Genomic DNA, 60948 nt, shown 5'->3' with positions numbered 1-60948 from the left:
TCCCTGTTTTCTCCCTCCTGGCTTTGGACAGCAGCACCATCACACCTTGGAATCTGCTGAAGAACAAGTGAATTTTCACACAGAAGAAACAACCAGGAACATCCAAGTGCCTGGTCAGTCACAACCACCAGCCCCCAGAGCTCACTCTTGCTGGGCACTAAGCCCTGGCATCGAAGGAAACAAAGTGTGTGAGCATCATTAAAAACCATGTTTATTATACCAGCAGCAAGGGCCTGACCAAGATTAAGGTACCGTGGTACAAAGTGCTGTTTGGAATGACCAGCAATCCCTGCCTTGGACTGCTTACATCTAACCAACAGTGAGTTAACACCCTATTGTGTCTGAGGACACAATGTCTTTTGTCTAGCCAGAGAAAGAATTCCAAGTTTCAACATAATTCCCAAACCAAATGAGACAAAGCTCTGAGACCGTATTGCAACACCCAATGGTTCTGGTCCTTTTGCAGCAACCAAGACAAACCAGGGAATGGGTTAACTTTGTTAAGTGAAGATTTTTTTAATTAAATGGAACTATTTATATATATACAAACCCCAGAAAATATTGCACCATTTAAAAAAAGGACATTTTACATCTAATCATCTGTTTAACACACCTTGCCCTCCCTGCATTGGAACATACACAGGTTCACAGCAACGCCTGGGATATGAACAGCCAACACGTGCCACCACAGAAATCCACTGGTCCACATGCATCCCAGAGAAAACATCTTCTCCCTTTCCACCTTGCCTTCATTTAGGGAACACCTCCATCACCTTGTCGTGTCACTGGCACAGGACCAATCCTCTCACGTTGCTCAGAAGTAAAGACAAATTAAAAAGAAAGGCTTTGGGAACTCCTCAGTCACAGTTCCTTTAGGGCTTGGTCGGCATAGCTTTCTGGAAAAGTCTCTTATGTTTTCAGGGCTCAGCCCCCAGAACCTGAGCATGGAAGCTCTGGAGAGAACCATCTGCATCCCTGTCCAGAGACAGGGGCATTCCAGTGTAGTTTTATCTTTGACAATTGTAATCCAAGGGCTAAGACTTCTCAGGCCCTGAGAGCATCTTCAGTAAGCCACAGCCCCAGGGTCCCGGGGGATGCTAAACAGTACATCCGCTTTGGCGTTGATGAAATAGGTGGCCAGGAGAGAGAAGACCAGAATGGCAATGCCCACAACCAAAGTGATTATCTAGGAAGGGAGGAGAAACACTCAGCATTGTTGTTACAAACACAGCCCTGCAGCACCTCACAGAATTTGCCTTGAATCATAGAATAGTTTGGGTTGGAAAGGACATTAAAATCATCCAGTTCCAACCCCTGCCATGGGAAGGGACACCACACACTAAACCATGTCACCCAAGGCTCTGTCCAACCTGGCCTTGCACATTGCCAGGGATGAAGTATTTAGCATTTCTTCAAGCAATCTGTTCCAGTGCCTCACCACCCCTGCAGTAAAGAACTTCTTCCTTATATCTAACCTGAACTTCCCCTGTTTCAGTTTAAATCCATCACCCCTTGTCCTATTGCCACAGTCCCTGATGAATGAGGGGCTCTATCAGAAAGCTACAGACACCAGCTCACTATTGAGGCACTACTACATGGAGGTGAGAAGATACTCCAGGATCTTACAGCCTTAGATGAAAGCAACTGCCAAGCAGGATCAGGTCACCTTTCGCTGTGGTTGCCACCAGTGCACACAAACTGATGTTTAAGAGAAAAGGTTAGAAAGTTCTATCATGGATTATAGAATCATGGAATGGTTTGGGTCGGCAGGGACCTTAAAGCTCATCCAGTTCCCACTCCCTCCCACAGGAAGGAACACCTTCCACTAGACCAAGTTGCTCCAAGCCCCATCCAGCCTGGCTTTGAACACTGCCAGGGAAGGGGATATCTCAGAACAGACCCCACAGAGCAGTCACCAGAACTCTCTCAGTACATTTTCTATCAGGTCAACACTTTGGGAATGGTTAGGCTCAAACTGCATCTCCAGGGCACCAGTGTCCTCTGGGCTGTAACACATCAAGGCACAGGCAGGGCTCTGGGCTTGCCTGGCAGCGTTCAAAAGGCCCAGTGCCACAGAACTAAATTGCTCAGATTTCAAATAATCACCTGAGAGGTGCAACAACTGCCTGGGCTTGCATGGCCTTTGGGGGGCGTACTGCTAGGCCATGATGATGCCATCCTGTGCACTCCTAAGTCTGTCCTGACAACCTGACATAATGAACAGCCAACCAGAGGGCACCAGAACAGGCACAGTGTCCCAGTGTGACTGTATGCTTAACCCTTACTCTGCTGGCATTTAAGCCACATGACACCCAGCTAAGGGCTGCTCAGAACCTGAGACACTGAACCACCATCAGCTTTTGCTTGTGAAGGTTATTAAAGACTTACTTCTCTGCTGTTAAATGAGGATTCAAAGGGCAGGAAGGAAAATCTGGGTCATGGATCAGGCAAAACAACAGCCAGGTTCACCGGCTTGACTCCCTGTGCCCGGGGAAGGGGTTAAGATTCCTGCGCCTCTATCTTTTATTCACAGAGCTCAGCCTGCTCATGGGACTCTTGATTATTCTGCACAGTCTCAGTCCCAGCGACTCTGTTATTAACCCACAAATGGCCAGAGGTGGAAGGATGATCACCAGCGATGTTCTTGGTCACCTCCTTTTCCAGGATCAAAGCCTGTTCTTAACAGGGAAGCTCCCACAAGATCTTGGAACAAATCTCTGAGCTGTTTTTCCAGCAGTCAAGAGGTGCTATTCAAAGCCAGTCAGATCTTTTCCTCTACTTTCTTCTCCAGACATGTACAAACTCACCTCCAGCTCCCTGCTGGCAACCAGAAATATTCGGGCCCGGATCTCTTTCCACCGACTCTCTGTCCATGTGGAATACTCTGTAGATCCCCACTGCCTCAGCTCAAAGGCAGGAGAGAGCGCTTTGCTTAGGTGAACAGTTGACCGAACGCAGTAGGGGACTCGGGATGTCGAGTTGGGATCCAGGGAACCCTGCACCCAGGCATAGTCGTACATCTGCAATAAAACAAGAGAGTAAGAGACAGGAAAGAGCCATGAAATAACCCCTGTCCCCTCGTCCTAGAACCTTACCTGTGTCTCTGGGGAGAGAGAAAGAGATTTTACTGCCTGTTCTCACTGTAAGGGGATCCTTTGGCCTCCCCCTCCTCTGCCCCTGGGCATTAAGATGCCTCCCTGTTGGGAGTTTCCCACTTCTCCCACGTTATTACAAGTAACGGAAAGCATTCCTAAGCAGCTTTCCTCAAAAGCAGAAACCACCAAAGCTTGGCTCTCACCAATGTCACTCTAATGGCTACTTACTTCTGTCTCACTGTTGGGCGATTTTTCAGGGTTCAGGCACTCCTCCTTGGTGAAGTTAACAACAGTGCCCGTGAGGTTGGCCAGGACATACTGCACAAGGTAGGTAGTGTTCACAGGGCTGGAAACAGCCACATAGTGCTGGGGAACATCACCTGGAGCAGTCAGAGAAGAGGGAATGGCAGGGAGATGGCCAGGAGCAGACAATGTGGCACTTTAGAAAGCTGCCAGGTAACATATGGGGTAAACACAGCCCCTGCTCTTCTGTCCTGTGTTGCTCTTACCCAGAATTCCTTTTAAGTCTGGCTTAATGATGGACTGAAACCAGGAATTGTTCATTTTAATCAGAAAGCCATACAGCATTCGAGAGACCTGGGAAGAGATGGAAATTGCTTCATACAAAGAGGAAAGAAAATAGCATCTCAACAGCTACGTCTCTCAAGATTATTTGGCTCACTGATGTTTCCCACTACAGGGGCCAAAAGCAAAGGAAAAGCTGTATGTCACAACTGTACATAATCTCATATAAGCTATATGGATTTGATTCCAGCTCCATCAACTCCTGAGTTAACCCCTGTGGCATACACTGCCATTTCACCTCAGCTTATTCTTCTGCTCTGTGGGACAAGGATAAAGGAGCTCTGTTTTGTAGAGGGCTCCTGAAGCTTAATGCCTGCCTTGAGATCAGGTGAGAAACTGGAGAAGGGTGAAAGGGTTTTTACTCAGCTGTGGTGAGGAAAGAGAAAAGGGGGAGGTAAAGCCCTCACTGAGGCAGACAGGACAGCGTGCTGTGTAAACACATCTAAACAGAGACAGAAGGGAAGTATGTGAGGGCTCATCAGAGATGCCAGGGACTCAATCCCATCTGCTCGTACCGTTCTTGGATCTGCCTGAATAGCAGAGGTGGTGTTGGCTCCCCCTGCAAGGCGGTAGAGAGCACGGGCGACCACTGTGGCAACTTCTGCCAGGGACTGCAAAGGAAGAGTGCTCTGTGTTAATCAAGACAGGCAGATCCAGCAAAACAAGCAGGAGAGCAAGCCAAGATCTACACATCCATCAAAACCCTCACGTTGTGCTAGCATTTGAGTAGCTATTGCCTTTGTCACTGTACAAAGCACTCTCCACCTTCTTTCTGCCCTTTTTGGAAACAGCTTTCCCCCCTCTCCTCATAAGCTTGCTTCTATCCACCCCCACCCAAAGCCCCATCTGCCTCAGGTATAGCAGCTAAAGAAAATGGGAAGCAGGAACCTTGGCTGTATCCGTGACATACTCCAAGGTCTCCTCAGGGCTAAGCCCCTCGGGGTATTGCATCTGGATGTTCTCTGGAGTGTCGTACATGCTCTGGTAGTATCTGCAAAGAAGGCGGCAAACAGAGGTTGGGGAGGGGCAGAAAGAAACCACGGGGCATAGAATTCAATTCAGAGTGTGCCTAAACCAAACAGTGGGAGCAGTCTCCTGGGAGCAGAGAGCAGCCCTGCCAAAGCACTGCCCTGCCACACGCTCCTTAAAGCATTTAATGAGGCTTTATAATGAACTTGGCCCTTCCACAGCTTCTCCCATCTGAGGATCTCCAAGCAATTTACAGGCTGTGATTAGCTTTCAGGTGGGCGACAGCCCAAGCTATTAAATGGGTAGAGAAACTGAGGCAAGGACAGCCCATGCACAAGGGCTCCTGGGAAAAGGGCTTTTGCTGCAAGTCGTGCCAGTGGATTTTATTAATGCCCTATCTTGAAGGCAGGGAGGAATTCCAAGTGATCTCCGAGAGAGATTTCCACCAAGGCACATGCAGCTGAACTGGGAATTGGGCTAAAAACCCAACACACGGTCTATGCACCCGACATCCCCAGTCTAACACACGGGTCCCATAGCAGCAAGCTGTGCTTTCCTCCAGCTTAGGTTTTCTTATCCCTTTAAAGCAGCGCAGATTCAGAGGTGACAGGGAAGCTATTTCCCTGATTACTACAGAGAACCTCAGAAACAGCAGGGAAGGAGAGAAAATGAAAGGAAAGGGACAATTTGGAGAGTTTAAGGAAGAGGAGTGAGGAATATTTCTATCTTCTACCCCACATTTCCACTCCAAAGTCAAAGCAGAGCAGGGGGTCTCCAAGCAGCACACCATAGTAGGGTCATGTGGGGTGAATGCAAGTGCTCTTTCCAATGCCTGGGGCTTTTTGCCATTGCAAATAGAAAGCTGTATTAAAAACAACAAAAAAAAGGCAGCTAGCTGCTGGAAGAACAGATGAGGCTTAGGCACGCTCAGTTGCCATTTGCTCACCTTTGGCTTCCAGCCAGCTGTGGGGAACATTTTCTGTACAAAACTGGATTTCTTTCGCTTGTCAGAATAATTATGTCGTGCTTGTTCAATGACATGGCACATGTCTGCTCCTCTGCTCCCCCTGTGCTGCTCCACATGTATGTTGGGGAGCACACATGTATGTTGCAGGAGCTCAGGTGCCCTCTGCTGGCATCATTGCCCTTGGCCAGAGGCCAGCCTGGACCTCCTGAGCCTGGAGAAGCAAGTACCTGTTCTGGAAGGCGGTTCTGTGGTCAGTCAGGACTACTCCAGGGATGTGCCGAGCCCGAAGGAAGCGCTGGAAGGAGGATGGGGGAAGAGGCTGCGAGAATCCAGCTTCCTGCAAAGTCACGTTTGCTCCCAGGCTGCTGCTCCCCAGGATATCCAGCAAGTTTCTAACCTGAAAGAAGAGAAACCAGCACTGTTCTGCTGCCCTTCTGGATGTGTTATTTCTCTGGAAAGGTTAATATCATAGAATCATGGAATGGTTTGGGTTGCTCCAAGCCCTGTCCAGCCTGGCCTTGAACACTGCCACGGATGGGACAGTCACAGCCTCTCTGGACACCCTGTGCCAGCACCTCAGCACCCTCACAGGGAAGAACTTCTGCCTAAGAGCTCATCTCCCCTCTGGCAGGTTAAAGCCATTCATTTCCCCTTATCCTGTCCCTACAAACCCTTATGCAAAGCCCCTCTCCAGGTTTCCTGTAGCCCCTTTAGGGACTGGAGCTTCTCTAAGGTCACCCCTTAAGAAGCCTTCTCTTCTGCAGGCTGACCCAGCTCAGCTCTCTCAGCCTGGCTCCACAGCAGAGCTGCTCCAGCCCCTGCAGCACCTCCATGGCCTCCTCTGGACTCACTCCAGCAGGTCCACAAACATCCACATCCTGATTATCTGCAGTGTGCTAAAGATCAACCACACAGATTGCTTTCTATTACCTGTACATCAACAGATTCATTCATCCGAGAGACAGGGTCTGTATGCATCCATAGGACTGAGTCATTCCTCAGAGCCACCTTCAAGAAGAAAACGAAACCACCATAAGTATATGGCTCAACATCACTGAGTCTTGCAGAGGAGGCAAGTTCAGCCCAGGGAAAAATCAAACCCAGTAAAAAGCTGGCTGGGAAAAGCCGAGCTCAATTATCACAGAGAAACAGGGAATTAAAAGGTCCCCTGAGTTATCCCACACCTGATTCAACTCCACAAATGAATGAATGTTGTCCAAGCGGAGAGGAAACTTGTCTTTTTCCATATCATACACCATTCGTGAGCTGCCAATGTAATCAAAGGTCTCCTGCAACAGAAAAGAAAATCCAGTCACACAGGAATCACCTGGATATGTGCCTGGGGCAACTACCAGCAATATCTGAGAGGCTGAGGTGGCCCAAACCCAAGAGTTGGAGGGGCAACTACTGCCCCAAGTGTTTCTGAAGGTTCACATAGCCTGCCACACACTGGAAGACCAAAGTAAATATTCCATTGTGCCTGGCTCCAGAGACAAAGGTGTTGTAGGAGAGAATGGAGCAAAGGACAAAAAGGAAGGCATTGAGCAAAAAAACCCAGGGGACAGCTACTGAATTCCACAAAGTTGGTCAGAGTTAAGTGAGCACCGATATCTACTGAGATACTGTTATGTGAGTAACAGCAGAGAGGCATTAACATAGCCTTTACTCTGGCATAAGCCATTCTCTTTGTTTTTTAGTAAGGAGTACAGCAAGTCAGGGAAAAAGGGAATTCTCCATTCCAGGAACTACACATTTTCCTGAAAGAGGGGGTGTCTGTTTCCCCTAAAAAAATAAGGAAGTAAAAGCTGGATGAGTTTGTCAAGGGAGCTATAAGGAGCTGGGGAAGAATAGGAGCCCTTATGAAGAGAATCGCCGTGATAAAAGCAGGCAATGAAGTCAGAGGCAGCCACGAGACTTTCCTCTTGACTCATTTACAGTCAAGTCTTCTCATCCCTCCTCCTTTCTGGGAGCATGACAGAGAATGTCCATTCCTTCTGTCTGCTAGGTCTCCCCCAGAGAAATCCTGACCATGGATGTACTGAGGAGGGTGAATGAAGGGAATCACATGGCCACAGCATGGGGTTGTGGGAGCCAGTTTCACAAAGCTGCACAAAAGAAGCCATCAGTGTGTAGATGCCTTGAGGGGAACATCAGCTGTTGGCCATCAGTCCCTCCTCCACACGCTTGTTCTGCTTTTCCACAGCTGCCAACTCCAGTGCTGGGCTCTCAGAAATGAGCTGCATTTTGCTGTTGTCAACACATATATTTTTAATCTAGCCGTTTTCTGGGCTTCATTTCAGAATGTAAAGCCTGGCCACTGCAGGTCATCCCTAATAGGGGTGAGGCAGAGAGCAGGCACACAGGCAGGCACACTGGGAGGAGACATGAGAAAAGCAAAGTTAGAGTCATTCATCCAGTATGAACTGTGGGGCAGAATATGGGTTGCCCCCAGTGGAAGCTCCATCTGCTGTTGTTATCCCAGTGCAATTAAGATCCTGTTCTCACTGGGGGAGCAGAGAGAAGCACGGTGTGGGGATGCAGACAAATGACTCTGTACAAAGAGCAGGGAAAAAGTTCATTTAAAGGGAGCCAAGGGCTGATTTGATCTCTTGGAACAAGCCAAATGGTGGAGCGATGCCACGGCTCTTACCCCTTGGAAGAAGGTGAACATTATATTCCTTTGCAGCAAATGAACATCTGATGCTTTGTGAAGGGCTTCAGCAGCAGCCAAGTGGGTCACAAAAGAGGAGACAGCACTCTCTGCCCCGGGTGCAATGTTCCAGAAGAAGGAATGGCTGTCAATCTGGAAGCACAAACAGGAGGTGTAAGAAATGTGCACACAGACAGAGGAATAGAGCATTGGACAGTGAATCTATCACCTCACTCCTATCCCCCTCATCCTACTAGTAAGGGAAGAACCAAAGCACCCTGCTTAATGAAACTTAAAATACCAACAGCATTGCTGTGGCAGTCCTGAGGCCTCAGAGCCCTGTCCTGAAAACTGAGATTAGTGACTGTGGCGTTATTTTAATGCCAAAATTCCTCTTCAGCATGAGGCTCTGAGACAAGGACAAAAGGGAGTCTGGAACTGGAGCTTGGAAAGTGACTGTAAACCAACTGCTAGATGGGGAAGTGAACTTCTTTCTCAGCTCTGATACTGACTCACTGCCTGACACACAACAGTCTCCATGTGATTCAGTCTCTCCCCCCGAAAAATACAGATGAGGCAACTATGCTGTGACATTTTATAAGGGTGTGAAATATCTCAGGAAAGCCCAACAGACACGTTATTTCTACTTGTCCCATCAGTGAAAGAAATGCTGAGAAAAGCCCCATATAAAACAGAAGCAGAAATGCAGATGTCCTTCTCTTGAAACAAAAAATTAGGTAAACCCACCAACTAAAAGGCTTGTACTTGCAGAAACACAATAGCCAGTGAGGTCTAAAAGGTTTGGAACATGGGAAGAAATGAAACTATGTCAGAGAAGTATATTCCTATGAGACTGGAAGCCCACATCTTTCCAGAATCCTATTCCATGCTCTACAAAGCAGGATCAGGAGGTACCTACTCGTGTGGCGACAATAATAACTTCCTTCTCAGGATCGACTTTCCCAGAGGAATTAATAGGTTGCAAGGTGCTCCACACATTGTAATCAAGGAGAGGATCACAGACAACCTCTAGGAAACAGGAAAAATCACTGTCTGAGTTGAGATTACAGCAGCGACAAGTGGGAAACAGCTCAGTGGATCTATGAGCTTCTGCTCCACAGGGGTGGAGTCCTGGCCCCAGGAAAGCCACTGGCAGGGGACAGGATTTCAGTGCATGTACACACTCCCAAATTTCCTTTCTTTTACACAACTGTATTCCCCTGGGATTCTTACCACCAGCCTTAAGGGGCTGACAAGGGAAAAGGAATCTGCTCACCTGGATTAATGCTGAAGGTGCTTTGGAGGGAGCTGCGTCTCATGCAGGTGACAGTGCTGGTGACAGCATGCATGTGGGAGAAAAGCTGCATGGCACAGAGAGGGTACTCGGGGCCAGATCCATCACGAGGGACATTATGGTCTTGATAACACTGGATGGAAATAAAAATCATTCGAAAATTAACCTTTCTGTAATAGCGCTGTGTCCTGCATATAAAATCAGATGTCTTTTTACTCTACATTTCAACATCCAAGCTGAGAGAAAACAAAACTTTGTGTCCCCTTTCCTAACTGTGCAGCAGTTTCCCCCTCCTGCTCGCTGAGGAAGTGCAGTACCTGCTTAATAACTTGTGTCTCATTGGCATCTTCGAGGAGAAAAATGGGGAAGTCAAAATCCTCATATGAAAGCCCACTCCCCACAGGATTCCACACGGTATTATTGCAGTGTGCAAACTGAGAGCCATAATCTTTGGAATAGACACCTGGAAACAGAAAACAAATGGGCAAACCTGAGGCTGCAAGAGAATGACAGACTGCAGGAGAGGTAGGGCCTGCTGAGAAAATAGCAGCAAATCCAGAATGAGCAGCATTATGGGCTGAGAAACCAGCTGATAAAAGCTTGGAGAGATAGAGTTGGTCACTGCATGCGGCCGAGTGGCAGAGACAGAGCGTTGTGCCACACCGAGAGGATGAGGAACGTGCATGCTCAGAGCCATCCCATGCCAGGAGGCTGGCAGGAGAACTCAGAGAGCATTTATCGCCTGCTGAGAGAGTGGAGGAGGCACACAGAGAAACATTCTACTTCAAAAGGAAGAACATACAAACCCACAGTTTCTGGGCTCATCGTGTGCTGGAAGAAACCCTGAGGCAGCTGTAAATGTGCCTATCACATTAACACCTAGATATGGTACAAACAGCATGGAGGCAGAGACAGGACAAATGCCAGCACACCAAACTCCTCTCAGGAGGGGACAGGGCATCCTGTGCAGAAAGCTGTGTGCAAACTACAGAAGGTGGAGCAATTTCTCCCCTCAAAGTGCAAAATATAACAGAGCAAATTTGCTGCATGAAGAAATAGTGAAATGAAAACCTAAGTGAGAGCACAGGGGGAATGAAAACCTAAGTGAGGGCACAAGGGGAATTCAGAGAAGCACAATGTCATTTTAAAAAGCAGGAACTGGCCGGGACAGAGAGGATCATACACACTCCACACAGTCTATGCCAACACAAGATGTTTTAATGATCACATGTGGACAAAGGACAAGTTTCATGTGTTAAAGACAAAGTCACCACAACCCTTGTCAGGTTTAATATTTGTCTGTCTTCTCCTAAACTCCTGTCCCAGCCCTTGTTGGGAAATGATTAGATTCTAGCCCACACCAACTGCTTTGAAAGAACATATTGAGCCTGTTCTCTGGAACACCATTTTGACACTGACAAATAGCTGCATTTTCAGCTATCCTTTGCACCTCTTGGCCCATACAATGTAAAAACATCAGTTCTTTTCCTCCCAACAAGGATAAAGACTTAACATTTCCTTACCAAACCCATCATTGGGGCACTTCAAACCAGGAGAGAATCCCTGGAGAGGCCTTGGCTTGGCAACAGCCACAGCAAGGCCAGACACTCGTGAGGTTCCCTTCAGCTGCTGCATTACCCTCCTGGAAGAGAGGAGATACAACGGAAATGATGAATTCAGTAATGAATTCTGCAACAAGCAGAGAAGTTCAGCCCCTACTTTCCCACTTTGCCCAGAAGAGATGTGACCCATCTTAATCATATTGTTTAATGAACTTTTGTAACTGCTACAGTGATGAATGTGGCATCAGAACTGACACAGAGCAGAGCTCTAACAGCAAAGCAGTCTGTTTAAGGAGAAATCAATTCAGGCACTAAACCACAGTAAACCCACAAATGTTTCAACGTCACTACACTTCAATCTGTGAGGGCTGATTCTGCCACCTATCACTTGAAAAATGATGTTTCCATCATCACATCAGGGACTCACATTGCTCTTGTGGGCTCCAGTCACCCTGCGAGGACAAAAACTGACAATGACCAACCTGTTGAAGAGGCTCCCATCCAGCAGGACCATGTAGGGTGGGTGTGGGCCATCAGCCAGCACCCAGTTCAGGTCCTCCTCCTTCTCCACCACATGGATCACCCCTGTGTCTCCACTGATGGAGGCTGTAGGAAGAGAGTGTGCCCTTTATGTCTCGCAGTGATCTGCTTCATTCCCACCCCAAGGCACAATGGAAGAGCAGGGCAGTGTGCTGGTAAGGGCTTTGAGGAAGGACAGCTCATGGAGTTACAGGGCTGGAGGAAGCAGTTTGGTGAAGAGGCACTATTTGGCTAGAGCAGGACAGAAAAAGGAACAGTGGCTTTTACCAGGGAACTCAAAATAGCTGAACACATAGATTAAGAAATAAACACTCCTGTGGTGGAAGCATCTTCTGATTAAGCACGTTCAAGGACCTTCATTTAGTTGCTAAATAAGCAACTAGAAGTCTCTTGTGACTGAAAAGAATAAGGAAGGAGAGGAGGAAACTGAGGCCCTGAGACAGAAAGGCACCTGCCTTAATGACCACAGGCACAGAAGCAGTTTGGTGCTGCCCTCAGCAAAGAGTAAAGATTGCAAATCATAGCTCAGCATGAGTTAAGACTGGGACAGCAAAGGGGACTAACAACAAAGCAGGTCCACTGCTTGCGATTCCACCCTGTGCCAAAGAAACTGGATGACTGACAAAGTGCTTTATAAGAAGCTATGGATAAAACCAAGCATTTTGCTCCCCAACACAGTTAGTAAGCAGGAAGGCAGGGCTGTGTACAGCTGTCTGCCCAAATACTGAGCTCATGCACAGGGTGGAAGGGAACAGAGAACCTTGTACCCTGGGTTATCTACAGACCAAGTGCTGCCCTTTAGCGGCAGCTGAGAACCTCTGCTGCAGGGAGTGGCTCACTGTGGAAGCAAAACTGAATGGAGAATGAGCAAAACACGGACTCACAGTAAAATCAGCCAAGAATACTGCTTGAATGGGGTTCCCTTATTGATCTTTCCATTGTAAGTCATGCACTCCTGCCTTCCTCATTCCAATGTGGCAAAACCCCCCTTACAATGTTAACAGCACTGCACAAGCACCTCAGCCAAACCCCTTTCATATGCTCTCTGGTCACTTCTTCACTCTCTGCTCCTTCACTCTCGTCCCCTGCTAACCCCTCGTGCACTCTGCAGCACTCACACCTTTGCCTTGTACACCTGGAAGTATTGATTTGGCTCAAAACTCTGCTCTTCACCTTAGCAGGGATTTTGGAGGCCTAAGGTCTCCATCCCTCAACTTATCAGAAACAGGTCTGTAGCCCCCAACACAAGAGCAGGATTGGAAAAGAGGGCAAACAGTGAAGAAAACAAGGGCAACACTGACCCAGGCAAGCCCAAGAGCTGCCTCACACTCAAGGCGCAGCTCGGGGGCCCGCAGCTGTACTCACACTGGCAGCCGATCTGGTGGGTGGCATTCAGGAGGCGGACGCACGGTGCCGTTTTGTTCAGGGGGATGTAGATCTTCCTCTCAACAGAGTTCCCCTGGCAGGAACCTGCGGAGAAGGCACAGCCCCGCCTCAGAGGGGGACAAACCAGGGGCTCCCGCACCTCAAAACCCCCTCCCTGACTCGGAAAGGGGGAACGCGAGCCCCTCCCCAGCTCGGAGGGGAACAGACGAAGGTGCCACCACCTCACAGGGGGCCAGGCCCAGCCCTCGCTGCCTCCACCTCAGCCGCGGAGCGACCGCAACCCGGGTGAGCCCCGCTCGCATCAAACCTCACCGGCTGCCAGCACGGCCAGAAGCAGCCCCCGGAGCATCCCCCACCAGGCCGGGAGCGGGGCCCAGCAGCCCCCCGCAGCGGCCGCCATCGCCGGTCCCCCCCACGCTCTCCCCGCCGCCCCCACCGCCATATTCCCGGCCCTTCCGCTTCCTCCACCGCGAGCACCGGAAGCCGCTCTGTACCGGTGGGAGGCCTCGGGCTCGATGGCCGGGGCGGTGGCGGAAGCGGAAGTCAGCAGGGACACTTCCGGGGCGCCGACGTGGAGGGGCCGGGGCGCTGGCGGTGCCCGTGGCGATGCTGACCAAGTTCGAGACGAAGTCGGCCCGGGTGAAGGGTAACGGCAATGGCGGAACCGGGTCTGGGCTCCTCGGGCCATGGGGAGCTGAGGGGAGGGTTGTACCGGGGGGCTCCGGGGCGCTGGGCTGAGAGGGTTGGCGGCTCCGGGTCTCCGAGCTCCCGTCACGCCTGTGTGTGTGCCTCGGCAGGGCTCAGCTTCCACCCTAAGCGGCCCTGGATCCTCACCAGCCTGCACAATGGCGTTATCCAGCTGTGGGACTATCGGATGTGCACCCTCATCGACAAGTTCGACGAGCACGATGGTCAGTGGACAGCGGGCAGTCCTGGGACCTGCGTGTGGGGGAAAAGTGGGGTGTGAGGGGGACTCTGCTTCTTCGGCTTCAGAGCCTCTCGGTTTTAGCCTGTGCTGTTTTGTGGCCAGTTTTCTGGTGCTGAATGTTGCTGGTGCACATTGGGATTTGGTGAATTCACATTGGTGAATTGGGATTGTAGTTTTGTTTCTGATATGAAAATGAATTGGTAGATGTAGCTCTGAAGGACCAGGGTGTTTTGTGATGGGATGCTGCAGGCAAAGGTGGAAGGAAATGGGCTTAGGCAAAGGTGGAAGGAAATGGGCTTAGGCAAAGGTGGAAATTAATGGGTTTGGGAATGGGATCTCAGGCTTTTGTCAGCCCTCTTGCTGTGTCCAACCTGCTCTTCCTCATTATAGGCCCTGTTCGAGGTATTGATTTCCACAAGCAGCAGCCTCTCTTTGTTTCTGGAGGTGATGATTACAAAATAAAGGTAAAACTTTACCCTTGTAGCTCTTGTTCTCTAAAAGGCATCATCCAAGGAAGGGAATGTGCAAAGAAACAGGTTAAAAGAGGAGAAGGAGCATTTGTGAGAGGGAAGGAGCGTTTGGGGATTGTGATTTTTCTGTTGCAAGGACATATGCTAGCTGCAGGGCTGTAGTTTTCCATATTAAAATGGGTTTCTAATGCAGAGAGAGGTTTGTAGTGAACTGAAACATGAGACTACACCTCAAATCTAGCAGACAGTGGCACGTATCATCATTGTTCTGCTTCTGTGTTGTGCAGGTCTGGAACTACAAACTGCGCCGCTGTCTCTTCACTCTGCTGGGCCACTTGGATTATATTCGCACGACCTTCTTCCACCACGTAAGTTCTGCTCATGCCTACCCCAGCAGTGAGTGCCTGCTCCCTCTGTGGGCAAAGGGAATCTCTTTTTGCTTCCTGAGGTGGGAATCTTTGCTTTAGAATCATAGAACCAGAGCCTGGTTTGGGTGTGAAGGGACCTTAAAGCTCACCCAGCTCCAACCCCTGCCACAGGCAGGGACCCCTTCCACTGGAGCAGCTTGCTCCAAGCCCCTGTGTCCAACCTGGCCTTGAGCAGTGCCAGGGATGGGGCAGCCATAGCTTCTCTGGGCACCCTGTGCCAGCGCCTCAGCACCCTCACAAGGAAGAGCTTTGGCCTAAGAGCTCATCTCCATCTCCCCTCTGGCAGGTTAAAGCCGTTCCCCTTGTCCTGTCTCTGTGCCCCATGTAAATCGTGCTGGACTTGCTGGTATGAGAGTGCTCCAGATGTGGTGGCCTTCTGTAGAGGCGTAAGAGGCATAAATGCTGCCTCCAAAATCTTCAGTAAGATTTAGAAAGGCTCAGTCCTGGGGACAGTTGGAAAATACCACGTGGGGAGGGAATATCTGGGATGTGTACTACTTCATACACAGAATGCTTTGTCTTTTTAGGAATATCCCTGGATCTTGAGTGCTTCTGATGACCAGACCATTCGGGTTTGGAACTGGCAGTCCAGAACTTGTGTTTGGTAAAATGGACGGTTGCTTTAAGAAATAACTGCGTAGTTTGGGAAATGAGCTGTCTTCACCCATTGTTTCCGAGCTTAGTTGGAGAAATAGAACTGAGCAGTTCTGAGCATTCCCTCGGGCCTTTTTGCTCTTTTATTCTGATGCTATAGAATTTTATTCATAAATTCCTGTTATTTGGTTGAAAACATTTTTGAGGTTAAAATAATGTGTGTCAGTGCTGAAGCCTGTGAAGTTATTGATACCAGAAAGTCAAAACTTGAATGCTTTATGTAAGAACAGACACACTCAATGTTCTGTCATGCTTAGTGATTTGGCATTGGCATTTGGCAATTCCACATTCCTCATTATCCTTCCCAAGACTGAGCTTACTGCTGTTGGTGCAAGCTGGAATGTGTATTAATATGTTTTAAGTGGTATTTTCTCTCCTCTTTGTTGTAGTGTGCTGACAGGACACAACCACTATGTGATGTGTGCCCAGTTTCACCCCTCTGAGGACCTGGTGGTGTCGGCCAGCTTGGACCAGACTGTGCGTGTATGGGATATTTCTGGTGAGCTGCTCAGGCCAAGGGGTTACCCAGTGGCACAGCCAGGGTGGAGTGATTCAGATCTGGGAGCAGGAAGAGTGTTCTCTTCACTGCAGGAGTCTGAGGCAGAACAGTACAAATTCACTGTGGCAGGAATATGTTCCCCTCTGCTTCCATGAAGTTGTAGGATGTTGGCTGGAAGGGACCTCTGAGTGACATCTATTCCAGCCTTTAGCTTGAAGTGAATCTTCTGCCTGCATAGATGAGGTGAGCTGCAGCTTTGTGCAGCCAAGAAACCCTCTAAAGGTGAAGATTCTACAGCCTGATCTCCCAGTCTGATTTTTATAGCCAACAAATAGTGCTGTCAGGAGGAATGGAGTCCCTGCCCATTGCAGGGGAGTTGGAACTACATGATCTCAAGGTCCTTTCCAGCCCTAACTATTCTGATTGTCAACTGGTCAGCTTTGCAGATCTGCCAGACTAAGTAGGAGTTTAGACATGTCTGGATTGCTTTTATCCCCTTGTGAAAATCTTGGAGGCAGCAATAACTTAGACAGAAAGATAAAAAGGCTTCTGGATTACAAAAGGTGTTGCATTTTTTTGGTAGCCTAGCTGTGGATGGTAATAGGAAGATAGTATTATTAGGAATTAAGTATGATCCCTAAATGAAAAGCTGGAAATAAAGAAAATACTAGATGGAAGTAAGGGGCTGGTGGTGCTATAGAATCATAAAATCACAGACTTGTTTGGGTTGGAAAGGACCTTTGAGGCCATCTAGTTCCAACCCCCTGCCGTGGGCAGGGACACCTTCCGCTAGACCAGGTTGCTCCAAGTCCCCAGTCTGGCCATGACATAAACCATTCCAGAGACACACCTTTCTCTGTCTCTTTCCATTGCAATTTCGGTTGGCCACCCTGTGGGATTGGCAGGACAGGCTCAGCTGTGGGCAGCTGTGTCAACAGCAGAGGCTGGGGACAGGATATCCTGGTTATTTAAAACCTGTCCCCCTCTCTGTACTGCCAGCATGGGGAGCTTAACAGCTATTCCATCAGCAAGCTTTGCTGCTGCATTCTCCCACAAACCCTCTCATCACAGTTCCAGCTGCCAAATTGGTTTGGAGTTAGTACAGACCTTTTTTTTTCCCCCTCAGCTGATATGTGATGAGGGGTTTTAGAGACATTCTGAGTTATTGACTCAGCTGTGGCTCCAGTCAGACACGACACTGAGAATACCAGTGGGTGAAAAAGCCTACAGAGAGATGAGAAATGGATTCAAAAGACAATTCCACTCCCCGGCTTTTCCCCTAAATGACTTATGTCCTTTGCAGGATTCTGTTCTGGCTCTGGCAGTCTCCTGGGAAGGGTTATATCCCCATTTTGTCTGCTGTTTGCTGTGCACATGGTCCCAATCAGAGAGAGCATTTGGTATTAAGCTTTAACTCCATCATTTGGTGTTGAGCTTTAGCTTCAACTCCATTTCAGAGTGTTGCTGTTTACTTGCAGCTTCTGCTGACATCAGTGGGAACTTTTTGGAGCAGATTTGGGTTAGGGGTTTGGTTTTGAGTGTTGCATGTCCAGCCTTTTCCCTGTGCACTGCTGGAGAAGCTTCTTTTCACTCTCCATTTCCCTACTGTATCCTCCTTGGTTTTGGTGCAGGCTAGCAGATACAGGTCTGTTTTAACCTGTATGACTTAGTTTTCTTCAGAATCAGGAACAGGCTTTGTTTCATGTACTTTTAGCTCCTGAAAATATCTTGTATCATAGAATCCCAGACCGGGTTGGAAGGGACCTTAAAGGTCATCCAGTTCTAGCCCCCTGGCAAAGGCAAGGACACCTTCTACTAGGCCAGATTACTCCAAGCTCTGTCCAGTCTGGCCTTGAACAGCGCCAGGAATGGGGCAGCCACAGCTTCTCCTGGATGTTTCTCATCCTCTTTCAAGTTCCCTGTGTCCACCTCAAGATGTGTGTGAGCAGCACAGGAGCGTGCTCATCTTGTTAAATTAGAAACATTATCATGATAATACAAGTTTTGCTTCCTTCACCTCTGCTTCTCCTTCCTCTTTGTTCCACAAGGCCTAAGGAAGAAGAACCTGTCCCCTGGAGCCGTGGAATCGGATGTCAGGGGAATAACAGGAGTGGACTTGTTTGGGACAACAGATGCAGTTGTGAAGCATGTTCTTGAGGTACAGTGTCAATGTGTGTGTGCAGTACAGCCCCTTCAGATTCGTTTAATGAAATCTCTATGACACAAATAGTCCTCTAAAAGCCCAGAAAAACAACAGGAGAGAAAAAAGTTCAGAAAACTGACTCAGCTCTGGAGTTACATGATCTTGTAGATTATGGTGTTACTTTCTCTGAGTTTCAAAGCTGAAATCTGAATGTTTGCGCTGTAAGCAAACAGATCCAATACTCCCTGTGCAGTCAAAAGCTCAGTTCAATAGCAGCTGTTATTACCTTGTGTTATTGGAAGCAACAGAGGAGATGATAGTAAAGCCAGCCTTCTGTGATGGCTTGTTTAAGCTGGGAAGTGATGCTGTTCTCTGCTGAGCTGCAGCTTTGCTCTACTGATGAAGAATGGTATCTGCAAAGCTTATTACTGTGGGCATTTATAATGTTGCTGTCTGTAAGCACTCACTGTGAGCAGCATGGTGTATAAAACCAGTGAAAGCTGTGTCTTGGCAAGCCTGTCTGTAGTCTTTGTTGCTTTGTCCTTCCTTCACCCATTCTGTTCAATCACCAAATTGCTACAAGTGAGTGTTTTTGCCTGTAGGGCCATGACCGTGGGGTGAACTGGGCTGCCTTCCACCCTACAATGCCACTTATTGTGTCAGGAGCTGATGATCGGCAAGTGAAGATCTGGCGGATGAATGGTAAGAGGATCCTGTGAAGACATAGAGAGAGTTGGGGTTGTTCAGCCTGAAAAAGAGAAGGCTCCAGGGAGACCTTAGAGCAGCTTCCAGTGCCTAAATGGGCTACAAGAAAGCTGTAAACAGGCTAAGGGGAATGGCTTGAACCTGCCAGAGGGGAGACTGAGATGAGCTCTTAGGCCGAAGCTCTTCCCTGTGAGGGTGCTGAGGCGCTGGCACAGGGTGCCCAGAGAAGCTGTGGCTGCCCCATCCCTGGCAGTGTTCAAGGCCAGGTTGGACACGGGCTTGGAGCAAGCTGCTCCAGTGGAAGGAGTCCCTGCCCGTGGCAGGGGTTGGAGCTGGATGAGCTTTAAGGACCCTTCCAACCCAAACTATTCTCTGATTCTCCAGGGGGAGTCCACAGGGAGAAGGGGTTAAGAACTGAAGTTTATGTTTGAAGTAGGCTGAACCTGGAGGTAATTTGCACTTTGAAGACATATCTGTATGATAGAGTGGTAAATAATCCTAAGCAACATTGGCTTTTGCAGTTTGAGGAGAGCTCTAGCAGACACTTCAAGCTTCTTTTGATTTTTGCCCAGTGCTGTGTAGAAGCTTGTAGCATTAGAAGAACTTGACTCTGAGGTGATTTTTAATATGGACGGATAAAGAAAGGGGGACAATTCGAGAGCTAGAAGGCCTCCACCAGGAATGGTTGAGCTTTTGTTAGCTCAGTCCAGCTAAACACAAGTCTTAGCATCTCTTTAGTGACCTGGCTGATCTGTTTCTCTTAGGTGAGCTGTGCTAGTGGTTACAGAGAGATCTTAAATGTAAATGGCAGAGAATGGAATAGTGGCCTGTGGGCCAGGCAGGTCACTCTATAATAAAGTGCTTTCTGTGCTTCAGAACTTTACCTGTTGAAGTGTTGTTTTCCTCATTTTTTTTTTTTTCCGCTTCTGGGTAGAATCAAAGGCCTGGGAGGTTGACACTTGCCGGGGGCATTACAACAACGTCTCGTGTGCTGTCTTTCACCCGCGGCAGGAGCTAATCCTCAGCAATTCTGAAGACAAGAGCATCCGTGTCTGGGATATGTCTAAACGGTTTGTGCTTGTCACTCTTCTTATGAAAGTTGATACGTGTGTGAAAGACCTACTGTTAGTTGTAGAGAAGCTGAACACCAGCAGTTCTTTAAACATCAGTGCCAGTGTTTGATAATTCATGAGTGACAAGTCATGTTTTGCACATCTTCTGCCCCTTTGAGACCCTTGTTATGAGCTAGGCTTGTAATTGTCTGAAAGAAAGGAAGAGGCTGACTTGTCCAGTGATACTGCTTCTAAAGTATGGTAAATGAGAACATCTTGCTTGGGAAAAGGCTTTGAATAAGAGTGTTTTGAGCTCTCAGTGGTCTCCTCGTGCTGAATGCTTGAGGTGGGCCTCTGTAGCAAGAGGTGTTGCCAGTATTATGAATCCCTGATTAGTTTCTCACCATGGCACAGTTTAGGATCTTCATTTTGGGAACTGAAGTCTACACGAAGGTTTCCATTTTGTTTCTATTCCTTATCCCTTCTGTTGCACATTTAGCACGGGTGTCCAGACCTTCCGGCGTGATCACGATCGGTTTTGGGTCTTGGCTGCTCATCCCAACCTCAACCTCTTTGCTGCAGGTAAGAAAAGCTCCTACTCCATGTGTGATGGGTTGCTGTGATGACAAAATGTATTCCATATAGGAAATCCATACAGGATTTGCTTTCCTTTAGCACACTTTGCAGAACACACTGACTTGTGGATGCTTTTATTGCATGTGTCTTAGGGAAAAGACCCTTATTTAGTGGTACACAATCCTTGGATCAGCTGTAGATCAAAGCTGGAACAAGATTGCCTCTGCATCGCTTAGCTGTATGTTCCAAGGCCAAGAAGGGATGGAACAGGTCCTAGGGGAACCCACACTGGTCTACTAACACTTAAAGAAACATGTGACAGTGAGGCAAAGTGTTTCTAGAAGAGTGTCAGCTCTTAGATTTATTAGGAAACCTATGGGCAGGGAGTGGGCCATTAGGAAAGAAGTGGAGTCACTTAAAGAGTGACTACACTAAAGAGTAGCAGAGGTGGCTGGGGATCACTGGTTATGATATTGATTGGCTCTTTCGTGGTTTGAAGGGCTTGGTGGTGTCATCTTCACCATGAGAAAACCCGTGGGGTACGGTTCACATGTTTGAATCCTCACATACCTTTTCCAGGCCATGATGGTGGCATGATTGTGTTCAAACTGGAGCGTGAGAGACCTGCTTATGCTGTGCATGGGAACATGCTGTATTATGTGAAGGACCGTTTTCTCCGCCAGCTTGATTTCAACAGCTCAAAAGATGTTGCTGTCATGCAGCTGAGAAGGTAGGAGATGGGGACTCATCATATTCCAAGAGGTGTTAACCAGTATCTTGAATCCCTGATTAGTTTCTTGCTTACGCATAGGTGGTACAGTTCTATTCACATAACTGAGCTTCAGCTGACTTTTCTGTCAGATAAACTTGCCAAGCCTGCAAGAAGTTTTTTAAGTCAATTTTTATGTGTCCGCAGATACATATTTCTAATTTTAAGTGTCAAACTGAAACACCAACTCTGTCATTTATGAAACTCTGATATTCTTACAGTGTTTCCAAGTGGGTTTGATTCAATCAAAACTGAGCTTTGCTGGTACTCAGTATATTTCTGAAAATAAAGAGTGTTTATCAGAAGATGGCTCTGAAATAGCCTTGGTTCTCCTTAACCTTCTGTTTTCTTCATGACTCTCCTTCAGTGGTTCCAAGTTCCCTGTGTTCAACATGTCCTACAACCCCGCTGAGAACGCTGTCCTCCTCTGCACAGTAAGTCAGTTCTGCTGCATGGTGTGCTGGAGACCTTGCTATGAGGAGTTGGCTCTGTGAAATCCTATCTCCAAATGGCTTTTCCTCCCTCTCTCTGCAGAGAGCCAGCAACTTAGAGAACAGTACTTATGACCTCTACACCATTCCCAAGGATGCTGACTCCCAGAATCCCGATGGTAGGCATTTCTTCTTTCCCATTAATCCTTGTGTGGGTTTATTATTGTGTAGCTGTCCCCTCCTCTGCTCTCCAACTGTGTGTATGTGTGTTATATATAAAACCAGCTTTGTTTCTCTAAGCCTCTCTTGTTGGACTCTTCCTCTCTGTTTCCTAATGCCCCTGCAGCACGCGTCATTTGGCAGGCTTCCTGCTCACTATATCACACCACACTGACTTGAAAAATTCATGTTCATCCCAAACTTTTACTGCTCCAAATATATATTTTATAATTTGGTTATTAGGAACTTTGCATTCCCCCTTTCCACGCAGCAGGCAGCCTTCCTGGCTTGTCAACAGAGATGGATTTTAACCAGATATGGTTTGTTCTAAGAGGTTTTTTACTCTGAAAAGTGGCTGTAAAAGTGACAGTGCCAGGCCGCCTGTAGTCAGTTCTTCCTCTCGGCAAATTCCACATCAGTTTTGTGCAATTTACAAGTCAAAACATGATTTAGAGGGGAAAAACCAAGTAATTCTTTCTCCTAACTATGAATTCCATTTGGGATCTGAAACTCCAGCTGGTTCCTCCTGCCTCTGTCGTCACGGCAGTAAAGATTTTGAGATGAGGGGGAGTGATGAATGAGTTAGATGGGAATCCAGCCCTCTTATTCATGGATTTATGGATTTCTGCAGGTCTGATGAAGGGAGGATTTCTTTGCTGAGCACAGTCAGGAGCTGTGTTTGGAGAGAGAATTAGAAAGTGAGCTTTTTAGTGACTTACTATAGATGAAGTGTTACTGGATAGGTTTCAAATACTTAGTTTGATTGAGACTTGTCTGGGGACACCCAGCTTGTAACCCTCTAAATGAAGAGAGGGGACATTTTCCTTCCAGAGGAAGGCCTCATGAAAACCATCTACTTTTAGTACATTTTCAAGAATAGCATAAAATTGTACTGGTTGATAAGTACTTTTTCCAACAAGCTGCTATTATGCAACCTTCTGATGATCTCCTGGGATGATGATGCAGGTATATAACATGCTTGGAGCTATCATCCTCATGTCCTTCAGCTTCTTTACCAAACTCGGAAGCTAAGCTTTGTTACCACACTCTAATAGTCTTTTGGGTAATATATTTCAATCATTTTCTGCTTGATCTATGGTCTGTGTTAAAGGTTTAAAGCCAGTAAAAATGTTGAGTTGTGGTGATTCAGAAAACCAGGTGCAGTTGCCATCAGAAAGCCCCAAGTGGAGCTGGGAATTGAATTCAGAGAAGTCTTTCTTGAGTTGGGTCATAAATGAGGGCTGAAGGGTGGAGCAGTAAGGGTTACGCCACCTTTTGTTAGGATGTAGATTGGCCACAAATGGCATATCTTGATGAAACAGCACTTGGGCTAGTGTGTATGTCTCCAAAAACACTTGTGGAGAGCAGAGAGAAAAGGGGCTGAGAATTAAAGGTATTTTTTTTTACCAAAACAGCAGCTTTTTCACTTCACTTCTCTGTTCCCTCTTGCTGCAGAAAGCCTTCTCCCCATCTGAAGCGCATCCCTCAGCACTGTTCACTGGGGCTGTCTGACATGCAGAGAGTTGTGTTTGTATTAGCATTTGAAAGCAGGGAGCACAGCTGCGTGCTGAGGAGAGCTCAGCCTTTCTCCTCCAGCTTGTTATAGATCAGTTTGCGGTGGGGGGAGAGAGAAAAAGGGGGGGAGAAGCTTCCACTGAAGCTGGGACCCTCGCTGCTTGCTTCGTTTGGCCGTGAAGGCTCTGCTCGTTAGTGTGACAGACGGTGCTGTCACCCAGTGCAGCGCCAAGCAGCTCCTTGTGCCTTGGCTGGAGGGAAGGACTGGCACTGGCCATGTTGAGATCCGAAAGGACATCGGGGAAGGGGAGGGGGGGAAATGAGTCTTGTGAATAGCCTCAGGTTAAACAGGAATTAGTAGGAAGCAGCTACAACAGCCAAGATGGGCTCAAACAAGACTGACTAATGTGTTGCTGTAAGAGCCTGCCAGAGGTTTTATTCACTGCCTGCGTTTTCTCTTCCCCAGCCCCTGAAGGGAAGCGTTCCTCTGGGCTAACAGCTGTGTGGGTAGCTCGGAACCGCTTTGCAGTCCTGGATCGCATGCACTCGGTAAGGGGACACGCTTAATAGGGTCATCTCTTTAACAGGGTGTCATTTGGAAGCTTGCAGATGGAAAGGAGGGAGGTTGGGTTCATGGAATTATTGGAGATCCAAGTAGACTGGCAAAGCATTGTCAGCAGAGTGTGGGCTGCAGCCATACACAAAGAAATATTGCACAGTGGAAATGGAATGGGTTGAAATAGGATTTAACTTCTTTGATAGTAAATCATAACTCAGTTGCTGGAAGCCTGCTACAGCAAGGCTCAAGGAGTGAAAGCTGATCACTATAGGACTGTGAAGCCACCCAAGTCACTACCATAGCATGAAAGTAATGGGAAATAGTGAAAACAGGTTAGATTTTAATACAGCTCTTTGTTCTCACTTGCGGAGTGCTATAAGAGAAAGAATTGGGAAAGACAGTGGTGGACAGTTTTCCCTGCTTGAATTCACTTGATGTGAAGGAGAAGAAAGGTCTTGTGCTTTGCCCCATGCAGGATATTGTATTCTTTCCTTTTCTTAATAGTGCTTTTGGTTTAGTAAACTCAGGCTTATTTCATGCCGGTTGTGTTACTCCTCTCTGCCTTCCCCACCTCCACTTACATTTTCCCCTTTCAACTTCTTTCCTTTTATTGTCTACACTGTTTCTCTCACTTTTCCCTACTATTCACTTTGTTCCTATTGTAGAGAGGGTTTGCAAACTGTATCAGCCAGTTAGTAGTGACAGTGGTGGGGCTGGAAAGGAAGGATACACTGTGTCTGCACCTTGAGTTGGGTTTTTGTAACAGGATGAAATTTGATCCTGCTTTGAGAAAGGCTTATTTTGGCCTCTTGTCCCTGAGGTTCAGCCATACAAAAACTAAAATAATCCTAAATTTCTTTGTAGAATCTACCTAACTGTCCTGTGCTGTTGCATTTCCTCTCCTCAACTGCAGATCCTCATCAAAAACCTGAAGAACGAGATCACAAAGAAGGTGCAGGTGCCGAACTGTGATGAGATTTTCTATGCTGGCACAGGGAACCTGTTACTAAGAGATGCAGACTCCATCACCCTCTTTGACGTGCAGCAGAAGCGGTGAGCTCTGGTCTGCTGGGAAGAGGTTTAATATTGTCATCCTGCTGGCGTGTGCCCTCTAGGGACAAGTAATAGCTATTAATGCACTCCAGAACTTAGCATCAGCTGCAGGCTGTGTCAGACTGATCCAAACCACGGCTAACAACTGTTACAAAGAGCAGAGTGTAAACACAGCCAAGGTGCAATTTATGCTGCAGGCATCGTGCCATTGATCACAGAGAGATGTGTGCCATACCCTTGTAAAGCCTGTGACTGCAGAGTGGGGTGCTATAAAAAAGAAGAGAAATCAAAAAGCCCAAACTCAATCAAGCTAAGCCTGCCTGATGTCTTGTCCCCTAGGTTTTATGTCTACTCATAATGCTCTTTTGGCAGCATGTTTTGTGCTGGTATATGTGTTGCTAGCCACAAAGAAACAGGCAAAGAGTTGGTGCTTTTAGCCATCTTGTAGGCTTGAGAAGGTTCTGGATTATCTGCAGATAGATACAGTGTATGTTGATTATGTCCAGAATCATCATAGAAGCCCAGACTGGTTTGAGTTGGAAGGAACCTTAAAGCTCACCCAGTTCCAACCCCCTTCCACAGGCAGGGACACCTTCCACTAGAGCAGGTTGCTTCAATCTGTCTTTGGGCACTGCCAGGGATGGGGCAGCCACAGCTTATCTGGGCACCCTGTGCCAGTGCCTCAGCACCCTCACAAGGAAGAACTTCACCTAAGAGCTCATCTCAGTCTCCCCTCTGGCAGGTTAAAGCCATTCCCCTTGGCCTGTCCCTACAGCCCCTTGTCCAAAGCCTCTCTCCAGCTTTTTTGCAGCCCCTTTAGGCACTGGAAGCCTCTCTAAGGTCTCTGTGGAGCCTCATTCCCTTATTTGTATGCCTTTGTTTTTCTAGTATTGTTGGGAAAGTTACAAGTAGATAAAACACTGTAAATGCTGCTTGGAAATACCTCATTTCCTTTCTTCTGTAAATCCATCTCTAAAACCTTATTTGAAATCCAGGTTTTAAAGTCAGTTGTCACTCTAACGTATTTGTTATTGCACAGGTATGGAGAGAGGTTGGTTTTGCTGGACTGGACTGCAGAGACACTCAGTCCTGCGTTATGATTTGATAGCACTAGAATGGCACAAAGGGGCTTCAGAGCGTCTGCTAATTGGGTTCAGGCTGTTGGGCACTGGTAGTTCTTATAGAAAGAACCGGGCTGTGGAGAATGTCCAACTCTCTAATGTCAGTGCTATCCTTTCCCAGAACTTTGGCCTCTGTGAAGATCTCCAAGGTGAAGTACGTCATTTGGTCGGCTGACATGTCCCACGTGGCTCTGCTGGCTAAGCATGGTAAGTGGCAGGGGGTGCAGTGTTTCATGTGGACCCTGGTGCACACTAGCTCCTTCCTTGGCTGGGAGCAGAGTCCCTGCTAACGGAACTGTTCAGTGCAGTGGAGATGCAGCTGAAGATGTTCACAGCATGGGCTCTGCCACCTTGTCTTCTGTAAGCTTGTAAAACAGAGGACTTCTTGTACTCCTCAAAGTGATCCAGCTAATCTCTTCCATGATGACAGTTTATTTTTGGTTGCCATCACCTCCTTGGTGTCTTGACACTGAATGCAGTTCCTGTTGCTGGGATTATGGAAGAGAGAAGTCATAATTCAGAGGCAGCTGTTTTACAGTACAGGGTTCCCGAGCTTATCTTCCTTTGTTTTTCCTCTCCAGCCATCATGATCTGCAACAGAAAGCTGGAGTCACTGTGTAACATCCATGAAAACATCCGTGTCAAGAGTGGTGCCTGGGATGAAAGTGGTGTTTTCATCTACACCACCAGCAATCACATCAAATACGCTGTCACCACAGGGTGAGTCTGGGAGTCCTTGGACTGACAGGCCTTGTGCAGACTATAAGGAGGGTTTTTTGGCCAACACCAAAGCTGAGGCTTGTGAAAGGGACTTTTATTACAGCATGGATGTCCACAAAGGCAGATAATAGAGCCAAGTAGTTGTGTTTGGTTGCTTACCCTGTGCACTGGGTTTTGATCGCTGGGCTGGATGGCTGCACTGTTCATCTGCATGGGGTTTGCTTTTATAACACAGGCTAAAATAACAGAGTGTTGAGCCTCTTTGGGGGACAGAGAATGTAGTTGTACAGCTGGGTTGTGCTGATGTGCATGTCACACGTGTGCTGTGTGTTGGCAATAGGGATCATGGAATTATCCGCACCCTGGACCTGCCAATTTACGTTACCCGAGTGAAGGGGAACAACGTCTACTGCCTGGACAGAGAGTGTCGCCCCAGGGTGCTCACCATTGATCCCACAGAATTCAAATTCAAGCTGGCTTTGATCAACAGAAAGTATGATGAGGTAAGGAGACATGAGGAACACTGTGCTCTTCCTTGACCTATACCTGAGGGTAGACAGAAGTTGTTGACAGCTTTAATCTCTGCAGGTGCTGCACATGGTGAGGAATGCTAAGCTCGTGGGCCAGTCCATCATTGCCTACCTGCAGAAAAAGGGTTACCCAGAGGTGGCCCTGCACTTTGTCAAGGATGAGAAAACCCGTTTCAGCCTGGCACTGGAGTGTGGTAATATTGAGGTGAGCTGGTAGGTGGTGCTGTGGGAAAGGCATGTCATAAATCATTGTAGAATCATAGGATGGTTTGGGTTGGAAGGGACCTTAAAGCTCATCAAGTTCCAAACCCTGTGCCATGGGCAGGGACACCTTCCATAAGGTTGTCCTTTAAGGCATCGCTTGCAAACCTTACTTTTTGCTGCAAGGAGGAAGAGTATTGGGAGGAAGAAGTCTTAGTTGAGAGTGATACTGTTGAGGATGATAGCAGCCTTACTAACATGCTCCAGCTAGCGGCATGATTTAGTGCAGTGAGCCTTGTAATCCCATGCTTTCCATCATGGGCATTATTGACAGAAGCCTGCAAAGAAAACTGCTTTCTGCCAAGCCTTTTTAACCCTGTCAGTTCTCTCATTATATCATGCATGATATCATTATATCATATCCAGATTGCTCTGGAAGCAGCCAAAGCTCTGGATGACAAGAATTGCTGGGAGAAACTAGGAGAAGTGGCGTTGCTGCAGGGAAACCACCAGATTGTGGAGATGTGCTACCAGCGCACCAAGAACTTCGACAGGCTCTCCTTCCTCTATCTCATCACTGGCAATCTGGAGAAGCTTCGCAAGATGATGAAGATAGGTGAGTGGCAGGGTGGTGGCAAAGAAGAGTTGAAATAAAGAGGATCTGAGTGTCATTCCCAGGGGGAATGAGCAGCATCACAGTGGAAGCCGAGAACAGCAAAGCTATTGTGACTTCTTTTCCTTTTGGTTCAGCTGAGATCCGTAAAGACATGAGTGGCCACTACCAGAATGCCCTGTATCTGGGAGACGTGGCAGAGAGAGTGAGGATCCTGAAGAACTGTGGCCAGAGTGAGTAATATCAGACTAACATATGTCCCTGTTGCCTGGGGAGAAGCTGTGGCAAGGTTTTTGGGATGAAGTAATTTTTGGGGGCAGATAATCCCTTACCTGAGAAATTAAATCAGGTGAGCAGAAAGTAACCCAAGAGCTCAAATACTGTCAAGGAGACCTGAATCAGCTGTAGAGCATATTCAGATATTCAGTTATTCCTGCACATTTCAGTCCTAGACCCAGTGTGACACCCTAAAGGTGTGATTCTACACCTTGGTATGCTGCTAATCCTTCCTTTGTGAGAGTCTGTCCATGCATGAGGGTGTGAGGAGTTTTCTTTCGGCAGTGAAGAACATGTTGTATCTCATTGCAGAGTCCTTGGCCTATCTCACAGCTGCAACTCATGGTCTGGATGAGGAAGCTGAAAGCCTGAAGGAAACATTTGATCCTGAGAAGGAAACGGTTAGCAACCTCACTAATGCTTCCTGCTTCATTACAAGAGCTCTAGGGCTTGGAAAGGTGACAGTGGATCTGCTGTTAGTGTGACTGGCCAGGCAGCTCCTTTCTGGGAGGGAGGAGCCATCTCCATTCCAGTCACTGCTTATCTGGCTCGAGACCATCTGTGCTGCTTGGATGAGGAGGGTAGGGCAAAGAATGGGATTTCCCTTATGTGGCCTTTTAACTGTTTTCTGCTCCTCTCTGCTCAGATTCCAGACATTGATCACAATGCAAAGCTGCTGCAGCCTCCTGCTCCTGTCATGCCTCTGGATACCAACTGGCCATTGCTGACTGTCTCCAAGGGGTTCTTTGAAGGAACAATTGCTAGCAAAGGTATTGCTTTGGACTTAGGAAGTTGCATTAAGCTGTGATATGCACAATGGAGTTATTTGTCTCCGTGGCTCCTCAACTGTTGCTGTTAATCTCAGATTTGTTGTGTGCTATTATCCAGCATGGCATTTACACCATCTGTGGCAAATCTCTCAAACCTTTGCCCTTTTAGCACAAGATGGGACTTAACAATTGGAGGGGAGGTTGCTGGCCTAACCTATTCTTTGCTTAACACCTCAGAGATGAGCAAATGCTCTTCCTGCTCTTTTTGTAGGCAAAGGGGGTGCCTTGGCTGCTGATATTGATATCGACACTGTTGGCACTGAAGGCTGGGGAGAAGATGCAGAGCTGCAGCTGGATGAAGGTGGGTGAATCCAAGAGCCCTTCATGCAGAAGTGTAAGCATGTGCCTGGGTAAGAGCTCTGACTATTTCTTCTCTGCTCCCTCCACGCAGATGGCTTTGTGGATGCTGGAGAGAACTTTGGAGAGGAAGGTCTAGGTAAAGGACAGGAAGAAGGAGGTGGATGGGAAGTTGAAGAAGATCTGGATCTTCCCCCTGAACTGGTAGGAGGCTTCTAAAGTAGCCCAGTGGTAGTTACTTGGGAAGGCAATGACAGCCTTTGGTGGTGGTGTGGGGAGAGCGTGCTCTGGGCTTCTTCAGAGGCTTGGTCACCACAGCTGTGGCCAGCTCTGATTTCATTTGAGTGCTGGAAGCTTCCACACTTATCCCTGTTTCGTGTGCTCCTCCAGGATGTTCCTGCTGGCCCAGCAGGATCCACGGAGGATGGATTCTTTGTGCCACCCACCAAGGGCACCAGCCCAGCTCAGGTAATGGCACAAGTCTTTGATTGTCTTGCTCTGGAACTTTATGCTTTGGTGCTTCTTTTTTGGGGTTCAGTCCTTGTTAGCACTGGTGAGTTAGCACTGTGAGCACAACACAGGAACTGTATTAAGGGGAGTTAGGGTTAGTGAGGATAGGTAAGACAAATGCATGCACATACACAGTTTGTCTTGTAAATGTTTCCCTTCTGTTCATGTAGGTTTGGTGTAACAATTCTCAGCTTCCTGTTGACCACATTCTGGCAGGCTCCTTTGAGACAGCAATGAGAGTAAGTTTCCCCTGGAACGTGTAGGGAAAAGACTATCCCTGTGTATTTTGTCTCTGATCTAGTCTGAAGCTTCATTTTGTGTCCTGTTCTGGATCATTTTGTGCATTGGTTTCTCTGGGTATAAAATAAAAGGTGCTGGGAGCTTGAGTGATGTCTGTGTGTCCTTTGGACAGCTCTTACTCAGCAGATCATTGTGTCTCTTCCAGCTCCTCCATGACCAGGTAGGAGTAACAAACTTTGGACCCTACAAGCAGTTGTTCCTGCAGACCTATGCCCGTGGCCGTACGACCTACCAAGCCCTGCCATGTCTTCCTGCCATGTATGGGTACCCACATCGCAACTGGTAAGCATCGGGTTAGCTCCTTTGCTGTGCTCTCTTCCTTGTGCCAGAGACCTCTCAGACTCCTTGGTGTTTTAGACAGAAATATCTCCTCCCTCTCTTGTGTAGGAGGAAGCCTTCCTGTTTGTGGGATTTAATTATGGAGCATTCTGTCTTCAGTGGGATTTTTCTGCTACCTGCTCTTAGATGTAAAGATGTTGAACTGCTTTCATTTTTTTGGTTAGAGACTAAAAGGCTTTTCAAAGCCAGGTTGGATGGGGCTTGGAGCAACCTGGGCTAGTGGAAGGTGTCCCTGTCTGTGGCAGGAGGTTGGACCTAGATGAGCTTTTTAAGGTCCCTTCCAAACCAAACCCTCCTGTGATTCTGCAACCAGTGTGAGGCAGTTGGAATGCTGAGTTCTCTAGCACTAATGCTCTGCCTCCAGCAAAGCTGCTCTGGGGCATCTAGAGAACCACAGGTGTGTGTTTTACAGTAGAAAAAGGAGCCAGACTTCCCAGCCTGCACTAATGCAGAAGGAGCTGGGCATTGTGGGCAGCAGAATCATGGAAGCACAGATGTGTCTTGTGCTAAGCTACTGGTGAAGCAAAGCAGCATGGCCCTAGGTCAGACTGTATCTGACAAGTTGCCGTTGAGTTGACAATGTGTGTCTTCCTGCTGTACCTCCAAACCCTCTTTGGTGCCCCCAGGAAAGATGCTGGCTTGAAGAATGCACTCCCTGCTGTTGGGCTGAAACTCAATGACCTGATCCAGCGCCTGCAGCTCTGCTACCAGCTCACTACAGCCGGCAAGTTTGAGGAGGCCGTGGAGAAGTTCCGCTCCATCTTGCTCAGTGTGCCCTTGCTGGTGGTGGACAACAAGCAGGAGATTGCTGAGGTGAGGGGCAGACTCCTCTGTGTGGTGTCTACATGCCCTTGGGGCAGGAGGCTGGATGCCTGACTCTGTTTCCCTCTCTGGAAGGCCCAGCAGCTCATAGCCATTTGCCGGGAGTATATTGTAGGACTTTCAATGGAGATTGAGCGGAAGAAGCTGCCCAAAGAGACCCTGGAGCAGCAGAAGCGAATCTGTGAGGTACAGAAACTCAGTGACATCCTTCACTAAGAGTCAGATAAGGGTGAGGAGTAACCTTTGGGTTTAAAAAGGCAGTGAGAATCCTGCGTTCTGCTATGTCCTCCCTTAAAGCAGATGTGGCAGGCATTACTTGGGAGGGATTTTTTGCAGCCAGGGTTGATAGTGATTGTATCCCTGTTTTCCTTTTTTCACCCCAATGCAGATGGCAGCCTATTTCACCCACTCCAACCTGCAGCCTGTCCACATGATCCTGGTGCTGCGTACTGCTCTCAACCTCTTCTTCAAACTCAAAAACTTCAAGACAGCTGCGACTTTTGCTCGTCGGCTGCTGGAGCTGGGTCCAAAGCCTGAGGTGGCCCAGCAGGTATGTTTGTGAGGTGCCTGGGCAGGAGTATCTGCTGTGGCAGACGTTTGGACTGGTTCCGAGCTGCCCCTCTGCTCAATGTGGTTGCTTTTGGCAGACTCGTAAGATCCTGTCGGCATGTGAGAAGAATCCCGCTGACACCTACCAGCTCAACTATGACATGCACAACCCTTTTGATATCTGTGCTGCCTCTTACCGACCCATCTATCGTGGCAAACCTGTGGAGAAGTGTCCTCTCAGTGGGGCCTGCTACTGCCCTGAGTTCCATGGGCAGATCTGCCGTGTCACTACGGTAAGGGAGCTTTGATGTCTGTCACCACCTTCTCCTAGCCTATGATGTTTCCCTTCAGAATCCCCTTCAGCAGCTCCCCCGTGCTCCCTCTAAACTGCCTTGGCGTGGGTTGTGGGTCGAGTTGAATGTCAGGGGCCTTGGAACAATTTGGGAATTGTGAAGTACTGTGTAATTCAAGTGCTACCTTCAGGGCCTGACGTTACAGTCAGCATGTGCTTTTAAGAACTGTCTTCAGAGCATTAATCATCTCCTTTTTATTCCTCAGGTGACAGAGATTGGCAAAGATGTCATTGGGCTGCGGATCAGCCCGCTCCAGTTCCGCTAGGAACCCATCCCTGGGAGGTGTTAGTCCGGAGGGAAACGGTCCCATTCCACAGCACAGCGTGGAAACCTTCACCTCCCACCATTCCAGCTTTTAGTCTAGTCTCTTCCTCATAGAGTGCATCTTACCTGCTCTTCCCCACCCAGGAATGCTGTAGTGAGACTCTGAGCTGCTTCCAGGTAGTCGCAACTTGTGCTTCTGTTTCCAGATCCAGCTGATGTGAAGTTTCTTAAGGCAAATCTTTTCCAGAGGGAAAGGCCAGCAGCTGCCTCTTACATCCTTAGTGCTGAGCTCCTGAAAGAAGAGCTCAGAGCCCTGCTGCAGTCTGGGCAGCAGGAAGAGCCAAGCCTGGCTCTCATGGGAATGTCTGAAACCAGGATCAGAACCAGTCCCTCCTCTGGGGATAGCTCAGAAGAGGCAGGAGAGCAGCTCAGCAGTGTTCAGGTGCTAGTGGTAACTTCTTGTTCTCGTGTCCTAGCAACATTTCTCTGAAATAATCAGCCTGCCTCATCAATAAAGTGAATTGACCACCTTGATCTTTCTGGTGCTCAGTTGGTCTTACTGAGAGAGAAGAGAGATTAGATTGAATTTTCTCTCTTCACCTCTCCTTCCTGTTCATTACCGGGTTTGGAGGCTCCAGAAAATGGAAGCTGTAGGCCTGAAATAATGTATCATGCCAGCAGGGGCTGCTTTTGCTTATTATTAGTGTGTAATTGTAGTTGTCAGTGCTCAAATTATCCTGATTGGTAAGGCTCCTGCCTTTGCATTTACCTCGTGCAGTTGTAGCCTGTTGTGTTGCTGTACCTTTCCCTGTGGCATTTACCAGGCTGGAGGAGCTCCAGAGCCAGGCAGGTTGTAGTTTCCAGCAGTGATGAAGATGAGGACATGTGTGTTCTCACATCAGTGGAGCAGCAGAGGGTTGAACTGAGAGATCCTGCTCGCTCTGTGCCTGGATTTACTTTCTTAGTGCTTTCTCCTCACTCATGATGCTGAAATAAAACCATGCCTTCCACTAGGATTTGAAACCTTTTATTTTATACGTAAAAATGAAGAATGGGTACATCCCATTCTGCTTCCAGCTTTGCATTGGTTTTGTTCAAGGGATGTTCACAGCAGGGGGGGACATTAATAGGCAGGACTAGCGAGAATGGGTGTTAACCACCAGGGAATCGTGGCAGGCCACCGCAATGCCCCCGATGAGGTTCAGGAACTCGGGGAAGTCGAGCTGCCCATCACTGTTCAAATCCAGTTTCTTCATCATCCTGTCCACAACACCCGGGTCCTTCTGATTCTGCAGAAGACCAAAGAGAGTTTGAATTTATGTCTGCCCCTCACCAAACCTCTTCAGTGCCAGAGGACAGGGATTGGTGGAGGGAGGCAGAATCCAGCCAGGCCAACTCATGCTGCTCTGGCTCCTGGTGGGAGCGAGCTCATCCCATTGCCCACCATGGTGCTCAGAGGCTTTAACTGCCATCCTAGGGGCTGGAGCACAGGCTGCAGGAGCCTCTTGTGGCCTTGCTCACCTTTGTAAAGGCAGCCAGCTCGGTGTTCATGAAGGCCAGGAACTCCCTCTTGGAGAGGGTGAGGTTGTCCCCTTCGCGCCCCGCGTACCGCTGGAAGACGGCGAGCAGGGACTCGATGCAGCGCTCGGTCTCTGTGGGCTGTTGGAGCAAGAAGCAAGGTCGGTTGAGTGTCGAAGGGAGCTCGGGGCTTTCTAGAGGAGGAGCTGGGCTGGAGAGGCCTCCTGCGGTTGCTTCCCTGGAGGAATCTCCTATGCCCAACCTGTCCAACTGCATTTCTTTTTGCCTTGGCCCAGCGCTGTGGTGCAGGAAGGACCCAGAAGACTGGGGAGTGGTTCATGGAAAATCCCTTGGGGACATGGCAGCTCCCATCGGAGGAGTGTTCTGGACTGGGAAAAGCTGATGCTGCAACCTCAGTGACCCGCTAGGCTTTGTTGCATCCTCTGCAGCTTGGCTGGGGCTGGGTTTCTGGACAGATAACCCTGCCCTCCCCCTTTTCTTCCCTCTGCCCTCCCCCTTTTCTTCCCCCTGCCCTGTCTGCACAGAGGAGAAGCTGAGTCATGAGAGAACAATGCAAGCGGAGTTGGCTCCTTCTCCAGCAGGGTTGGACAGGGCAAGGTGGGGGGGATGCAGGGCTCCAGTCTCTGGGGCAGGGCAGTGCAGGCAGAGCTGCAGGGAGCCTGCTCTTCCCTGCTAACCTCAGCATCCTGGGGCCTCCCTGCCACATCCTGCCCGGCCCGAACCGCAGCTTGGTGAATGTGACAGGGGCTGAGCTTGCTCAGCATCAAGTCCTTAGCTCTTGGCTCCCCTGGTGCTGGGGGTGGGGGGCCTAGGACAGTGGAGCTGCAGCTCCGAGTCTGGTGATGGGCAACGGAAGTACCAGTGGGAAAAAGGAGAAGAGTGGAGTGAAGGGGATGGGGGAGAGCAATCCAAACACCCGCCCCATACTGCCCCACACCTGCAGGGGCCCTCTGCCTTCCCTCTCAGCCTCTGCACCCTCTTCCCCTATCCAGGCCCCCTTTCTGGCAGAGATTTGGCTCAGCCCTTGGCGCTGTCTGCTCTGTCCAGTGCCAAACCACGTCCAGCCTTCAGCGCAGGGGCCACTTGTGGGAAAAGCGCCTTTTCCATCGCCCCCTGCCCTTAGGGACCTGTCCCTCCCTCCCCATCCGGGGTCCCGGTGCACTCACCATGGCTGGGGTGCGAGGAGGGGCCTTGGCTCTTGTCGCAGCCGCGGTGCAAAGTGGCAGAGCAGGAGCTGGGGTGGTTTTGAGCTTCACCCCGCAGCCACCGCCCTTCCCAGCCCTGACTCAGCCCCTCGGGCTGCGTTGGGCAATCGTCATCCCTAACGGCAGATCGGGACGTGCCTGCGGTCCCCAGCTCAGGCTCAGGAATGCGCTGGGCCCCTCCTTCAGACTCTGTCCCTTTGCCTCATGAGTTTTACTCCTTACAGTTATGCACGCTCACCTTTTCTCTTCCTTATCCATTTTCTCCCGTTGATCCTTTGCAATGTGCTCCTTTATAACTCGTTCATTTCATCCACAGGCTCAAGGCTAAGCTCCCCCATGGGGCTGCCTCGCTGTTACCCGGAGCTTCCACAATATTTCTTCTTGTAGTGGTGAGATTTGAGCTTCCCAAGCTCTTCCAGAGAGGCTGGCCAAGGCAGATGGGGTGTCAGGGAGCAGGCAGCGTTCCCCTGCCCAACCTGGGTGTCATCTGCTGCCTGTCCCCTTTAGCTTTGACTGGTCCCACCTGTGGACCTTGGCTGATGGCACCCTGTAAAAAGGGGGGAAGGCAGCCCCATAGGGTTGGGATGCTGCACTGGGAGCTGGCTGCAGCATGGATTTGTCCCCAGCGGTGCTGGGCTGAGCTCCTCACCGGGGCTGGCCACCCTTGTGCTGCTGCAGAGTGAGGGACCCTGGAGGGCTGGAAACAGGGAGACAGAGGAGGAACAGGAGGCACCTGAAAGGCACCCAGAAAGGCAAGTAATGTGCCCAGAGAGCTCAGGGTGGGGGCTGCCAGGCACCAGCACATGGAGCTGGGATTCCCAGCCGCTCCCCATCCACTGGGAGCCAGTGAAGTTGCTGGGACACGCGGTGTTTGCCCGTGTTTGCACAACCACCGCCAGCTCCACGCCTTCGCCACCGCCGCTGACGCTGAACCGCCCGCCCGAGGCCGGATTTCCCTGGGACTCCCGGCCCTGGGCGGCGCCTGCGTCCCCAACCGCTTCAGGGGGAGCCTGCGGTGGAGAGGAAGGGGTGAGGAGGGCTGTAGGGATGTGCGCGGGGATGCGGGAGCGCTCCCAGGGATGGGGCTCTTCGGGAAATCCTGCTGGAGACCCTAACTCAGCATCGAGCAGGACAAAGGGCAGCGGCGAATCGGGGAACAGGTCTCCCCAGTATAATTTCTTGCCTCAGTTTCCTGCCCCCAAGCTCTCATTTTCCCCATATGTTGGGGGTAAGAGTACTTCCTCCCCCTCTCCTTCCAACCCCTCCCAAACTGGAAACAGCTCAGTCCATGTAAGTCAAAAGGATTTTCCAAAGCTGGGAGCTGAGGGCAGGAAAGCTGCCCCTTTTCTCCTTGGAGTTTGCATGTTCCACCTGCATTTTGCAAACTCCTCTTTGCTTTCCTTTAACAATAAACCATGAACTGCTCTTGAGTGTCCTTCCCCTCTTTGCACAAGCCAATCCCCACCCCATCCTGGCTGCGTGGGGGGACCTCAGGAGGGTTTGCTTTCTTGCTGCTCTGTGTGTGTTTGCAGTCAGGGCTTTGGCCCTGTTTGCAGACAGCCCATCTGTGCTGCCATATGCTTGCCACCAAGGCGCGTGACTGTTGTGTGCACGAAGGGGACATCTCTGAGAGCATCACCCCATGCATCTGCCTGCCCCTGCCTGGGACAGATCCTTCGAGTGCCTCTGGCACTGGGTTCCAAATGTCACTGGGTGATGATTTTGGCTGCGTGAGCAAGAAGCCCTGGGTGCTGCCTGCTGGGGTGAACCAGGCTATGGTGCCCTGGTTCCTCCTGGCTTGTTACCAGCCTGGTTGCTTTTAAGAGCAGGATGCAGCAATGCTGGGGTTGTCCTTGCTTCTCTCTTGGTCATCTCTCAGGTTCGCAGCCCCTTCTGCTGAGGGAATTGGTTCTCTGTTGCCCAAGAGAAAGAAAAAGCCCCCAGCACAAGAGGGATGTGGAGCTCTTCGAGGGAGTCCAGAGGAGGGCCACAAAGATGCTCCGAGGGCTGGAGAGCTGGGGTGCATCCGGACATCCCTGTGTGGATCATGGAACACAGCATGTGCAGGAAGCCCCTGAAATCATGCAGATCAGTGGTAAGGGCCAGAGGTATGTGGGCTCCCGGACGTGTAGAAGGGGGGATTCAGTGGGGTTTTGAGCAGCCCCTGCCTGGATTAAATGCCTGAGATCAGGAGGAATGTGTGAGCTGAACTGAGCCACCCTCCCACCAGGCTGAGGCCCTTGTAGATGAGATGCAAGGATGAGAGATGTCAGCAGTAAGTGCAGTCATCAGTTATTTATTCTGATTTTTCATGCAATACATCAGTGTGAAGAAGAAAGGGAGACCCCCCACCCGCCACCATTACCCAAAGCTTTGAGTCTACAGAATTTTTTGGGTTAGTTTTTTTTGGTTTTTCTCTGTTTTGGTTTTCTTTTTTTCTTTTTCCAGCCTTGAGGATTTTCAGGCCCCGATATGATTGAGATACTGGGAGTTTTAGAGGTTTTTGCCTTGCAGAAGAGTCAGGCCACAGGGTAGAAGAGATGACAGGGACATAAAGGATAGAGAGACCCAAGGAATCTAATTAGAGCAGGAAAATGAGTAAATACTGCATTATGGCAGCTGGACATAATGTGGAATAAGGTGGATAGACATAATGCAGGAAGGCAGAAGCTGCAGGTACTGGGGTAACTCTGCCTGCCTACAATCTGAGCATGGTACATGGAAAACCCACTTGACACCCTCTCAGAGCACCCTGTTAAACTGTGTCAAACACCTTTATGCCACCACATGTGACGTCTTCAGCTGAAAGCAGAGAGCAGAAGTGATCTTCAAAGAGACTTGGAGAAGCCCCACCAACTCCAGGGTGGATTTCCCCTTAAGATGCCTTGGCCTCACCCCTAGCAGGACGGCTCAAAGCCTCCTGTGAGACTGAGGGCCCCTAGCTCTGCTGACGTGATTTCTCCTCCCACTGAGGCTGGGCATTTCTCGCTTCCTGACACCTCCTCTTGATGTTCTCCTGCCGTGGCTGGCGGCTCTTTGCATCCTCACAACGGCGTCTGGCTTCATCTCGCCGGGGTGGATGGGGACGGCTGTCTTCACTGCCTTGCCTGCCCTGCTCACAAGTTTCCCATGGCTCCAGAGCCTGGGGCACGGGGGGGCAGCCCTTGGCCTCCCTGTCCTCATGCTCCCTTACCTGATACCTGGATTCGGGTTCCAATGGGACCTGCTCCCTGATAGTTTTCAATCCATCTCCCTGGGGCTGATGCTTCTTCCCTTCAGCCAGGCGACGCTCAATGACCTCCAGGTCCAGCTCCCGTTGTCGCTCAACCCTTCTCTCCCTCAGTGGCTCCTCTCTCTCTCTTTCCAGGTAAACCCTCCTCTCTTCCTCTGCATCAAAACGCTCCAGCTCACGCTCCCTTCTTTTAACTTCCTCAAGGGGCTCCAGTTCCCTGGACACGCGGTGGATCTTCACATCAGCTTCTGCTGCCACTGCTTCAGCCTCTTGTGTCCTCTCAAGCCTCACAAGGTCTAGCTCACGTTGACGTTTGCGCCTTCTCTCCCTCGCAGCCTCTTCAATCTCTCTTTCCAGGTAATCCCTCCTCTCTTTCTGTGCATCAAGACGCTCAAGTTCACGCTCCCTTCTTTCAAACTCCTCGCAGGGTTCATGTTCCCTGGACACGCGATGGATCTTCACATCAGCTTCTGCTGCCACTACATCGGCCTCTCGGGTCCTCTCAAGCCACACAAGGTCACGTTGCCTCCTTCCATCGATTTCAGCCTCACGTGCTTCAAAGTCAAGTCTCTTTCTTTGGTTGGTGGTGGCACCTCGCTCTTCCCTTTCACGTGCCTGGCGGCGGCGGCGCTCAATGATCTCCAGGTCCAGCTCCCGTTGTCGCTCGACCCTTCTCTCCCTCAGTGGCTCCTCTCTCTCTCTTTCCAGGTAAACCCTCCTCTCTTCCTCTGCATCAAAACGCTCCAGCTCACGCTCCCTTCTTTTGACTTCCTCAAGGGGCTCCAGTTCCCTGGACACACGATGGATCTTCACATCAGCTTCTGCTGCCACTACTTCAGCCTCTTGTGTCCTCTCAAGCCTCACAAGGTCCAGCTCACGTTGACGTTTGCGCCTTCTCTCCCTCGCAGCCTCTTCAATTTCTCTTTCCAGGTAAACCCTCCTCTCTTCCTCTGCATCAAGAAGCTCCAGCTCACGCTCCCTTCTTTTGACCTCCTCAAGGGGCTCCAGCTCCCTGGACACGCGATGGATCTTCACATCACCTTCTGCTGCCACTACATCAACCTCTCGGGTCCTCTCAAGCCACACAAGGTCACGTTGCCTCCTTCCATCGATTTCAGCCTCACGTGCTTCAAAGTCAAGTCTCTTTCTTTGGTTGGTGGTGGCACCTCGCTCTTCCCTTTCACGTGCCTGGTGGCGGTGACGCTCAATGGCCTCCAGGTTCAGCTCCCGTTGTCGCTCAACCCTTCTCTCCCTCAGTGGCTCCTCTCTCTCTCTTTCCAGGTAAACCCTCCTCTCTTCCTCTGCATCAAGAAGCTCCAGCTCACGCTCCCTTCTTTTGACCTCCTCAAGGGGCTCCAGTTCCCTGGACACGCGATGGATCTTCACATCAGCTTCTGCTGCCACTGCTTCAGCCTCTTGTGTCCTCTCAAGCCTCACAAGTTCCAGCTCACGTTGACGTTTGCGCCTTTTCTCCCTCGCAGCCTCTTCAATTTCTCTTTCCAGGTAAACCCTCCTCTCTTCCTCTGCATCAAGAAGCTCCAGCTCACGCTCCCTTCTTTTGACCTCCTCAAGGGGCTCCAGCTCCCTGGACACGCGGTGGATCTTCACATCAGCTTCTGCTGCCACTACATCGGCCTCTCGGGTCCTCTCAAGCCTCACAAGGTCCAGCTCACGTTGACGTTTGCGCCTTCTCTCCCTCGCAGCCTCTTCAATTTCTCTTTCCAGGTAAACCCTCCTCTCTTCCTCTGCATCAAGAAGCTCCAGCTCACGCTCCCTTCTTTCAAACTCCTCGCAGGGTTCATGTTCCCGGGACACACGATGGATCTTCACATCAGCTTCTGCTGCCACTACATCAGCCTCTCGTGTTCTCTCAAGCCTCACAAGGTCCAGCTCACGTTGACGTTTACGCCTTCTCTCCCTCGCAGCCTCTTCAATTTCTCTTTCCAGGTAAACCCTCCTCTCTTCCTCTGCATCAAAACGCTCCAGCTCACGCTCCCTTCTTTTGACTTCCTCAAGGGGCTCCAGTTCCCTGGACACACGATGGATCTTCACATCAGCTTCTGCTGCCACTGCTTCAGCCTCTCGTGTCCTCTCAAGCCTCACAAGGTCCAGCTCACGTTGACGTTTGCGCCTTCTCTCCCTCGCAGCCTCTTCAATTTCTCTTTCCAGGTAATCCCTCCTCTCTTTCTGTGCATCAAGACGCTCAAGTTCACGCTCCCTTCTTTCAAACTCCTCACAGGGTTCATGTTCCCGGGACACGCGATGGATCTTCACATCACCTTCTGCTGCCACTACATCAGCCTCTCGGGTCCTCTCAAGCCTCACAAGGTCACGTTGCCTCCTTCCATCGATTTCAGCCTCACGTGCTTCAAAGTCAAGTCTCTTTCTTTGGTTGGTGGTGGCACCTCGCTCTTCCCTTTCACGTGCCTGGCGGCGGTGACGCTCAATGATCTCCAGGTCCAGCTCCCGTTCTCGCTCGACCCTTCTCTCCCTCAGGGGCCCCTCTCTCGCTCTTTCCAAGTAAATTCTTCTCTCTTCCTCTGCATCAAAATGTTCAAAATCACGCTCTCTCCTTTTGATCTCCTCAGTGGGCTCCAGTTCCCTGGACACGCGATGGATCTTCACATCAGCTTCTGCTGCCACTACATCAGCCTCTCGGGTCCTCTCAAGCCACACAAGGTCACGTTGCCTCCTTCCATCGATTTCAGCCTCACGTGCTTCAAAGTCAAGTCTCTTTCTTTGGTTGGTGGTGGCACCTCGCTCTTCCCTTTCACGTGCCTGGTGGCGGTGACGCTCAATGGCCTCCAGGTCCAGCTCCCGTTGTCGCTCAACCCTTCTCTCCCTCAGTGGCTCCTCTCTCTCTCTTTCCAGGTAAACCCTCCTCTCTTCCTCTGCATCAAAACGCTCCAGCTCACGCTCCCTTCTTTCGATCTCCTCAGTGGGCTCCAGTTCCCTGGACACACGATGGATCTTCACATCAGCTTCTGCTGCCACTGCTTCAGCCTCTTGTGTCCTCTCAAGCCTCACAAGGTCCAGCTCACGTTGACGTTTGTGCCTTCTCTCCCTCGCAGCCTCTTCAATTTCTCTTTCCAGGTAAACCCTCCTCTCTTTCTGTGCATCAAGATGCTCAAGTTCACGCTCCCTTCTTTCAAACTCCTCACAGGGTTCATGTTCCCGGGACACGCGGTGGATCTTCACATCAGCTTCTGCTGCCACTACATCAGCCTCTCGGGTCCTCTCAAGCCACACAAGGTCCAGCTCACGTTGACGTTTGCGCCTTCTCTCCCTCGCAGCCTCTTCAATTTCTCTTTCCAGGTAAACCCTCCTCTCTTCCTCTGCATCAAGAAGCTCCAGCTCACGCTCCCTTCTTTTGACTTCCTCAAGGGGCTCCAGTTCCCTGGACACACGATGGATCTTCACATCAGCTTCTGCTGCCACTATGTCAGCCTCTTGTGTCCTCTCAAGCCTCACAAGGTCCAGCTCACGTTGATGTTTGCGCCTTTTCTCCCTCGCAGCCTCTTCAATTTCTCTTTCCAGGTAAACCCTCCTCTCTTCCTCTGCATCAAGAAGCTCCAGCTCACGCTCCCTTCTTTTGACTTCCTCAAGGGGCTCCAGCTCCCTGGACACGCGGTGGATCTTCACATCAGCTTCTGCTGCCACTACATCGGCCTCTCGGGTCCTCTCAAGCCTCACAAGGTCACGTTGCCTCCTTCCATCGATTTCAGCCTCACGTGCTTCAAAGTCAAGTCTCTTTCTTTGGTCGGTGGTGGCACCTCGCTCTTCCCTTTCACGTGCCTGGTGGCGGTGACGCTCAATGGCCTCCAGGTCCAGCTCACGTTGTCGCTCAACCCTTCTCTCCCTCAGTGGCTCCTCTCTCTCTCTTTCCAGGTAAACCCTCCTCTCTTCCTCTGCATCAAAACGCTCCAGCTCACGCTCCCTTCTTTTGACCTCCTCAAGGGGCTCCAGTTCCCTGGACACACGATGGATCTTCACATCAGCTTCTGCTGCCACTGCTTCAGCCTCTTGTGTCCTCTCAAGCCTCACAAGGTCCAGCTCACGTTGACGTTTGCGCCTTTTCTCCCTCGCAGCCTCTTCAATTTCTCTTTCCAGGTAAACCCTCCTCTCTTCCTCTGCATCAAGAAGCTCCAGCTCACGCTCCCTTCTTTTGACCTCCTCAAGGGGCTCCAGCTCCCTGGACACGCGGTGGATCTTCACATCAGCTTCTGCTGCCACTACATCGGCCTCTCGGGTCCTCTCAAGCCTCACAAGGTCCAGCTCACGTTGACGTTTGCGCCTTCTCTCCCTCGCAGCCTCTTCAATTTCTCTTTCCAGGTAAACCCTCCTCTCTTCCTCTGCATCAAAACGCTCCAGCTCACGCTCCCTTCTTTTGACTTCCTCAAGGGGCTCCAGTTCCCTGGACACACGATGGATCTTCACATCACCTTCTGCTGCCACTACATCAGCCTCTCGTGTTCTCTCAAGCCTCACAAGGTCCAGCTCACGTTGACGTTTACGCCTTCTCTCCCTCGCAGCCTCTTCAATTTCTCTTTCCAGGTAAACCCTCCTCTCTTCCTCTGCATCAAGAAGCTCCAGCTCACGCTCCCTTCTTTTGACCTCCTCAAGGGGCTCCAGCTCCCTGGACACGCGATGGATCTTCACATCAGCTTCTGCTGCCACTACATCAGCCTCTCGGGTCCTCTCAAGCCACACAAGGTCACGTTGCCTCCTTCCATTGATTTCAGCCTCACGTGCTTCAAAGTCAAGTCTCTTTCTTTGGTTGGTGGTGGCACCTCGCTCTTCCCTTTCACGTGCCTGGTGGCGGTGACACTCAATGGCCTCCAGGTCCAGCTCACGTTGTCGCTCAACCCTTCTCTCCCTCAGTGGCTCCTCTCTCTCTCTTTCCAGGTAAACCCTCCTCTCTTCCTCTGCATCAAAACGCTCCAGCTCACGCTCCCTTCTTTTGACCTCCTCAAGGGGCTCCAGTTCCCTGGACACACGATGGATCTTCACATCAGCTTCTGCTGCCACTGCTTCAGCCTCTTGTGTCCTCTCAAGCCTCACAAGGTCCAGCTCACGTTGACGTTTGCGCCTTTTCTCCCTCGCAGCCTCTTCAATTTCTCTTTCCAGGTAAACCCTCCTCTCTTCCTCTGCATCAAGAAGCTCCAGCTCACGCTCCCTTCTTTTGACCTCCTCAAGGGGCTCCAGCTCCCTGGACACGCGGTGGATCTTCACATCAGCTTCTGCTGCCACTACATCGGCCTCTCGGGTCCTCTCAAGCCTCACAAGGTCCAGCTCACGTTGACGTTTGCGCCTTCTCTCCCTCGCAGCCTCTTCAATTTCTCTTTCCAGGTAAACCCTCCTCTCTTCCTCTGCATCAAAACGCTCCAGCTCACGCTCCCTTCTTTCAAACTCCTCGCAGGGTTCATGTTCCCGGGACACACGATGGATCTTCACATCAGCTTCTGCTGCCACTACATCAGCCTCTCGTGTTCTCTCAAGCCTCACAAGGTCCAGCTCACGTTGACGTTTACGCCTTCTCTCCCTCGCAGCCTCTTCAATTTCTCTTTCCAGGTAAACCCTCCTCTCTTCCTCTGCATCAAAACGCTCCAGCTCACGCTCCCTTCTTTTGACTTCCTCAAGGGGCTCCAGTTCCCTGGACACACGATGGATCTTCACATCACCTTCTGCTGCCACTGCTTCAGCCTCTTGTGTCCTCTCAAGCCTCACAAGGTCCAGCTCACGTTGACGTTTACGGCTTCTCTCCCTCGCAGCCTCTTCAATCTCTCTTTCCAGGTAATCCCTCCTCTCTTTCTGTGCATCAAGACGCTCAAGTTCACGCTCCCTTCTTTTGACCTCCTCAAGGGGCTCCAGCTCCCTGGACACGCGATGGATCTTCACATCAGCTTCTGCTGCCACTACATCAGCCTCTCGGGTCCTCTCAAGCCTCACAAGGTCACGTTGCCTCCTTCCATCGATTTCAGCCTCACGTGCTTCAAAGTCAAGTCTCTTTCTTTGGTTGGTGGTGGCACCTCGCTCTTCCCTTTCACGTGCCTGGCGGCGGTGACGCTCAATGATCTCCAGGTCCAGCTCCCGTTCTCGCTCGACCCTTCTCTCCCTCAGGGGTCCCTCTCTCGCTCTTTCCAAGTAAATTCTTCTCTCTTCCTCTGCATCAAAATGTTCAAAATCACGCTCTCTCCTTTTGATCTCCTCAGTGGGCCTCAGTTCCCTGGACACACGATGGATCTTCACATCAGCTTCTGCTGCCACTGCTTCAGCCTCTCGTGTCCTTTCAAGCCTCACAAGGTCCAGCTCACGTTGATGTTCGCGCCTTTTCTCCCTCGCAGCCTCTTCAATCTCCTGGTAAACCCTCCTCTCTTCCTCTGCATCAAAACGCTCCAGCTCACCCTCCCTTCTTTTGACCTCCTCAAGGGTCTCCAGGTTCCTGGACACGCGATGGATCTTCACATCAGCTTCTGCTGCCACTGCTTCAGCCTCTTGTGTCCTCTCAAGCCTCACAAGGTCCAGCTCACGTTGACGTTTGCGCCTTTTCTCCCTCGCAGCCTCTTCAATTTCTCTTTCCAGGTAAACCCTCCTCTCTTCCTCTGCATCAAGAAGCTCCAGCTCACGCTCCCTTCTTTTGACCTCCTCAAGGGGCTCCAGCTCCCTGGACACGCGATGGATCTTCACATCAGCTTCTGCTGCCACTACATCGGCCTCTCGGGTCCTCTCAAGCCACACAAGGTCACGTTGCCTCCTTCCATCGATTTCAGCCTCACGTGCTTCAAAGTCAAGTCTCTTTCTTTGGTTGGTGGTGGCACCTCGCTCTTCCCTTTCACGTGCCTGGCGACGGCGGCGCTCAATGATCTCCAGGTCCAGCTCCCGTTCTCGCTCGACCCTTCTCTCCCGCAGGGGCCCCTCTCTCGCTCTTTCCAAGTAAATTCTTCTCTCTTCCTCTGCATCAAAATGTTCAAAATCACGCTCTCTCCTTTTGACCTCCTCAGTGGGCCTCAGTTCCCTGGACACACGATGGATCTTCACATCAGCTTCTGCTGCCACTACTTCAGCCTCTTGTGTCCTCTCAAGCCTCACAAGGTCCAGCTCACGTTGACGTTTGCGCCTTCTCTCCCTCGCAGCCTCTTCAATTTCTCTTTCCAGGTAATCCCTCCTCTCTTTCTGTGCATCAAGACGCTCAAGTTCACGCTCCCTTCTTTCAAACTCCTCACAGGGTTCATGTTCCCGGGACACGCGATGGATCTTCACATCACCTTCTGCTGCCACTACATCAGCCTCTCGTGTTCTCTCGAGCCTCACAAGGTCCAGCTCACCTTGACGTTTACGCCTTCTCTCCCTCGCAGCCTCTTCAATTTCTCTTTCCAGGTAAACCCTCCTCTCTTCCTCTGCATCAAAACGCTCCAGCTCACGCTCCCTTCTTTTGACTTCCTCAAGGGGCTCCAGTTCCCTGGACACACGATGGATCTTCACATCAGCTTCTGCTGCCACTGCTTCAGCCTCTCGTGTCCTCTCAAGCCTCACAAGGTCCAGCTCACGTTGACGTTTACGCCTTCTCTCCCTCGCAGCCTCTTCAATTTCTCTTTCCAGGTAATCCCTCCTCTCATTCTGTGCATCAAGACGCTCAAGTTCACGCTCCCTTCTTTCAAACTCCTCACAGGGTTCATGTTCCCGGGACACGCGATGGATCTTCACATCAGCTTCTGCTGCCACTACATCAGCCTCTCGGGTCCTCTCAAGCCTCACAAGGTCACGTTGCCTCCTTCCATCGATTTCAGCCTCACGTGCTTCAAAGTCAAGTCTCTTTCTTTGGTTGGTGGTGGCACCTCGCTCTTCCCTTTCACGTGCCTGGCGGCGGTGACGCTCAATGATCTCCAGGTCCAGCTCCCGTTCTCGCTCGACCCTTCTCTCCCTCAGGGGCCCCTCTCTCGCTCTTTCCAAGTAAATTCTTCTCTCTTCCTCTGCATCAAAATGTTCAAAATCACGCTCTCTCCTTTTGATCTCCTCAGTGGGCCTCAGTTCCCTGGACACACGATGGATCTTCACATCAGCTTCTGCTGCCACTGCTTCAGCCTCTCGTGTCCTTTCAAGCCTCACAAGGTCCAGCTCACGTTGATGTTCGCGCCTTTTCTCCCTCGCAGCCTCTTCAATCTCCTGGTAAACCCTCCTCTCTTCCTCTGCATCAAAACGCTCCAGCTCACGCTCCCTTCTTTTGACCTCCTCAAGGGGCTCCAGGTTCCTGGACACGCGATGGATCTTCACATCAGCTTCTGCTGCCACTGCATCAGCCTCTCGTGTCCTCTCAAGCCTCACAAGGTCACGTTGCCTCCTTCCATCGATTTCAGCCTCACGTGCTTCAAAGTCAAGTCTCTTTCTTTGGTTGGTGGTGGCACCTCGCTCTTCCCTTTCACGTGCCTGGCGGCGGTGACGCTCAATGATCTCCAGGTCCAGCTCACGTTGTCGCTCAACCCTTCTCTCCCTCAGTGGCTCCTCTCTCTCTCTTTCCAGGTAAACCCTCCTCTCTTCCTCTGCATCAAGAAGCTCCAGCTCACGCTCCCTTCTTTTGACCTCCTCAAGGGGCTCCAGCTCCCTGGACACGCGGTGGATCTTCACATCAGCTTCTGCTGCCACTGCTTCAGCCTCTTGTGTCCTCTCAAGCCTCACAAGGTCCAGCTCACGTTGACTTTTGCGCCTTCTCTCCCTCGCAGCCTCTTCAATCTCTCTTTCCAGGTAATCCCTCCTCTCTGCCTCTGCATGAAGAAGCTCAAGTTCACGCTCCCTTCTTTCAACCTCCTCACAGGGTTCAAGTTCCCGGGACACACGATGGATCTTCACATCAGCTTCTGCTGCCACTACATCGGCCTCTTGTTTCCTCTCAAGCCACACAAGATCATGTTGCCTTCTTCTATTGATTTCAGTCTCACGTGCTTCAAAGTCAAGTCTCTCTCGTCTCTTTCTTCGGTTGGTTATGGCACCTCGCTCTTCCCTTTCAAGGGTCTGGCGGAGGTGATTCTCAACGACCTCCAGATCCAGCTCCCGTTGTCGCTCGAGCCTTCTCTCCCGCATGGGCTCCTCCCTCTCTCTTTCCAGGTGAATTCTTCTCTCTTTCTGTGCATCGAAACGCTTCAGGTCACGTTCCCTTCTTTCGACCTCTTCGCAAGGCTCCAGTTCCCTGGACACGCGATGGATCTTCACATCAGCTTCTGCTGCCACTACATTGGCCTCTCGTTTCCTCCCAAGTCTCACAAGGTCACGTTGTCTCCTTCCATTGATTTTATCCTCACGTGCTTCAAAGTCACGCTTTTCGCGTCTCTCTCTCTGGTTTGTTTTGGCACCTTGCTCTTCTCTTTCATGTCTCTGATGGCTTCGGCCATCACAGACCTCGAGGTCCCGCTCCAGTTGTATATCGACCCTCCTTTCCTGTTCTCTATCTTTCCTCCTTGTATCATCTCTTTCTTCCCATTCTTTCATCTTATGGTTTCTGCTCTCACTTTCTACATATTTGAAGTTATGTTCCTCTTTTGTACCTTGTTCATCGATACGTCTTTCTAGTTCACAGGTCTTACAGTACCTGAGGTCAATTTCCAGTGGTTCCTTTATGTATGACTGATGTGGGCCTCTTGAATCCAGGCATTCAGGCTCACGTAGCTTGTGGCTGCTCTCTTCAAGTGCTCTTTGTTCCTGCTCACGTAGGTGGTAGCGGCTTCTCTCTTCTGTGAGTAATTCAGGTTTACGTGGTTGATTGTCACTTCCTCTATCTGCTTCTTGTGGCCGCTGGTTTCTGTCATTATTTGCTGGTCCTACTGGCTCATGTGGCTGACGGCTACCCCACCGGTTTTGCAGTGGTCTTGTTTCACAGGTCTGGCTGCGACTCCTTATGTCTGCCAGTTGGTCTTGCTGTGGCCCCTCTTGATATTTCCTCTCATCTCTCCACAGCCTGTGCTCATGTGCTTCCAAGTTTCTGTGCTTACAGAGTTGTACATCTCCTCGTCTGTTCGGCTTTGGTGGCTGACGTTTTCTCTGGCTGTTCCGTTGGTCGCATGGCTCTTGGCTTCGTTCTTCATACACCTGAGGGATTGGCTCCCTTCGCCCACTGCTTTGTTTTGCGTCATTTACACTTTGTGTGTTACGTTGTTGGTAACTCCCTATTTCCTCTAGTGCTTCAAGCTCATTGACTCTGGTGTCTCGTTGCAACTCAGGTTCACAGGGGGGATGGTGATTACTCTCACAGGTTTGTTCTTCCTCCTCCTGGAGCTGTCGACTGCTCCCTCTGTTCTTAATTTCAGGCTCTTGGTGCAACATGCCACTGGACGTCAGCTTTGTTCTTTGCAGAAGGTATGGTCCCTTCGGCTGGAACCAGTAGCAGGCTTTAGCCACTCTGAACACCAAAAGCAGGAATTCATTAAAATCAATATGCCCATCACCATCCCACTCCAGAAACTGCAGAATCTTGTCAATTGTCTGAGGGTCACGTGGCTTCTGCAGGGAAAAAACACACAGGGAGGCAAAAAAGGTGTTTTAGGTTTCCTGCTCTTTGTCAGGGAAATGCAAAGACAGGGACAACTGCAATCTTTTCTCCTTCCATCTCACATAGCTTCACTTTAACAGCTCAGCAGCAATTCCATGTCTTTGTTCTCCATTTTCCTGGTTGTTCCCTGGCTGCAGCTTCCCAGCTGTCTTTGGACACATGCTGAATCCCTCTACTGGATTTTCTTCCTACCTTTGAAAGAAAAGCATACCTCCCCATGGCTCATTCTCAGGCTTTTGCTCATTTTATTATGGAAAAAATGAGTTGGAAGAGCTGTCAAAGCAGTCAGTGCAAAGGAACGCAACTGCTGCTTCCCTTTGCTGAAAGCCTTCCAATCCCACCATCATAAGAATAACCTCCTCTCTAGGAGATTTCTGTAGTCCCTGCACTCCAGTCTGAGCCTCAAGACCTCCCCCTTGCAGCACCACTCACAGCTATGACATCTGCAAACTCCCTCTGGATGATCTCTTGCATCTTCCTGTGGCTGAGGTTGGAGCAGTCTCCATCTTCGTTTGCATATTTATGAAAGATGCTGATGATGGTGGAAATACCGTCTAAGAAGCGAGACATCTTCCTGCAGATTCAAGCAAGCCTGCAAGGAAAGGAGCAGGCTTAAGGATTTGTGATTTGTTTGCCTCTGAGCATGAAAAGAGGAAGGAGAATTGTTACAGTCAGGCTGCATGCATTAACGGGATGCTAGATGCCATGACCCATGTGTCTGCTCCTATGCTATGGTGAGCTCTGTTTCACCAGGGCACTGGGAAGAAATCCAAATGCTATGGGGTTTTAGTGGGATGGGGAGTGTCTTCCAAGTGTGTACTAATGTATTTGAATGACGTTTGATAGGGGATGGCAGGATACCTGCATTTATGGATAGCAGGGAGGGAACTGAGGATGGTGAGATGCCCCAAGAACCTGTCTGCACCCATGGGGCTATACCAGGTGCTTGTGTTTCCAGGGCCCATGCTGCTGTCTCTGCCTGGCACTGAGCTACAGTGGCTTCTGTGAAGCAGGGTAGAGGCCGGCATAGCCTGAGACAAGATCTAGCTGGGTCAGAGACAGAGTGCTTACAAGGAGTTAAAACAAGCCCTGTGGCTGATGCTCCTGTGACCAGTAATAATACAAAACAACTGATAAAGCTTTCATTACAACTGAAGTTATTGGCAGATAGATTTGTGTCAGATCACTTAGGTCAGAGCTACTTATTTAGTTTTTCTGAGATTTGCTTGGCATAAAGCAGTGCTCCTTTTGGAGCTTTGTGTCTGGAAACTTCAAAAGCTACCTTCTTCCTTCCTCCCTCCTCGCTGGATCCCCAAGCTTGTTATCAGCACTGATATCTCAACTTGCAGCTGGGGAATCTGTGACCTCTCTGCCTTGCCATCTCTCCAACATGCACATACGCATGCACACGTGTGCACACCTCTGCATATGAAATCCTGTAGAGAACATAAAAATTTCTCCAATCTGCTCATTCCAGCTGGGAGCTGACCCCAGACCAAAGTAAGGCAAAAAGCCTGGCTCCTTCTTTCGTTTTCCCTTTAAGAAAAGCTGCCTCTAGACCTGGCAACATAACGACATCATGCAGATGTCCCAATAACACAAAACAACACTTCAATGAATATAAATGCAAAAAGACTCAGAAAATACTGTGGCAGGAATGACGCTGCCGCCCAACACAAATCCTATAGAAACCATATGTCCTTGCCCCGCAAAGGGTACCTTTCAGAAGGAGTGACTTACCCAGATCGCCAATGGGATCAAGTGGGATTCCTGTGAAGCCGTGCGGAGTGATCAGAGGACCTGAGTGCTTTTATAGGGTCCTTGACGGAGCTACGGAAAGGAGACACCCTTTGTGGACATTCTCCTGATTCATCTTTGGCCAAGCCCAGCTGCACCTTCACGTCCTCAAACGGGTTATTTAACTTATCATCCCCTTACCTATCATTTTAACCCAGAAATAGCAGTTGCCATGTGGCAATTCAGGCACTGGCTGGTTCCACCTCATCCAGGCTGTAAAGTTATTTTACAGGCTGATTGTATGTCAGATTTTAAAGAATCTAGAGTAGCTATAAAACATATATATGCATGAATTGGAGAGTGCATTTTAATGTAAGTGTACATCTGCATAGGTAGGAATTTATATGTGTACCATGCACACACACACAAAAATACAACCAGAATGAAATTTTGAGGCTGGCACAAAAGTGCTGATGATAGCAGATCTCACTATGAGCAGAATGGGGACAGTTGAGATCTCTATGGCCCATGAACTTGATACCACAATACCAGAGATTATTTTTGTTTGCTTTTTGTGCAGTTCCCTTAGCATCTTTGGCCTGAGGTTAATGGGATTTGTGTCTGGCTTTTGCTCACAGAAGGACAGAAGAAGACCTAAGTGCTACAAAAACGGTGAAGTGCAGGTGAACAGCAGTGAGATTCCCAAATTCTCCAGATCTTGGCTTGTGTGGGGTCCTTGTAGAGTGTTTTAAATTCAGTAACTTAGAAGCTTCTTATTCTTATATTATATTGCATATTCTTATTCTTAAATTATGTTGTATTATCCAGGTTTCTGTTGGGAAAAAACCAAACCCAGAGTACTTTTAAGTACTAAAGTTTGCAAAATGAATTTTCATACAAGGAGTTGTCTGTTCAATAAGCAGCGACTTCACATGGACAAAAAACATGAGAAAACATTTTTCATATTAGCTGTCCTCCACAAATCACTTTTGTTTCATCTTTACTTGATCTTCCATTACAAATAAAAGCAGAAACCTTTCTGCTGGGAGGTCGATTCATGTTGAATCTTCATCTGTTGCCCTAGGCAGCTTTCGCTGTAATTGCCTCTACTTGGAAAAAAAAAAGAGAAATCTTTTAACAGTAAATTAATTAGAGACCATCTGATTCCTTTATTCACCCAGTCTCTCCCAGCACATTGAGCAAATAAGGAAGATACCAGCCATGCCACCTGGGCCTCTGCTGTTGGTTTTGGAGGTAGGATGCTGCCTTGACAAGCATGATGGAGACATTGCAGGGAGCCTTTAGAGCATGAACTTGTCACGCAGCCTCAGGTGAGTGGCTCATCTGTAAGGTAAGATCACACTGGGTGTAGGAGCCTAATTAATTAGTGCTGGTAACACCTTGGGGATACTCATACAAGTACGTACGAAGGATCGTTACTAACCGTACTTCATTTTTGAGCTTTTTTTCAAGATTAAATTATACTTGTGCAAATTATACCCCACCTGTGGGATAATAATACCCTTGGGAAACTGTAATTTTATGGTAGATTGGAGTTATTATTAAAATTAGAGGATTACAGTGTGGCTTGGTGTCCTGTAAGTCTGTAATCCCCCCACAAGGGCTGGGGCAGTGCGGGATGGTCGGGTGACATGTTAGCCACGTGGAAGATTCTGGGTATCGATGCAGGAAAAGGTACATTGTGTTTCATCCATGCACACGTCATGCTCGCCTGCTTTCCCGTGCTTTGCTGCCGTTCCGAGGACAAAGCAATTAGTTTCAAAGCACGTTCTTGGCAGTGCTTTTGTTTCAAGGGCTTGGTTTTCGCAAAGATGCTTTCATTAGATGGGATTTGGGGAGGGTTTTAAAAGCTGATACCCAAAAGGGTGGGCTCCATCCTCCTGCTTCTCACTCAGTTCTGTGCCCATCACCATTTATATAGGTGACCCAATTCCTATTGCATTTAATCTTAGAGGAGCTAGGCTCCTCATGTGATGTATAAATGACCTTTTTAATTCCAGCTCCTTCCTGGCTTGTAAGGCTCTTAGATAGGTATTTGTGTCAGTGGGATAATTTTAATGTTCCCCTTGAATGAACCAAAAAAACCCTCTTAATTTCAAATATGATACTCCTGATGGCAAAAGTTGTGTTATTCAGAATAGACCATATAACATGTACCTAACAGGGCTTGGTGTTTGCCTGAACTGGGAGGTCAGTCTTTACATTGATGCTGCAGAAGGTGGCAGCTGAAGACAAACTGACTACAAGGGATGGTTTGCTCTGGTGATTTTAGACCCTAAGGCAGAGCTAATAAGAAGCAAAGAAGCAAAGAGCTATTGAACTGAGACCTATTTTACAAGAAAAATGGTGTTCTCTGGAAAATGATGCTTTGAGGAATGTTCTCAGATGGAATTGGGTTTTGACAGATAGGCGATGGGTTTTAAGTCTTGACTCTCCCATTGCATGTCCACAGCTGTCATGAAACTTATTATTGCTGCTATGTTTTCTCAGTAGGAGGGCAGACTGATGTACTTTGTGTCTAATACTTTTAATTTTAACATTATCACTTTTAAACCGAACCATTTTAGGGGTGGCCGTTCTGGGGGTAGTTTTGAAATGCTGGTTTTTCTGATTCAGCGCTCAGCAAATTGTGAAATTCTGGGGTGTCCCAGGGGAATGACGTTGTATTTCCCAGTGAGGTCTCTGCGTGCTGCTTGTCACCAGCCACAGAGCAGGAGGTGCGGGTGCATTTATCATGGGCTGATTTGGTGATAAGGTCACAAGTGAAAGATAACATGGTGAAAAACAGGCTGAGCATCACCCTCCCTGCGGGATCCCGAGTCCTGGGCCTGTCTGGTGGTCCAGCACGTCTGAACCCCCTAATAAACCCCACTGACTTCACCAGACTGCTCATACCCTCAGAGTTATTCACATTCCAATGTGCATGTTTGGACAAGTGCCTGAGGACTTGGTACCCTGAACTGAATCTGAGTTTGAGATTGGCTCTGTTTGTGCATAGTTTTGCCTGTCAGCTTTTCATCTCTGGTTTCTCAGTTGTTGTTGGGGCTGGATGTACCCGAATCATCATTTTTGCTGTGTTTAATATATTTACACACTCTTCTTTGGAGAATTCCATAGCTAATAGGGATTTTTGATCTTCATAGCATGCTCCACATTCCCCTTGCTTCTGAGATTATTAATAAGTGAGGATGAATAGGACAAGGGGTAATGGGTTAAAACTTAAACAGGAAAAGTTTAGATTGGATCTAAGGAAGAAGTTCTTTCCTGTGAGGGTGCTGAGGCACTGGAATGGGTTTCCCAGGGAGGTTGTGAATGCTCCATCCCTGGCAGTGTTCAAGGCCAGGTTGGACGAAGCCTTGGGTGCCATGGTTTAGTGTGAGGTGTCCCTGCCCATGGCAGGGGGGTTGGAACTGTATGATCTTAAGGTCCTTTCCAACCCAAACTGTTCTATGATTCTATGAAATACCTCCCATTCAGCTGTCAGCAGCTGTTTATTTTTCTCACAGCAGACATGAAAACTGCCCAGAGCAGATGGATGCTGTGAGGAGTCTGTTCAGATCGGCCATGTTGTTGTGTCAACCAAAACTTCTCCCCTCTTTGAAGACATCTCTCGCAGGGATGTCACATCCCTGCCTGCGGGGAGCAATCCATTCACCTCAGCTAAATTGCAAAGGCAGCTCAGCTGCAGCTCCTTGAGGCTATCCATCCCCAGGACACACCTGCCTCTCTGCAGCCATCCCTCCATCTGCACCCTGAAGCAATCTGGCTGCATGTCATGTGAGGGATGGATGCACCACATCATGGTTGCTCAGAGCCAGGCTGAGGGCACGCTTGCAGTGATACACCAGGACACTGTGCTGGTTTGCCTTCAGTTTTATTGCTTTGCTTACACAGGCAGAGGTAGCCTAACACAGGGTAAGAGGGAAGGTCTCTAATCATGCATAGCTCAGTACAAACCAGGGGTGGGAAGCTCAGGGCTAACGTGGAATGGGACAAGATGTGACAAGCAGAAATGAGAAAACCAGGGTGGGATTGGGCAAAGTTTACCTCCTTGCAGGGAGCAACAGCCTCAGGAGGAGGAGGCTTGTTTCAGCCTTTACTGCTGTGGTGGCCACTGATACAGAGATTTCAGGAGCTGTTGCTCTATAGCAGGTTGGTCTTGGTGATGAGTGTTGTGTTGCTGTTGTGCTGGACAAGATGGAGGCTCTGCCCCACCGTGTTCCTGCTACAGCACTTTGGCTTCAGGGTGCTGATGGTAAGCTGGGTCCTGCTCTGTAGACTCTGTCTTTGGACTCTGAGGGAGGTTTGAACCTTGTTCTGGTGCCTCAGTTTCTTGGGTCTGGTGGATTTTAGGGTCCTGGTTTGGTGTCTCAGTATCTTCAGCCTTATAGGTATTTCTGTCTTGCTCAGGGGTTGCAGAGTGCAGGATTTCACTTCTCTCTGGATCCTTTTCTGGTGCTTCAGTCCCATCATCCTGATGCGTGTCCTTGTCCCCCTTTGGTGTCTCACCCGCCTCAGTTTGATGGGTTGCCTGGTCCTGCTTCGATGTCTCACCTTCCTGGGCTTGACAGGTGTTGTAGTCCTGCTCTGGTGGCTCAGCCTCCTGTGCCTGATGGGTGTCATGGTCCTGCCCTGGTGTCTCACTCTCCTGGGTTTGGTGGGTGTCCCCATCCTGCTCTGGTGTCTCACTCTCCTGGGTTTTATGGGTATCTTGCTCCTGCTTTGATGTCTCACTGGTCTGGGTTTGATAGTTGTCTGGGTCCTGTGTCTCAGTGTCCTCAACCTGATTGTCCACACCTTGCTCAGGGGCCTGTCGGTTGTGATGGGCTGTGCGTGGCTCCAGTGGCTGCTCCCCACTTGCCTTCTCTTGTGATGTCACCTCTTGACCATCTTCTGGTGCCTGGTGCTGCTGGAGTGGCTTGTAACAAGCCTTGGCCACACGGAAAACCAGGCTGAGCAACTCGCTGAAGTCAACCCTGCAGTTGCTGTCATCATCCAGGAAGCACAGAACCTTCTTGATGGTTTGGGGGTCCTGGGGGTTCTGTAAAGACACAAATGGTGTTGGAAAGCCTCTGAGCTACTCGCACCATCTCTCTAGGAGCACTCAAGCAGTCTCAAGGTAGAAATCCTGCCCCATGCCCCCAACCCTGATGGCTCGTGTTGCTCCCTGCACTGAGCTGCTGGCACTGGGAGAATGAACAGCTTCTCCTCTTCCCTGCAGATCCTGGGAACTGAAGGTATCTGTGCCTCTCCAAGGAAGCCAGAGGTCCTGCATGACTTAATGAAACCCGGCATACCAGTGATGGGTCCCAGCTACAGGGCTGGATCCTCACCTCTATCACATCCCCAAACTCCTGCTCAAAGAGCTGCCTCAGCTTCTCCCTGTTCAGGGGGCTGCAGTTGCCATCGCTGCTGGCGCACATGTAGAAAGCAGCAATGATGCCATTGATGTTTTCCTGCAGCTGGGCCATCTCCCTGCAAAACTGAGGCAACCTGCAAGAAAACACAGACAAAAAGGGGTTTGTTTGTTTGTTTTTTCATATAAATTACTCTTAACCAATGCAGCTGAACAGCTAGAAAAAGGAAAAAGAGACAGAGAAGGGCGCAGATGAAATGGAATCAGTGTAAGAGAAAGGAAAGAGGGAGCAAGAAGGATCTCACAGGAAAACGGATCTGACAAATGAAACTCAGCTGCAGAGATGGTGGAGGTGTGGACCAACAAGTGGTGGTTGGAGAAGTAAAGGACAGTGAGACTCAAAAGGCTGGAGCCACACAGTAAGAGAAGAGGGAAAAGAAAAAATCCCATTTGTCTTTCTCTGGAGCAGAGGTATGAATGGAAGTTGTCTCTAACAATCCATGGAATAGTGTAATTCCAGATCTCATTATTACTCTTGTCCTTTAAGAGATCTCTGCATTGACAGCCCCAGGGACATTCTTTCAGCCAGAAGCTTCTGCTTTCCTGCTGGTAGAAAAATCAGACAGACTAAAAAGCCTGTCCAAGCTTACCTGGGCGAGGAGCAGGAGCGCTGAGCTTCAGGAGCACAATCTGGAGCAGAACAGCTCTTGGCCATCTTATATAGAGTTCAGGATCACAGCCCGCATCTCCCAGAGGAGACACCCTTTCAGCAGGGTGACCTGAAACATCTTCCACCCAATTACATTGTCATGCCCATGTCTTCATTTGTCTCTTTCTTATCAACTTTGGCTCTGATGCTTTTCTCTGTTGTTAATGTAAGATCTTTACTAAGCTTGCCCCACCTGCAGACATATTTGAGAGGAGTTTAACAGAAAAGGCTATTTTTAGCACTGGGTGATTCAGTTTAAGGTGATGCCCAAGCAACGCCCGTGCCTCTCGTGTTTGGCAAACGTGTTTTGTGAAAGCAGATCTCCGGTGACTGACACGCAGGGGAGGAGACGGTCTGAGAGTGCTTGCAGGGTGAATAGAGAGAAAAGAAAACGAAGGAAAATGAGGATATTGTGATGCTAAGATTAAAGTGATTCCTTCCAGAAACTCCCTCTTCTGGATCCCGACGGGAGGTAGGCATCGAGCAAAGAAATCTTTTCAAACAGTGCCACCAAGTGGGACTTGGAGTAGGACAAGGGGTGACATCGCTTGTCCCAGAGCCAGCAATCAGCTGGGGACTGCGGGCATGGTAGGGAGCAAGCACCCACTACTCAGAAGGGGAAACTGAGGCACAGGGCCAAGAAGGGGCTTAAACTTGTCATGCTGTGTCCAGCATCAGTCCCTGCTGCAACGCAGTGGGTGAGGCTACTGGGGCCTAGTGGGTTAACTAGAAGCCTCAAAGACCTAAATGAAAGTTATTTCTCTTTGCTCAGGGAAGTCAATTTTATCGTGCTCTTATTGTGCTCCAAATTCAGTGTGACCTGAAAGCTGTTCTTTAAGACCTTTGAGTCAGACTTTAAGGTGTCTTCACTTTATCTTTCTTTCTTCTTCTATATTTTTTTTCTATTTTTTTTTTGTTTTGTTTTTGAAATCCTTCTTTTGGCCAATATGTGGTTAATAAGAAAGAATGGCAAAAAATTATATCATAAATCCATGTAGCTTTTAAAGTACAAGGAGTTTTAGGCACAGAAAATGGAATACATCCAGTTTTGTGCTGAAAAAACCCAAACAACCCACTTTTCTGGAAAATATCCTGGCTTGCTCCATGCCTGGCAGGGGAAAGGTGAATGGGTCCCACTTTGCTCATGTGAAATCCTTAAGGTGTGCATAGAAGAGCTTGGAGAGGATAAATATGGGAGGCTGCAGGATCAGGAGGGCTTTGCAGGTTGTCCTGTCCTTTGGCAGTGTGCTGAGTCCTCTTGAGTTCAGGACTTACTTTTTCTCTGGCTGGGGCTGTCTCAAGCCATGCCCTTTCTTTAAACTGAGAGGCTTCTGATCTATGACAGTTTCAATCCCAGGAGCCATCAAGCAGCTCTTCCGTCAGCCCAAGTGGGCAGTACCCAGGGAGGAGCCGTGATCTCCTGGGTGGTACTTTTTGTTTTAGTTCCTATCCATCTCTCTATCATACCTGCATGAAAACACACAGTTTTATTCTAACTTGTGGCATATTGCTGCTGACCTTCTCATTAAGTTGCAGTGAGGGTGGGAGACAATTGCTTTGGAGAGGCAGAAGCGTTTAGGGTGTTCTTGCCGGGACAAGAATGGGTTCTTGCTGAAGTTATTTGTAGTCAAACCACCCAGCCCCTGAGCAAGGTGGTTTTCCCCCTTGTAGGCAACTGTAGTCACTAACAGATTTATGTTGTACCAGATTTCATGCCTGCTTTATGAAGCAGGGAAGGTTAGAAGGTTCAAGTGAAGAAGTTAAAAGTGCTGCAGGACAGAAAAGAGTAAAATAACACTTTTTAGCAGAGCTTGCAATGAATTATGTTGAATCCAGGGAGTGGAAAGCAGGTGAGACTTGTGCTAACAAAATCACCTGGCAATCTGTGTATGGTTATGCAAGAGCTTTAAAATAATTGAGTACCTGATTTGGTGATTCAGCAATCATGGTGATGGCTGAAGATCCACAAATTAGGTCAGGCTTAAAGTTCTCCTGCTGCGTTTTAATGTGTAAAACTTCAGGTGAACCAACTTCAGCTATAATTCTTTTTGTTGAAAGTAGAACTAGAAAACTCGCACTTCTTTGGGGAGCCCAAGGTTATTTTCCTCTCTTCTGCCTTGTGGAAAAGAAGAATTGCTCAGCTCCTGGGTTAATGGGGAGGAAAGAAAGAAGCAGATGAAGGAGGGAAGGGTGCACAAAAAGAGTGTTGCTAGCAGTTGGGGTGTGTGATTAACGTGTGTCAGGCAGCAAAGGCACGGAATGGTGTTGAGCTGCTATGGGGTGTTAGGACTTGGGGGTGTTTAAGGTTTGGGGCTCAAGGAGTTGGGTCAGAGTGGTCAGGTTTATCAACAAAAATAAAGCAGGAAATTACTGTTTATTCCTGCATGACTCTGTTCCTGCTCAGCAGGAAAAGCAGAAGTGTAGGTTAGCGCTGATGAAGGAAGGAAAGTGCTGCACTGAAGGTTTGATGTGGGAAAGCATTTAAATACAGGTTTTGGAGAGCTGGAAATCTTTGTGGCTCAAATAGGTGGGTTTGCTTTGGGAGGAGAAAGCAAATGCCTGGTTAGTGCCTGCACTTTGAGCAGCCAGAGGACCCAGAGGTTTTATCTGTGGTTGCTGCCTTCCTAACATGCCTCCTTTGCCTTTTCCTCCGGTTGTTTCCTTCTGTTTTCTGCCTACTGGGGCAGTTTACACTGAGGTGCAGGCTTAACTCTGTTTTCTTCTCTGTTCTATACACGAAGCATGATTCCTAAACTTTCCCAGGCCTAGAGCCCATTATAAAGAGAGTTTTATCACCCCATCTATGTGGTTATCAGGAGTCAAGCTAAATGGCATAAAATGCTTTGTTTTCCTATGCTGCCTAGGCATTTCAGCAAGTTATTTTGCTTGCAGCCTTCTTAATTGCTAGTTCATTGTGAGGTTTAAGAAGTGTAATAAGTCGGCTTTCTTTTAATACATGTGCTCAGCTTTTTATGTATTAATTTTTACATATTAATTTACATATTAATTACATCTTACACATAATATGTCGGCTTTTCTTTAATACATATTTTCACCTTTTTACATATTAATGAGCATATTTAACATATTTCTTCAGAGAGAATTAGTTTCTCAATCTTCCTATGGTAATGCACTCAAAGCCAGCTAGCAATGCTAGCTTAAAGACTCTGCATTTGAATAAACCCACAATTAAAATAAGGAATTAATCTTTTGGCTGAAACAAGGCTTTTGAGGATATTTTTATTGTTTTCAGGCACTTTTAATGCATATGTTAACTGTACTGTTGGAGAAGTTAACCAAACCCTTTCCTTTGAATTTGTACCCCAGAACTTACAAAGGGGCATAGGTATCTCTGATTACCTTGTTCCTCTCACCCATGATCCTCTTGTGAAGAGAGGAGTTTTATGGGCTTCATTTGCTCGTTATTTACCTGTCTGTTTTAATTCAAAACGTGAAAGCTATCATTGGGTAAATTATTTTTCTGAAGGTGCAAAGGAGCTCACAAGTTTACACAAACAGCTTTAGGTCTGGAAGACGAAAGGAAATGGAAGTTGTGAGTGCTCCATCCCTGGCAGTGTTCAAGGCCAGGCTGGAGAGAGCCTTGGGTGACATGGTCTAGTGTGTGGTGTCCCTGCCCATGGCAGGGGGGCTGGGCCTAAATGATCTTAATGTCCTTTCCAACCCTAACTATCCTGTGATTCTGTATGTAGCCAGCCAGCGCATGGAAAGCACGTATGAAATTCTGGGTCTCATTTTAAGCAAATCGTTAACAATTGGAGACTAAGAATAAGATTAACATGGAAATATGGCAGGGAGGAAGATGAGATGACATTATCCC

General features: G+C 49.2%; 3 protein-coding genes across 3 annotated transcripts; 1 reads left to right on the top strand and 2 right to left on the bottom strand.

Moving 5' to 3' along the window:
* Positions 1-313: 313 nt before the first annotated feature.
* On the bottom strand, positions 314-13669 carry NCSTN (nicastrin). Its single transcript, XM_080635108.1, has 17 exons — positions 13361-13669; positions 13028-13132; positions 11605-11728; positions 11084-11202; positions 9878-10023; positions 9543-9693; positions 9186-9295; positions 8267-8419; positions 6801-6905; positions 6547-6624; positions 5844-6013; positions 4569-4671; positions 4196-4291; positions 3605-3692; positions 3324-3475; positions 2808-3020; positions 314-1186 (listed from the first exon to the last, which is right to left on the bottom strand). The coding sequence occupies exons 1-17, from the start codon at positions 13488-13490 to the stop codon at positions 1064-1066; spliced, it is 2166 nt and encodes a 721-aa protein (XP_080491234.1). The 5' UTR covers positions 13491-13669; the 3' UTR covers positions 314-1063.
* Positions 13559-33784, top strand: COPA (COPI coat complex subunit alpha). The gene is made up of 33 exons (XM_080635107.1): positions 13559-13694; positions 13846-13959; positions 14367-14440; positions 14734-14814; positions 15402-15478; positions 15918-16027; positions 18076-18185; positions 18773-18872; positions 19810-19945; positions 20427-20509; positions 21083-21233; positions 21640-21706; positions 21807-21882; positions 23904-23986; positions 24910-25049; positions 26292-26377; positions 26752-26890; positions 27231-27393; positions 27479-27625; positions 28048-28237; positions 28372-28467; positions 28823-28911; positions 29157-29280; positions 29552-29641; positions 29732-29841; positions 30028-30105; positions 30318-30386; positions 30593-30729; positions 31413-31599; positions 31684-31794; positions 31997-32158; positions 32256-32450; positions 32716-33784. Exons 1-33 carry the CDS (start codon positions 13655-13657, stop codon positions 32773-32775), a joined length of 3675 nt encoding a protein of 1224 aa, XP_080491233.1. The 5' UTR covers positions 13559-13654; the 3' UTR covers positions 32776-33784.
* A 9-nt stretch (positions 33785-33793) lies between these two features.
* On the bottom strand, positions 33794-35584 carry S100A11 (S100 calcium binding protein A11). The gene is made up of 3 exons (XM_080635109.1): positions 35480-35584; positions 34296-34433; positions 33794-34063 (listed from the first exon to the last, which is right to left on the bottom strand). Exons 1-3 carry the CDS (start codon positions 35480-35482, stop codon positions 33911-33913), a joined length of 294 nt encoding a protein of 97 aa, XP_080491235.1. The 5' UTR covers positions 35483-35584; the 3' UTR covers positions 33794-33910.
* Between the last annotated feature and the right edge of the window lie 25364 nt (positions 35585-60948).

This window comes from Psittacula echo (assembly GCF_963264785.1).
Source record: "Psittacula echo genome assembly, chromosome: 26".
Lineage (NCBI taxonomy): Eukaryota > Metazoa > Chordata > Aves > Psittaciformes > Psittacidae > Psittacula > Psittacula echo.
This window is presented reverse-complemented; position numbering and strand designations above follow the sequence as displayed.

Bases quoted from the DNA above. Each gene is read 5' to 3' on its own strand.
- COPA (XM_080635107.1), top strand. From the start codon at position 13,655: ATGCTGACCAAGTTCGAGACGAAGTCGGCCCGGGTGAAGG. The intron at 20,510-21,082 runs GTAAGAAAAGCT...TACCTTTTCCAG, and splicing joins CCTCAACCTCTTTGCTGCAG to GCCATGATGGTGGCATGATT. The intron at 32,451-32,715 runs GTAAGGGAGCTT...TTTATTCCTCAG, and splicing joins AGATCTGCCGTGTCACTACG to GTGACAGAGATTGGCAAAGA.
- NCSTN (XM_080635108.1), bottom strand. From the start codon at position 13,490: ATGGCGGTGGGGGCGGCGGGGAGAGCGTGGGGGGGACCGGCGATGGCG. The intron at 10,024-11,083 runs GTAAGGAAATGT...TTCTGTTTCCAG, and splicing joins GTGCCCCAATGATGGGTTTG to GTGTCTATTCCAAAGATTAT. The intron at 9,694-9,877 runs GTACTGCACTTC...ATTTCCATCCAG, and splicing joins AGACACAAGTTATTAAGCAG to TGTTATCAAGACCATAATGT.
- S100A11 (XM_080635109.1), bottom strand. The intron at 34,064-34,295 runs GTGAGCAAGGCC...GGTCTTCTGCAG, and splicing joins AGCTGGCTGCCTTTACAAAG to AATCAGAAGGACCCGGGTGT.